This window comes from Salvelinus fontinalis, chromosome 29 (genome assembly GCF_029448725.1).
Source record: "Salvelinus fontinalis isolate EN_2023a chromosome 29, ASM2944872v1, whole genome shotgun sequence".
NCBI lineage: Eukaryota > Metazoa > Chordata > Actinopteri > Salmoniformes > Salmonidae > Salvelinus > Salvelinus fontinalis.
Window position 1 is genome coordinate 31,309,869 of NC_074693.1, and position 72,089 is coordinate 31,381,957.

At 43.5% G+C, this 72,089-nt stretch overlaps 2 protein-coding genes across 6 annotated transcripts in view; both read left to right on the forward strand.

The window, feature by feature from the left end:
• Positions 1–9,219, forward strand: part of LOC129827833 (lysine-specific demethylase 3B-like) — a 21,448-nt gene extending 12,229 nt beyond the window's left edge. For 4 of the 5 annotated variants that reach the window (XM_055889053.1, XM_055889058.1, XM_055889055.1 and 1 more), the window contains exons 17-24: positions 4,012–4,183; positions 4,261–4,482; positions 4,694–4,813; positions 5,623–5,646; positions 6,708–6,847; positions 7,651–7,827; positions 8,062–8,196; positions 8,408–9,219. In XM_055889053.1, the coding sequence (XP_055745028.1) occupies positions 4,012–4,183; positions 4,261–4,482; positions 4,694–4,813; positions 5,623–5,646; positions 6,708–6,847; positions 7,651–7,827; positions 8,062–8,196; positions 8,408–8,488 (1,071 nt within the window). In that variant the 3' untranslated portion in view covers positions 8,489–9,219. The remainder of the gene's footprint in view (positions 1–4,011; positions 4,184–4,260; positions 4,483–4,693; positions 4,814–5,622; positions 5,647–6,707; positions 6,848–7,650; positions 7,828–8,061; positions 8,197–8,407) is intronic. The other variant, XM_055889056.1, reaches the window with a different exon arrangement.
• Positions 9,220–13,038: 3,819 nt separating this feature from the next.
• LOC129827834 (receptor expression-enhancing protein 2-like) lies at positions 13,039–49,057 on the forward strand. Its single transcript, XM_055889059.1, has 8 exons — positions 13,039–13,646; positions 16,132–16,204; positions 20,880–20,956; positions 26,133–26,253; positions 29,519–29,632; positions 38,620–38,794; positions 41,309–41,484; positions 44,948–49,057. Exons 1-8 carry the CDS (start codon positions 13,615–13,617, stop codon positions 45,029–45,031), a joined length of 852 nt encoding a protein of 283 aa, XP_055745034.1. The 5' UTR covers positions 13,039–13,614; the 3' UTR covers positions 45,032–49,057.
• The last annotated feature ends 23,032 nt before the right edge of the window (positions 49,058–72,089 follow it).

Here is a 72,089-nt window from a genome sequence, read left to right on the forward strand (position 1 = left end):
AGTGTATTTTTGATCAATTTGATGTTATTTTAATGGACCAAAAATGGGCGTTTCTTTAAAAAACAAGTACATTTCTAAGTGACCCCAAACTTTTGAACGAGTGTGTATGTCCCCATCACCAGTAAAACATAATCAATACATATTTCTTTCACTTACTTGTTGTTCAGTAGTTTCGTTCTCAACCAGCATTGCATCATACATGTCAAGCAGTGAAGTTTCACCTCTGTCTGTCCGTAGCCTCTTTTCCTCGGTGGGCACTGTCACTGTGTCCATTTTCATCTTGACCAGCTGTGTATGTAACATTTCACTTAAACCCTGTTTCTTGTCTGCATCGAAGTAGCAGTCCTTGTACATAGCATTGGGGCGACACAGTAAAGAGAGAATGCCCCCGAATCACTTGTTCACAGCAGTTTGTTGCCGGGGCAAACTTATCAAGGGCAAGTTCCACCTCGTTGGGGATAGGGGCCATCTTCACTCCATAGAAACTAGTCAGCACTAACATTGCACACTAGCTGCTAGTGAACTGGGTAGCTTAGCATCGACAAAGTCAGAACGGGCATGTGCACTCCACTGTTGACAGAATCGGTGGCATTAGAATTAGGAATTAGAATACGAATACTACACTGAACAAAAATATAAATTAACATGTAAAGTGTTTGTCCCATGTTTCATGAGTTGTAAGAAAAGATACCAGAAATGTTCCATATGCACATGAAGCTTATCTTAAATGTTGTGCACATTTGTTTACACCCCTGCCAGTTTTGTTGAGCAGGAGTTTCAATGCCATGACAGCGGGTATCACGTCTGCTGCAGGCGCAGTTGAAGAGCTTATTTCTCGAGTCAGTTGTTTGAATGGAGCTAGGAGTGTGTTCATGTTTCAAACATGTTCTCAAATGCCATTGAAATGGCAGCCACGGTATGACAACCAGCATATTCATGAGCATGTAATACGGCTTTCCTCAGTACGAAATCCTCGTCGACCCACTGTGCTGTCAGACTTGGCATGCTCATGGGGCTGATATCGCTGGTCCAAATGTCAGTCGTGAAGCTAATAGCAGTGATGCTATTACTGTTTAACTCCAGTAGGGCAACATCTGAAAAATAGTACCAAATAAAGTGTACCGGTGCTCCACCAGTCGGCGAAAGCCAACATCACCCACGATAGAGAATAGTTGATTGTCAAGGGCAATGAATTCCATTATCTTGCCGTTAATGGATTTCGCCTGTGAGTTCTCTCGCTGAAATTTCCTGACTCTTTCAAATGACTGCTTGACTTGTTGACTGCTCGAGGCACACTGCAGACATTGTGGGCTAGGTTAGGAATGCGGTGTTGTACGTGTAGCTCAACATTTTACGTGGCGTCATTACGTCTTGCACCTACGTTATATACAAACATGTTCTCATCTATCTGTGTTATATAGGTATGCACGTCAGCTTTGACATCAGTTTTGCACATTGGCGTTAAACTAGACATCGGGCCTATACCGATGTTTGCATTTTTAGTTAATATCTGCCAATTCTGATATGCTCACTGATATATCGTGCATCCATAATATGGTGTGAGTAATATGGTGGTGTGATTTAATATGGTGGTGTCAGTAGGGCCACCGTATTAAATGAGCAGGTGATTGTCAAGCAAATAACTGTCGGTCTCACGGTAATTGACATTTAATTAACTAACACATAGCATCTCCTGGCTTCCACATAGCCTACAAGCCACTGTTGTAGACAGTTGGAACATCTACATTTTAAAATCCATGTAATGTAATAAATCCATTTATTTTAGGCAGGTCTGAAGAAGCATGACATGAAGAAAATGTGGTCTATTTCAGAAGAACAGAGTGGCATACAGTACCAGTCAAAAGTTTAGAGACCTAGTCATTCAAGTTAAAAAAATAATAATATTTTTTCCCCCTACATTGTAGAACAATAGTGAAGACATCAAAACTATGAAATAACACATGGAATCATGTAGTAACCAAAAAAGTGTTCAATAAAATATATTTTATTTAACATTTGAGATTCTTCAAAGTATCCACCCTTTGCCTTGATGACAGCTTTGCACACGCTTGGCATTCTCTCAACCAGCTTCATGAGGTAGTCACCTGGATTCGAATTAACAGGTGTGCCTTGTTAAAAGTTAATTTGTGGAATTTCTTTCCTTCTTAATGCGTTTGAGCCAATCAGTTGTGTGGTGACAAGGTAGCGGTGGTATACAAAAGATAGCCCTATTTGGTAAAATACCAATTCCATATTATGGCAAGAAAAGCTCAAATAAGCAAAGAGAAATGACAGTCCATCATTACTTTAAGACATGAAGGTCAATCAATTCGTAAAATGTCAAATGCAGTTGCAAAAACCTTCAAGCGCTATGATGAAAGTGTCTCTCATGAGACCTCCACAGGAAAGAAAGAACCAGAGTTACTTCTGCTGCAGAGGATAAGTTCACTAGAGTTACCAGCCTCAGAAATTACAGGCCAAATAAATGCTTCAGAGTTCAAGTAACAGACACATCTCAACATCAACTGTTCAGAGGAGACTGTGTGAATCAGGCCTTCAGGATCAAACCACTACTAAAGGACACCAATAATAAGAAGAGACTTGCTTGGGCCAAGAAACAAGAGCATTAGTTAAAATTTGAGATTCAAGTCACAGGGTCTCAATACTTTCTGAATACACTGTAAACGCAACATGCAACATTTAACATTACAGTTCCTATAAGGAACTCAGTAAATTTAAATAAATTCATTAGGCCCTAATCTATGGATTTACTACGAATATGTATGAGTGATATGTGGTGTGTATGTGTAATATGTGGTGGTAGTAGTGATGGTGTTGAGTAATATGTAGTAGTAGTGATGGTGTGAGTCATATGGGGCGGTAGTAGTATTGATGGTGGTGGTGTGAGTAATATGTGGTAGTGTCATGCTACCTCATGCAGTGTGACACATCTCCTTTCGCAAAGTTGATCAGGCTGTTGATTTGTGGCCTGTGGAATGCTGTCCCACTCCTCTTCAATGGCTGTCTGGAATTTCTGGATATTGGTGGGAACTGGAACACACTGTGGTACATGCTCAATTGATTTATGGGACATTGTCAGCTTCCAGGTATTGTGTACAGATCCTTGCGACATGGGGCCGTGCATTATCATGCTGAAACATGAGGTAATGGTGGCGGATGAAGGGCCTCAAGATCTCATCTCTGTTCATTCAAATTGCCATCGATAAAATGCATTTGTGTTCGCTGTCCATAACTTATGCCTGCCCATATCATAACCCCACTCTGTTCACAGCATTGAAATCAGCAAACCTCTCACCCATATAACGCCATACATGTCCCCATAAATGCCATGGTACAATTAAAACCGGGATTCATCCGTGAAGACCACACTTTCCAGCATGCCAGTGGCCATCGATGTGAAGCATTTGCCCTCTGAAGTCGATTACGAAGCCGAAACGTAGTCTGGCCAAGAACCTTGTGAGGACAACGAGCATTCCAAATTCTCTAAAACGACGTTAGAGGCAGCTTATGGTAGAGAAATGAATATTTTAGGTTTTCTGGCAACAGCTCTGGTGGACATTCCTGCAGTCTGCATGCCAATTGGATGCTTCTTCAAAACTTGAGAAATCGGTGGCATTGTGTTCTGTGACAAAACTGCACATTTTAAAGTGGCATTTTATTGTCCTCAGCACAAGGTGCACCTGTGTAATGATCATGCTGTTTAATCATCTTCTTGATATGCCACACCTGTTAGGTGGATGGATTATCTTGGCAAAATGAGAAATGCTCACTAACAGGGATGTAATCAAATTTGTGCACAAAATGAGAGAGAAGCTTTTTGTGTGTATGGAGTTTATTTTTTTTTCAGAGAGCGAAAGAGACGCACTTTGGCAATATGTACATTGTTACGTCATGCCATGTAATAGATTATTTGGGGAGAGGTTTGGAAGAGGAGGATGTGCAGTGTGAGAGAAGTTGATTGTTTGAACCCTTTCCCCCCCTCCTCCCCAGCCGGTGCTGGTGTCTGGTATCCATAAGCGTCTCAAGGGGGCTCTGTGGCGGCCTGAGGCCTTCAGCGAGGAGTTTGGGGACCAGGATGTTGATCTGGTCAACTGTCGGAACTGTGCCATCATCTCTGACGTCAAGGTTCGAGACTTCTGGGACGGCTTCCAGATCATCTCCAGTAAGTAGCAGGATCATTCATTCGTTCATCCATTTATTCACTCACTCAATCACTGACTCATTTCTCTCTCTTTCCAGAGCGTCTGAAGGGTAGTGATGGTCAGCCCATGGTTTTGAAGCTGAAGGACTGGCCTCCTGGAGAAGACTTCAGAGACATGATGCCCACACGGTTTGATGACTTAATGGACAACCTCCCCCTCCCAGAGTACACCAAGAGAGACGGCCGTCTGAACCTGGCCTCCCGCCTGCCCAACTTCTTTGTCAGGCCAGATCTGGGGCCTAAGATGTACAATGCTTATGGTGAGAGAAACCCTACATACTAACACTGGGATCCCATAGCTGGTCAATAGATAGCTAGTTAGCAATAGCTCCAATGGCAGCATCTCTGATTTTGGTCTCTCTCTTTCCATTTATCACTACCCCCCCCCCCCCCCCCCCCCCCCCCCATCTCCCATCTCGTTCCCTTTCTCGCTACTATCATCCGGCTTTGTCCTATCTTCCTCCCTCTCAGGTCTGATGGAGACAGAAGACCGGAGTGTTGGCACCACCAACCTGCATCTGGACGTGTCTGATGCCGTCAACGTTATGGTGTACGTGGGCATCCCTGAGGGAGAGGGAGACCACGTCAAGGGTGAGTAGGACCAACACACTCTCTCACAGTGAGGTAGAACATATATTCACACAGCTGACACATTACAGCATTGACGTACGTTGCACTATACAATGTAACCGTTAGCATGGCTAGCAATTTAGCACAAGTGTCCATTTCGCACTAAGTGCATTTCAATATCAAACCGCTATATCACACTGCTACTCACATACGGACATCAGCACCTCCATCCAGCAACAGTCATTAATGATCGCGATTTTTTTGTATGGTACGTTAACGTTGTCCTTGGATCTTTGTCCTTGGATAGTCATGACAGGTTTAAATGCCTTACATCTAAAGAAAGTGTAAAAGAAATTGGGGGAAAAAGGCCCAAAATAAACTGAAAATATTTTGAATAATATTAAAACCAGTCATGTATAATTGTGTTTGAGGTGCTCCCAACTATTCTAAAGGAATGTCGGTAGGTTGACCAAGATCAAATACTGTACTGTCGCATTGAGACAGAACAATGGTGTAAATGTTCCATTTTAGCCTGTCGTCAGTCACTCCTGTAGCCTCCCAGGTTTCCCACCCTGTGCCTGTATCCACAAAGCATCTCCGGTGTGCTGATCTATATAATCTCATTCATTATGATCTAAAAGGCTAAACTGATCCTAAATCGGCAGTCGTACTCTGAGATGCTTTGTGGATACGGACTCTGAACTATATCACTGGAGGCCTCTGACTAGCCCAATGTGAGTTGCCCCCCATGCATCAATGGACAGGATTCTGGTGGAAAGACCCTCCCATGGGTCTCACATGTTGATTGTGTGAACATTTCTTGTTCACAGAGATGGATATCGCTGGATGTAAAGGTCTGTGCAATTTTATAACGTTATCACCTCCTTAGCATGGCCTTCTTGACTAACATCCCCCTTTTCTCTCTTCCTCAACTCCCCCATGTCCTTTCCCACATGGGGTCGGGGCCAGAATACTACAGGGGTGCATCCATTTAAAAGCCTTTGTGATTTATCTGTGGTCTGAGTTGGGTCTTTCTGTGGTCTTCTACCCTGTGTAGATCTTCATTAACCCTCAGATAGCCAGAGTCAAACTGTTTAAAACCTTTAAACACAACTTATTATTGTTAATGTTTTACACTGGTAGTTTTTTACGCTGGTAGACGCTAGTAGTTTTTTCACGTTTTGCATATTCTGTTGTCTGGGGTGACTGGTGTTCTGGCTTTGACTGTTGGAGATGGGCATCTAGAGATGCCTAGCCTGGAGGAAAGTCTGAGCAAATAAACTCACACGCATTTAGTCCCACCTGCGCCCGCATTTTAGTTGTGCCCGCATTTAGTCCCGCCCGCGCACGCATTTAGTCCCGCCCGTCTCTCCCTTGCACGCACATGCAGGCAACTTGTTCTATGGCTCTGGGGGTCATTTGTCCAAGTGACCAGAAAGTGAATAATACATGTAGCTCCACTAGTGTAATGTTTTAGTCACGTTCCTCATTAGCCATCTGAATGTTTTCTTTATTAGTAATAAATAAGCAACTCTGTGTCTCAAATGGCATAGCAAGGAGGGTACAGTTCCCCTGCCAGCTCAGTGTCCATCTGATTCTGGATGATGACTCGTCACTTAACCTCGGCTGCATTTTGAATGACACCCTATTTCCCATGTGCTGCACTACTTTTGACCAGGGCCACATACTGTTATGATCAAAATGGGGTACTATTCGGGGGAATAGAGTGTCCGTTTGAGATGGCACCTCATGATTCTGACATAGTGAAGCAGCACTACTCCTCCAAGTTAGAATGTGTAGTGTTTTCTCTCCTGTCCTCCTAGTGTTCTTCTTTCCCCCATCCTTCCCTAAGAGTTCATGCTCACTCGGTGACTGCACGTGTTTGCTCATCCCTGTTGTCTGTTTGGTCCTGCAGAGGTGATGACCACCATCGAGGAGGGTGACGTGGATGAGATGACCAAGAGGAGGGTGTATGAGGCCAAGGAGAAGCCCGGGGCGCTCTGGCACATCTACTCTGCCAAGGACGCCGAGAAGATCCGCGAGCTTCTCCGCAAGGTCAGGCTTCACCGTCACCACATTCATTGTAATGTATATCTGCACGTTCATTTTCAGGCAATGCATTATATCTGGGAAATTGTCAGGGAAGAAACTATAATGGTTGCTTGGCTTTTTTTTGTAGTTCTACTGTTCCCATGAGAAATGTGATTTTAGTATAAACCTACAGTAGGGTAAGTCTCTAGGAAGAGGGTTGGAGTATAAACCTACAGTACGGTACTCTCCAGGAACAGGGTTGGAGTATAAACCTACAGTAGGGTAACTCTCCAGGAACAGGGTTGGAGTATAAACCTACAGTAGGGTAACTCTCCAGGAACAGGGTTGGAATATAAACCTACAGTAGGGTAACTCCAGGAACAGGGTTGGAGTATAAACCTACAGGAGGCTAGCTCTACAGGAACAGGGTTAGTGTGAACCTACAGGATGGTTGGAGAGCCCTGATATAGGGAATAGGGTGCCATTTAGGATACACATTGTCTCTCTGATATACCATAGCATGTTACTTAAGCAATAAGGCCCGAAGAGATGTGATATATGGCCAATATACAACGGCTAAGGGCATATATTCCAAACACCCAAGGTGCCTTATTGCTATTATAAACTGGTTACCAATGTAATTAGAGCAGTAAAAATATGTTTTGTCATACCTGTGGTATACGTTCTGATATACCACTGCTGTCAACCAATCTCCATTCAGGGTTCGAACCACCCAGTTTATAATATCCTTTACCATTAGTGTCACTATGCTTTACCATTAGCGCCCCCCCCCCCCCCCCCCCCCCCCCCCCCCCTCTCTGTGTCAGGTGGGCGAGGAGCAGGGCCAGGAGAACCCGCCGGACCATGACCCTATCCACGACCAGAGCTGGTACCTGGATGGGGTGCTGCGCAGGAGGCTGTATGAGGAGTATGGTGTGCAGGGCTGGGCTATCGTACAGTTCCTGGGAGACGCAGTCTTCATTCCCGCCGGGGCTCCCCACCAGGTGGGTACTAGGGGAAACACTGGACGTAACAGCGGAGGTTTGATTGAGACGTTTTGGGTTGTTTAATGGTTACATGGGGACAGAGGGTACACTTGTGGTTTTCCTTTTGCTGTATAATATTTAAACACTTGCTTCTCACACACACACACGTTCTCTCTGTCACGACACCTCTCACACTCTTTCAAAAACACATTTTTCACACACTCCCCTCTTGTCTCCTGGCTGTCCCCCCAGGTCCATAACCTGTACAGCTGTATCAAGGTGGCGGAGGACTTTGTGTCTCCTGAGCACGTGAAGCACTGTTTCAGACTGACCCAGGAGTTCAGACACCTGTCCACCACACACTCCAACCACGAGGACAAGCTCCAGGTACACTTCGTCTGCCTCCTGAATGGTAGCCTATGTAGTGCACTACTTTTGACCAAGGCTCTGCTCAAAAGTAGAGCACTAACTACGCCGCCACAAAGGTATAGGTCACTGCTGTGAGAAGGAATGAAGGTTTGAATTGATTATCAATCAGCTAAACAATCAGTAACGTATTGTTATTAATTGTAATTGTGATGGGATCTCTGTTCTCTAGGTGAAGAACATCATCTACCATGCCGTAAAGGACGCTGTGGGGACACTGAGGGCCCACGAACCCAAGCTAGCACGCTCTTAGTGCCCTCCACACACATAATCTGCAGTGATAGAGTAGAGGTGTCGGTGTGCAGAAAGAGGGGCCGTGATGTGCTCACACAACTGTTATTTTTGTTGTGGGGGGGTCTATAGTCATTGCTGTTATGACACGCTCTACACGACTTAGTTGTTTTCCAATTTACTTCTGATCAACTCTGTATTTAAGGTCAGAGTGGGTCCTGTTTGTGTGTGGAAGAGAAGGGGAGCATGTGATGTGAGCTGACGTGCAGTTAGTGAGGGGGTTCAGCTTCTGTGTAGCGTCTGACTAAATGTGAGCACTGGGCTGTTATTTTTTTGCGATAACCGTTCACCTGTTTTTGTAGATTTTTTTTTATCTGTTTCCCTTCCACCTTCAGTGGTGGAATTGGGACATTTGAAAGAAACAAGCATTGAAGGAAACTCGACCAAAAGGTTGTATTTTTTTGTTGTCTTTCTTTTCAATTAAAAGCAAGGACTTTGTTTGTTTTTTTGGGGGGGGGTAATTCAAATTGTCTTTGAATGCTTGACAGAGTGGCTTAGAGAAACGTCTCCATTGGTTTGGTCACTTTTGTTGTCCTAAGGTTTGAATAGATTAACTGCAGACTTCAAAACGTTGTACAAGAATCACGATTCCAACTGAACAGAAACAACTGGCCGTTAAGTGTATCAATATATATATATTAATGATATTAGCAGTCTTTTGATTTTTCAAAATAAAGTTTACAAAAAATACAATTGATTGGTGTGTCCTCTTAATTTCAGCAGATTCATGCAACTGTTTGTTGTCATTTATTGCTGAACACCAGCTGTGAACATCGTAATGCTTATGGATCAATAGGGGGAAAAAAGTGTACACAAATGCACTTCAGACCAGCTTAAACAAAAAGGGAATCAGGTGCTCGACTGAGGGACTTAAATCTAAAAATATTACTTACACTATCCAGGAATATAAAGAAAAAGGAGAGCTTGTTTCTGCATTGATCTGATAAGTTTTATTATGTTTCGGTGTAATCACCTTCATCAGGGCCTTCGATAGGAAAGGGTGGGAGACATCTATAAGCCTATAGCCTCAAGGGAATGTCCCACTCGCTATGTCAATAATAGCAATTTGTAAACAATACATCCATATAAGTCACCATGATTTACCCCACCCACTGAGCACAAGACCACCGAGGAAAAACCATTTAACCAAAAAGACATTAGTATTTTGCTCATAGGCCATCTTTTTATGCCTCCTCACTATCATCTGCCTGATTCTGAATTAAAGGGGCTGCATGGTCAATCTGACTTCTGCATTGGTCGTGCAGCATTTACGTTGATACAGCCTCTGAAGAAGTCAGGGCATTCATACTTATTGCGCTTCGCGGAGCAGCGCAGAGCTATCGCCAAGGAAGTGAGTATGCGTTTCATACAGGACCTTCCGCCCCCACCTACTGTCAACCAATCATGTCAATGCGGAACTATACAGAGCCCTCATAGTTAGAAAATTTGGGAGGCGCACAGCGGTGCACAATTGTGTGTCACCCTCCATATGGAGCCTCCGACCACATTTTTGGATCAAGCATAAATTGTTTTTTAGAAAGTGGATGGCAGAAACAGGGCAGGCAGAGGCTCTTGTACCCTCCCACTGAAGTCTCTATTCCTGGAGAACAAGACATTGCATAATGGAAAATCTAGTATTTTCACATGCAAATAATGTGGTCCTAATTAATTGACCAAATCCTGAACAGCTGTTTTGTATCACATAGAATATGATTTAACAGAATCAGTTACAGAGATTATTAAATGTTGAACTCAATCCCCTAAAGAACAAAATACATATTACCCTGCCATATTATTAGGAGGGAATGAGTGAAGACAGACAGAAGCTGTGGCTGCTGCCTTGTGCCTGCCAATCATTTGTATTTACACTAGATGACTATTAGGGGGCGCTGTGTTGAAGCCAGCGTGCCTCCAACCTGGCACCCCACTGCTGTTGTAAAAATGTTTTTGGAAGCTATTGAAATGTATTAAAGTCTACATTTGTTTTTGCCACATTTATTATACTGAACAAAAATATAAACGCAACATGCAATAATTTCAAAGATTTCACTGAGTTACATTTTATGTATGAAATCAGTCAAATGAAAAATTAATTAGGCCCTAATCTATGTATTTCTCCTGACTGGGCAGGGGTGCAGCTATGGGTGGTCCTTGGAGAGCATAGGCCCACCCACTGGGGAGTTAGGCCCAGCCAATCAATTAGTTTTTCCCCACAAAAGGGCTTTTTTACAGACAAATACCCCTCAGCACCCCCCTTCAGATGATCCCGCAGGTGAAGAAGCTGGATGTGGAGGTCCTGGGCTGGTGTGGTTACGTGGTCTGTGGTTGTGAGGCCGGTTGGACGTACTGCCAAATTCTCTAAAACGGCATTGGAGGCAGCTTATGGTAGAGAAATTCAAATGAAATTATCTGGCAACAGCTCTGGTGGACATTCCTGCAGTCAGCATGCCCTCAACTTGAGACATCTGTGGCATTGTGTTGTGTGACAAAACTGCACATTTTAAAGTGGCCTTTTATTGTCCCCAGCACAAGGTGCACCTGTGTCATGATCATGCTGTTTAATCAGCTTCTTGATATGCCACACCTGTTAGGTGGATGGATTATCTTGGCAAAGGAGAAATGCTCACTAAAAATGGATGTAAACAAATTTGTGGACAACATTTTAGAGAAATAAGCATTTTGTGCTTATAGAAAATGTCTGTGATTTTTTTATTTAAGCTGACAAAACATGGGACCAACCCTTTACATGTTGCGTTTATATTTTTGTTCAGTGTATATTACAGACACCTTAGTGCATACTTTTAAATTATGTGAGCTAAACATAAACATTTAAAATTCAAATATTTAAAAACATTTTCCTTAAAGTATATATTTTTAATATTACTAATATTACTGTCTCCACCACAGCAAAAAATATATACATGTAATTTTGTTCTTGAAGCATTTAATTGAAATACTGTAAAATTCCATTTATTCCTAGAGTACCACAGCAGAGTACCCTAGCGGTCAAACAGGGAAATGGTTCCAATCGTTTTTCCCATAGGGGATTTTAGAAATATGTAAAATAAGAGCTGTGTTTTGTGTAGGCTTACCCTGGTGTGACGTTTTGATAAACGTGTAAATCTCTCAAGGACAAGGTGACTTTCATCAATATATTTGTCTGTATTTAGCCTCCCCAAAAATGAAACGTTAATGTGGCTATGATAAAGAACTACACATGCTATGATGATCTGGATGAGACTTCTGAATCAAGATAAATGTAAGAATTTCTGGATCACAGGAAGCTACTGAGGGGAGGATGGCTCATAATAATGGCTGGAATGGAGTAAATGGAATGGCATCAAACATGGAAACCATTTGTTTGATGTGTTGGATACCATTCCATTTATTCCATTCCAGACATTACTATGAGCCTGTCATCCCCAATTAAGGTGCCACCAGCCGCCTGTGCTCTGGATTAACTATCTAATGTTAACTAAATGTAGTAATGAATAAATTGGCTACATTCTTTAAATTGACAATTCTGTGAACCTTGTGCACGTTTTAAATTGACACAATATCTGTTAGCAAAGTTGTCAGCAAGAGATGAAGGTTTCCAGGGGCTTGCAGGGATTTGTAGTTTTGCATGATACCTACTTTGATGCTAATTAGCATTTTCAAAATCTGAGAGTAAATAGATTTGAATATTGATAGTCACCTTGTCTGAGAGCGATTTACATGGTTATCTAAACATCACACCAGAGTAAGCCTACACGAAACACAGACCTTATTTTAAGTGTTTCTAAAATCCCCTATGGCAAAAATGAATAATGGAAAAACGATTGGAACCATTTCCCTGATTGACCGATAGGTTTTATAGATATTATGACACCTCCACTGTTGGGCTCCATGGAGGACTTCTCCTACTGGTGACTGCCAATATGGCCGACCCATGGCTTTAATGCCTCTCAGTGGCCAATACAAAACTTCAGCATCCCAGGGTTAATATATATCATTGGTGCCTACACACAGTATCAAGCACTGTCTGGGACATCAGTGCATCTGACATTTCACTATACAGAGCCTTTTGGTCTTGTCTGCATAGCTACACGAATTAATTAAACTCCTAGTTATAGGACCAATTGAATTGTGGCAGTAACCAGTTGCCTTCTCTGCGGGGTAGACAAAACAGGGTGGACGTGCCCCGTTAAGAGAAAGAGGAATTCCAGTGATTTGAATACAGCGGATTCAAAATCACAATAGTAGTAATGGGAAGTTCGGCTCTTTTTAATGACTCTGATCATTTCAACTCGTTCAGTCAAAATAATCGTTAATTTGAGTCAGTAATGCCCAGAGCACGCAGGACCGCCTACCCGCGAACAATGAACTGAAAACTTGAAATAGTCATGATTCTAAAAGCCTCTCGTTTCACCCAAGGGCTTATTGCAGCTGTCATGTGACTGAGACTTTAAAAAGCGTTCTTTAAACAATGAACATTTGTTGATTACTAGACACACAAATACGATGTTTTCTTGATACATTTGAAACGAGGTCTAGTTGTGGCCGCAACCGGACGACTCTTGGCAGAATGCATTGCTTGACTGCCTTGATGATAATCACAATATCGTTCGTGAACTCCAGCACCCCAAACGATTCGTTCTTAAATTGGAGTTTGGTGAGCAGAGTATGTTTAGGTTCTACATCATAACAAATTACTTGCATTCATTATTGCACTATGGGTCAATTATCAGTTCTAAACATGTATTTTTATTTTCTATGCTGTCTGCTGCGTGATAGACAGTTGATTGGTGCGTGTATTAATCCTGCTAGAATTCATTGCGGCCAGTAGGTCAAATAAACGACTAAAATGAACGAGTCACTCAGAAAATTGAATTATGACTCAAGTCAGTAAAAAGAGTCGTTCAAAAAGAACGAATCGTTCGCGAGCTGCACATCACCACACAGTAGCCTAGCTACCTGTCAGTAAAATATAGGACTTCAGAACAGCAGCAGGCACTCGCATCACAACAACACGGTCGTTGGCAGAGGAATGGGGGGTAGCTAGCTAGTTAGATTTCCGAGAATAAGGAACAGCTCACTACAATCAAGATGGTGTCGTGGATTATCTCCAGGATGGTAGTGTGAGTATGGACTCGGCAGCGTCATTTTGTTGTATTCGCTCTTGCCAGACCACATCGCTTTCTACAGCTGCATATACGAACTACTGCTGCCATGGCTTGTGCCCAGATCGTGCGCGGCCAGTTATCTTGATAGCCAGAATGACAGCGAACCTGCTAATTTGCTTGCAATTGAATTGTCGTTGTTGGTTTATAGCCCATGGTGCTGAAATGGGCATGTTGACCACTGGTGTTTCCCAAAGAACGTTTTGTAGGCAAAGAGCAACACCGTTATCAGTGCGAACGTTGGCTAGCTAGGTAGTTAGCTCACATGATAACGCTGCTAGCCAAGTGAAGGTGGAATTAATTAGCTAACTAACAAGCTTGCTTATGCCATCGAATGAAGCCAATTTGTCAATTCATATAGTGGTTGTTATTCTAAGTCAGTAAAACAAAATGATCTAGTCTTGAATATTGCTAATCACGCATGGTGGATAGTGTATTTTTAGTAAGGTTTGCGTGATGATCATCAAAACATAAGGCAGAAACTGCATTGCTAGCATGCCACTGACATCCAGAGGAATCATTGAAGCGCTTTCATTCCCACTGAGTGTCACCTGGACCGATAACGTCAAGAATTTGCCTGATTCTCATGATGTTATTTATGAAACGTGTCGACAAGGGTGCTGTTTGATAAGGGGTGAGACCCAAGAGGGAGGCACAGATGTAATTTGATGTTGTAATGAGCCAGTTAGGATAGGCCTACCTGTACCCTGACAGCTAGATTAGAGTCAACAGCTGTTTATACAGTTGAGTCATACACACAGAGTCATTACCCTACAAACCCCCAGAATATATCTTGCTGTTATCAGCTCTTTGTTTTTGTTAGTCAGTGTTGTATTCAGGTGGTAGGATTTGTGTGGGCAGTTTATCTGTCAAACAATGTTTTGTTTTCATGTCATCAGTAGCAATTGTCATCTTGGCATAGAATGAGAGCCGCAACTTTAATAGTTTTATAGTTACCTAAATCTCAGATGTAAAGAGCGGAGCCTGCATGCTATTTTTTTAAATGCACAGGTTGTGCTGAATAGATGTCATTGATGTAGCTGATTTTGCATTGGGTTACGTAACCAATAACATCTGAGCCAACTGTTACTTTAGTGTAGAGGGTTTAAGGCTCATTGTGTGGCAGGTAATCATGTGTTAGAGACCAAACAAACATGATTGAATGGTCCTGTAAACATGATGATGCTTATCCCAGGGATTGGCCAACCCTGTCTTTATCTTTGTGTACTAGTATGAAAGTCATTGTCATACTCATTCGGTATATATGTTAGCATAAACTCTGTGTTGCTGGGCTTGTAAAAACTAAATTGGACACTACAAGCCAAAGTGCCCAACAACAGGATGGCTATTCATTTCCACTTAATCGGGGTGTATAATTACAGTCGATAGGTCTAATCACAGAAGAATCTGAGCCTGCTCAGTGCTTGGTAGCCATTTCTTCTGTGTCTCCTTGAGTGCATTGAACAGTATGGAGTTGAGATATGGGACAGCGCAGAGAGGAGTCTGGGAGTAAGAGAGAGAGACATTGGGCGCCTGCTGTGGGAGTCTGAACCTTGCCTCTGGCCTGCCACGCGTCTCCTCTTACTGGACAGCTACAGCGCAGAGTAGAGCAAAGCAGCCCTGGCAGCATGACTGGGCAAATCACAGACAGACAAAGACCCAGACAGACGCACAGACTCTGCACACGAGAAACTCACAGATAGAACAAGGGAAACCCATAGCGGGAAATATTTCCACAGACTAAGCCCGAGAGGTGAGAAAATGTGGACAGAAAGGTGGAATACATGAACCTAGAGTGGTAGAAATGCCCATAGCCTTCACATGGGTGTGTGGCAGATGGGCAGAAAGGTAGCAGGTGTGGTCCTCCCAGCTCTCCCCTCCCTCAGCATTCAGTTTCCTGTCACATCAGCAGTAATCGCCATGCAGCCGGGCTGACAGGACAGAGTGCGATGTGTGTGTGTGGCTGTGGATTTTATTACCATGTGTGTTAAAGACAGATTCACAAACGGTGGCCTGCCGTTATCCTTGTGTGATTGGTCCATCTATCAGTAGCAGAAGCGTTTTCCATTCTTTTCCAATCTTCTGCTTCCTGAACTGATTATTTGTTCCAACAAACCACTGCCCTTTGTCTAAATGTAACCATCTGTTATTGCAATAGAGCGGGTCAGGTGCCCTAACTAGGCTAACCTAAAGTGATATTTTGAGAACTGCCCAGAATATGGCCTACTTTCCCTCAAAGCAACCTATTTATGTTGACTCTGGGAGATCATGGGTTTTAGACTGGAGTCAGGTGTTAGGCCACATTTTACTGGATACATATTGAAACAGAGGGAAACATTTGGTCAGTGTTACTACCCTGAGGTCATGTTGCCTGGGTGATGTTGTTTACTGTACCTTAACCCCTAGCCTCTGACTCATTCCTCTCTGACTCCTCTTTCTTCAGCCTGGCCTTCGGGACCCTCTACCCGGCCTACTCCTCATACAAGGCCGTCAAGACAAAGAATGTGAAGGAATATGTGAGTTTTGTACTTGAATACTATACCTCTATTGTTGCAGTGTATTAGTATGTCTTTACAACATCTTCAGTGAAAGGCAAAATATTTTAAGTATCTTGTAGTTATTTCATATATTCATATTGAGATAATACAATGGACAAAGTTATGGTTTTAAAATGGCTTTCACCCTCCAATGCGCTGCAGCCAGTTTCCATTGTTTCTGAGGATGAGAGAGCAGTTTAAACACGTTTAAACAGTATCTGTTTAAAATGGGAGCCTCCCAGCTTACCTCATTCCTGTTAGGGAGCAGAGGGATGAGAAAGAGGAGGGGAGGTAGAGGAGGAGTGGAACTCTGTGTTCTGGCCTTCTGCCTAGCTCTGCCAAGCTCTCTCGTCTCCTGAGCCTTCTCCCTCTGGTTGCTATGGAACCCCCCCCCCTCAATATTTGAGCTGGGGCACATGCAGACAGAGAGAGGAAGGGATGGATCAAGAGGTAGAAGAGATGCAGAGGAATTTTTCCCCTCCCTATCCTTTTCTCTTTTCTGTAATGATTTAACAGTAGAAATAGCTATTTATTTAACATCACACATTTGACCTGTGCTGTGTACCTACAGTACATTCAGAAAGTATTCAAACCCCTTGACTTTAACCACATTTTGTTACGTTACAGCCTTATTCTAAAATAGATTAAATAAAAACATTTCCTCATCAATCTACACACAATACCCCATAATGACAAAGTGAAAACAGGTTTTTAGAAATGTTTGCAAATGTATAAAAAACATAAGTATTCAGACCCTTTGCTATGAGACTCGAAATTGAGCTTAGGTGCCTCCTGTTTCCACTGATTATCCTTGATGTTTCTAAAACTTGATTGGAGTTCACCGGTGGTAAATTCAATTGATTGGACATGATTTGGAAAGGCACACAACTGTCTATATAAGGTCCAACAGTTGACAGTGTATGTCAGAGCAGAAACCAAGCCATAAGCTCAAAGGAATTGTCTGTAGAGCTCCGAGACAGGATTGTGTCGAGGCACAGATCTGGGGAAGGGTACCAAAAAATGTCTGCAGCATTGAAGGTCCCCAAGAACACAGTCGCCTCCATCATTCATAAATGGAAGAAGTTTGGAACCACCAAGACTCTTTTTAGAGCTGGCCGCCCGGCAAAACTGTACAATCAGCGGAGAAGGGCCTTGGTTTGGGAGGTGACCAAGAACCCGATGGTCACTCTGACAGAGCTCCAGAGTTCTTCTGTGGAGATGGGAGAACCTTCCAGAAGGACAACCATCTCTTCAGCACTCCACCAATCAGGCCTTTATGGCAGAGTGGCTAGACGGAAGCCACTCCTCAGGATTAGGGTTGCAAAGGGTCGGAAATTTTCCATGGGAAATTTTGCTTAAATTCATCAAAAAAGTTTCGCGAGCTTATAAAACAGTGAACCTTTTTTGTGGGATACACATAAGGCAATTCTAGGTCTTGTGGCATATTTTGGTTAAACTATCCACAATTCAATGGAATTGTAACCCTTTGCATGCACAGTGCATTCTTCCATCACATGTACAGCTCTCAAGATCTTGCACACTAATGAGATGCTATTGAGCCCACACTACTACACTGTCTGAGCCAAGGACTACATGCTTTCTGGTAAGTTTTGATTACAATACTGGGTGTGGTGAATATATTTTGTATGACATGCATGATTTTTTGTTTAACTAGTAAATCGTAGCCTACAGCAAAGTGTGTTTAAATCGTTTCTAACTTGTTAACAATTTCTGCTAGTTAGTTTTTGCTACCATGTCGGTTTTAGCTTGCTTGAGCCTGCTAACTGAGTGTTAATTCACCTGTTTCCATACGTTTCATTTTAAAACATTTATCTTACAAAGGAGTTGTTTAATCTAACTGCTTAACTATTTATCTGTACATGGAATTGTATTTTTTACTCTTGTTTCTATTCTTTACAGGAAAAGTCCCTCTACTTCTATTCGAGGTGAATATGATGAATCACACACCTTATCGATAGCAGCAGCTCATGGTCCTCCTGGAATCAGAAGTTTTTGGACTCAATGGAGGAACATAGTCAGAGAAATGCTTGAGCTGTGTATGCAACTGGTTCACCTCTGATGCTCACAGGCAATGTGTATTGGAAGAGATTTCTGAATGTTCTTCACCCAGCATACACCCCTCCAACCAGACATGCTTTATCTTCTCATTTGCTGGATGCAGAGTTCAAAAGAGTTCAAGTGAAGGTCAAGAAAATCATAGAGAAAGCAGACTGTATTGCAATCATCTCTGATGGGTGGTCGAATGTTTGTAGGCAACTACATCAACGCCACCCCTCAACCAGTATTTTACAAGAGCACAGACACAAGGAACAACAGACACACCGGTCTCTACATTGCAGATGAGCTGAAGGCAGTCATCAATGACCTTGGACCACAGAAGGTATTTGCGCCGGTTACAGACCATGCTGCGAACATGAAGGCTGCTGGTCTAAAGTGGAGGAGTCCTACCCTCACATCACACCCATTGGCTGTGCTGGTCATGCATTGAATCTGCTCCTCAAGGACATCATGGCACTGAAAACAATGGATACACTCTACAAGAGAGCCAAGGAAATGGTTGGGTATGTGAAGGGCCATCAAGTAATGGCAGCAATCAACCTCACCAAGCAAAGTGAGAAGAATAAGAGCACCACATTAAAGCGGCCCAGCAACAACCGTTGGGGTGGTGCTGTCATCCTCCTGGATGATGTATTTTGGGAGAGGGTGGTAAGCAGCCTGAAACTTCTGAAACCTATAGCAGCAGCCATTGCACGGATTGAGAGAGGCAATGCCATCCTGCCTGATGTTCAGACACTGCTTGCAGGTAAAGAGAAGAAATCCGTACTGCCCTGTTGCGCCAAGCAGAGGAAGCTGCAGTTCTGAAATACATCAAAAAGCCTGAAGCCCATACACACCACAGCGTACATGTTGGACCCCAAGTATGCCGGCAAGAGCATCCTGTCTGGTGCAGAGATCAACAAGGCCTATGGTGTCATCAGTACCGCGCCTCGCCACCTCGGCCTGGATGAGGGAAAGATTCTTGGCAGTCTTGCGAAGTACACTTCCAAGCAAGGGCTTTGGGATGGAGATGCAATATGGCAGTCTTGCCAACATATCTCATCAGCCACCTGGTGGAAGGAACTTTGTGGATCTGAGGCCCTGTTGCCTCCATCATCCTCCAAATCCCACCATCAGCCGCCTCAGAGTGCAACTGATCCTTGTTTGGGAACACACACACCAAAGCACGCAACAGGCTGACCAATGCAAGGGTTAAAAAATTGGTGGCCATCTGGGCAAATTTGAGGCTTTTTGAGCCTGACAACGAGCCATCCTCAACAAGGTTGGAAAGTGACAGTGAAGATGAGGCTTCAGAGTCTGATGTTCAAGAGGTGGACATTGAGGAGGTCCAGGGAGAAGACATGGAAGTCTGAGAGGAAGACAACCAAAGCTTTAGTTTCTTTCATTTTACAGATGTATGTTGAAAACACTTTTGGGAGATGCGATGGATCATTGGGGATCATTCAATATTCCCTTTTTGTTGTTCAGTGAAATCATCCCATGTGATGAGTCAACTCATTTAATTAAAGTTAAATTCGTAACTAAATTGTTTTTAAAATTTATATTGGAAAGATTTAATCATTTGCAATTGTCTACTTATAAGGGGAAAGTTTATGTTTTTGTGTCCATATGATATTGTAAGTATATCCAATACAAAAAACATCTACATTTAAATGGTATTAATATTAATTTGCATATATTCCCATGGAATGTTTCCACCTCTGAATATTCCCCAACATGTGCAACCCTAGTCAGGATCGATGGAAAGATGAACGGAGCAAAGTACAAAGAGATCCTTGATGAAAACTTGGTCCAGGGTGCTCAGTACCTCAGACTGGGGTGAAGGTTCACCTTCCAACAGGTCAACGATCCTAAGCACACATCAAAGACAATGCAGGAGTGGCTTTGGGACAAGTCTCTGAATGTCCTTGAGTGGTCCAGCCAGAGCCCGGACTTGAACCCGATCGAGACTTGAAAATAGCTGTGCAGCGACGCTCCCCATCCAACCTGACAGAGCTTGAGAGGATTTGCAGAGAAAAAAAAGAGAACCTCCAAATACGGGTGTGCAAAGCTTGTAGCGTCATACCCAAGAAGACTCAAGGCTGTAATCGCTGCCAAAGGTGCTTCAACAAAGTACCGAGTAAAGGGTCTGAGTACTTATGTAAATATATTTTAATTTAACATTCTAAAAATCTGTTTTTGCTTTGTCATTATGGGGTATTGTGTGTAGATTGATGACGAAAAATAAACATTTAATCCATTTTAGAATAAGGCTGTAACGTAACAAAATGTGGAAAAGGTCTGAATACTTTCGGAATGCGCTGTATGACATTAAAGTGTGACTCATCCTCTCAGCCTATTCAATGCATTCCCTAGCTGGGTTTAGAGCTTTATATTTTTCATATGCCGATATATTTAGATGAGATGTTTTCACTCTGTCAGTGTGACATTTTAGGATTCATCCACATCTTACTATTTGTATTGCAGTAGTTGTTCATACACTCTCCGTCCTTTGTTTGGCAGTGACTGCTTACTGTAGGCTATGCTTTGGTCTATATGTGATGCTCTCTCCCATCTATATCCTGTGTGTGTCCAGGTGAAATGGATGATGTACTGGATAGTGTTTGCGTTATTCACGACGGTGGAGACCCTCACAGACTTGTTCATGTCCTGGTGAGTGACGTGGGTCATCTCTGACCACTGCCCTACAGCCATTTAGAACAATAGCCCCTAGGACCATCCATATGAAAAACAATATACACTACATGGCATAAAGTGGACAGCCCTTCAAATGAGTGGTTTCGGCTATTTCAGCCACACCCGTTGCTGACAGGTGTATAAAATCGAGCACACAGCCATGCAATCTCCATAGACAAACATTGGCAGTACTGAAGACCTCAGTGACTTTCAATGTGGCACTGTCATCAGATGCCACCTTATAAGTCAGTTTGTCAAATTAGAGCTGCTGAAGCTGCCCCGGTCAACTGTAAGTGCTGTTATTGTGAAATGGAAATGTCTAGGAGCAACACCGGCTCAGCCGCGAAGTGGTAGGCCACACAAGCTCACAGAACGGGACTGCCGAGTGCTGAAGCGCATAGCGTGTAAAAAATGCCAACACTCACCACTGATTTCCAAACTGCCTCTGGAAGCAACATCAGCACAAGATCTGTTCGTCGGGAACTTCATGAAATGGGTTTCCATGGCCGAGCAGCCACACACAAGCCTAAGATCACCATGCGCAATGCCAAGTGTCGGCTGGAGTGGTGTAAAGCTCGCCACCATTGGACTCGGGAGCAGTGGAAACCCATTCTCTGGAGTGATGAATCACGCTTCACCATCTGGCAGTCCGACGGATGAATCTGGGGTTGGCGGATGCCAGGAGAATGCTATCTGCCCGCATGCAAAGTGCTAACTGTTAAGATTGGTGGAGGAGGAGTAATGGCCTGGGGCTGTTTTTCATGGTTCGGGCTAGGCCCCTTAGTTCCAGTGAAGGGAAATCTTAATGCTACAGCATACAATGACATTCTAGATGATTCTGTGCTTCCAACTTCGTGGCAACCGTTTTGGGAAGGCACTTTCCTGTTTCAGCATGACAATGGCCCCGTGCGAGGTCCATACAGAAATGGTTTGTCGAGAGCGATGTGGAATAACTTGACTGACCTGCACAGAGCCCTGACCTCAACCCCATCGAACACCTTTGTGATGAATTGGAACGCCGACTGCGAGTAAGGCCTAATTGCCCAATGTCAGTACCCAACCTCACTAATGCTCTTGTGGCTGAATGGAAGCAAGTCCCTGCAGCAATGTTCCAACATCTAGTGGACAGCCTTCACAGAAGAGTGGAGGCTGTTATAGCAGCAAAAGGGGGACCAACTCCATATTAATGCCCACGATTTTAGAATGGGATGTTCGATGAACCTAATTTTATATATACACTTCTCAAAAAAATAAAGGGAACACTAAAATAACACATCCTAGATCTGAATGAATGAAATATTCTTATTAAATACTTTTTTCTTTCTTTACATAGTTGAATGTGCTGACAACAAAATCACACATTATCAATGGAAATCAAATTTATCAACCCATGGAGGTCTGGATTTGGAGTCACACTCAAAATTAAAGTGGAAAACCACACTACAGGCTGATCCAACTTTGATGTAATGTCCTTAAAACAAGTCAAAATGATGCTCAGTAGTGTGTGTGGCCTCCACGTGCCTGTATGACCTCCCTACAACGCCTGGGCATGCTCCTGATGAGGTGGCGGATGGTCTCCTGAGGGATCTCCTCCCAGACCTGGACTAAAGCATCCGCCAACTCCTGGACAGTCTGTGGTGCAATGTGGCGTTGGTGGATGGAGCGAGACATGATGTCCCAGATGTGCTCAATTGGATTCAGGTCTGGGGAACGGGCGGGCCAGTTCATAGCATCAATGCCTTCCTCTTGCAGGAACTGCTGACACACTCCAGCCACTTGAGGTCTAGCATTGTCTTGCATTAGGAGGAACCCAGGGCCAACCGCACCAGCATATGGTCTCACAAGGGGTCTGAGGATCTCATCTTGGTACCTAATGGCAGTCAGGCTACCTCTGGTGAGCACATGGAGGGCTGTGCGGCCCCCCAAAGAAATGCCACCCCACACCATGACTGACCCACCGCCAAACCGGTCATGCTGGAGGATGTTGCAGGCAGCAGAACGTTCTCCACGGCGTCTCCAGACTCTGTCACGTCTGTCACATGTGCTCAGTGTGAACCTGCTTTCATCTGTGAAGAGCACAGGGCGCCAGTGGCGAATTTGCCAATCTTGGTGTTCTCTGGCAAATGCCAAACGTCCTGCACGGTGTTGGGCTGTAAGCACAACCCCCACCTGTGGACGTTGGGCCCTCATACCACCCTCATGGAGTCTGTTTCTGACCGTTTGAGCAGACACATGCACATTTGTGGCCTGCTGGAGGTCATTTTGCAGGGTTCTGGCAGTGCTCCTCCTAATCCTCCTTGCACAAAGGCGGAGGTAGCGGTCCTGCTGCTGGGTTGTTGCCCTCCTACGGCCTCCTCCACGTCTCCTGATGTACTGGCCTGTCTCCTGGTAGCGCCTCCATGCTCTGGACACTACGCTGACAGACACAGCAAACCTTTTTGCCACAGCTCGCATTGATGTGCCATCCTGGATGAGCTGCACTACCTGAGCCACTTGTGTGGGTTGTAGACTCCGTCTCATGCTACCACTAGAGTGAAAGCACCGCCAGCATTCAAAAGTGACCAAAACATCAGCCAGGAAGCATAGGAGCTGAGAAGTGGTGTGTGGTCACCACCTGCAGAACCATTCCTTTTTTGGGGGTGTCTTACTAATTGCCTATAATTTCCACCTTTTGTCTATTCCATTTGCACAACAGCATGTGAAATTTATTGTCAATCAGTGTTGCTTCCTAAGTGGACAGTTTGATTTCACAGAAGTGTGATTGACTTGGAGTTACATTGTGTTGTTTAAGTGTTCCCTTTATTTTTTTGAGCAGTGTATATATATATGTATATATATGTATGTAAAAAAAAAAATATACCCCTTATTCTCCCCAATTTCATGGTATCCAAATGGTAGTTACAATCTTGTCCCATCGCTGCAACTCCCATACGGATTCGGGAGAGGCAAAGGTCGAGAGCTGTGCGTCCTCCAAAACCCAACCAAGCCGCACTGCTTCTTGACACACTGCTCACTTAACCCGGAAGCCAGCCGCACCAATGTGTCGGGGGAAACACTATACACCGGGCGACCGTGTCAGCGTGCATTACGCCCGGCCCCCCACAGGAGTTGCTAGTGCACGGTGGGACAAGAACATCCCTGCCGGCCAAACCCTCCGCCTAACCTGGAGGACGCTGGACCAATTGTGCGGCGCCCCATGGATTTCCTGGTCGGGGCCGGCTGCGACAGAGCCTGGATTCGAACCACGATCTCTAGTGGCACAGCTAGCTGCATTGCAACACCACTGCACCACTTGGGAGGCCCTGTTTCGACGAACCTTTGGTCATGTAGTGTATATTTACAGTACCAGTCAAAAGTTTGGACACACCTACTCATTCAAGGGTTTAATTTTTGTTGTTGTATTGTCTACATTGTAGAATAATAGTGAAGACATCAAAACTATGAAATAACACATGGAATCATGTAGTTACCAAAATGTGTTCAACAAATCAAAATAGATTTTATATTTTGAGATTCTTCAAAGTAGTCACCCTTGTCATTGATGACAGCTTTGCACACTCTTTGCATTCTCTCAACCAGCTTGATGAGGAATGCTTTTCCAACAGTCTTGAAGGAGTTCCCACATATCCTGAGCATTTGTTGGCTGCTTTTCCTTCACTCTACAGTCCAACTCCAAACCATCTCACTTGGGTTGAGGTAGGGTGATTGTGGAGGCCAGGTCATCTGATGCATCACTCCATCACTCTCCTTGGTCATATAGCCCTTACACAGCCTGGAGGTGTGTTTTGGGTCATTGTCCTGTTGAAAAACTAATTATAATCTCATTAAGCGCATACCAGATGGGATGGCCATGCTGGTTAAGTGTGCCTTGAATTATAAATAAATCACTGACAGTGTCACCAGCTAAACACCATCACAGCTCCATCTCCATGCTTAACGGTGGGAACCGCACATGTGGAGATCATCCGTTCAGCTACTCTGCATCTCACAAAGACATGGCAGTTGGAACCAAAAATCTCACATTTGAACTCATCAGACCAAAGGACCGATTTCCACCAGTCTAATGTCCATTGCTTGGGTTTCTTGGCCCAAGTAAGTCTCTTCTTCATATTGGTGTCCTTTAGTAGTGGTTTCTTAGCAGCAATTTGACCACGAAGGCCTGATTTCACAGTCTCCTCTGAACAGTTGATGTTGAGATGTCTATTATTTGAACTCTGAAGCATTTATTTGGGCTGCAATTTCTGAGGCTGATAACTCTAATGAACTTATCCTCTGCAGCAGAGGTAACTCTGGATCATCCTTTCCTGTGGCGGTCCTCATGAGAGCCAGTTTCATCATACCGCTTGATGGTTTTGCTACTGTACTTGAATAAACTTTCAAAGTTCTGGAAATTTTCCAGATTGACTCACCTTCATGTCTTAAAGTAATGATGGACTGTCGTTTCTCTTTGCTTATTTGAGCTTTTCTTGCCATAATATGGAATTGGTCTTTTACCAAATAGGGCTATCTTCTGTATACCACCCATACCTTGTCACAACACAACTAATTGGCTCTCACATATTAAGGAAATAAATTCCACAAATGTACTTTTAACAAGGCACACCTGTTAATTGAGATGCATTCCAGGTGACAACCTAATGAAGCTGGTTGAAAGAATGCCAAGCGTGTGCAAAGCTGTCATCAAGGCAAAGGGTGGATACTTTGAAGGTTCTCAATTTGATATGTTTAACACTTTTTTTTTTGGTTACTACATGATTCCATGTGTTATTTCATTAGTTTTATTTCATGTCTTCACTATTATTCTACAAAGTAGAAAAGAATACAAAAAAAGAGAAACCCTTGAATGAGTAGGTGTGTTCACTTTTGACTGGTACTGTACATTGAAATTACCTATTTTGGTTGAAAAGCTGTTAATTATTTAACATGTTGTGCTCACGAGGAATGATTATATTTAAATCAACTTCGATTTGATTGTCTACATTTGTCGTGGTGTATTGCCTTCAGAAAAGTACCAGGATATCAGAGCAAACACTTGGTAAACCCTTTAATGCCTGAAAGAGAAAATAATGATATTGTTTCAGTAAAATTGTAGCCCACATCCATTCTTCTTTTCTGTCTATTAACTCTCCTTTTGGTGTGGTTGTTCATGCAGGTTTCCTTTCTACTTTGAGCTGAAGATAGCCTTTGTGATCTGGCTCCTGTCTCCGTACACTAAGGGCTCCAGTGTGCTCTACCGCAAGTTTGTCCACCCCACCCTGTCCAATAAGGAGAAGGTAACGTCTAACCCTGTCCAATAAGGAGAAGGCAACTAGGGATGCACCGATATGACATTTTTGGCCGATACCGATATTTTCCTTGCCAAAAAACCCCGATACCAATAGATTATTACAATTTGTAGCAGCCTTTTAAGCATTCTAGTACAGTGAAATAGTTGAAATACACACTGTCCAAAAAGTTATTTTGTTGGCATTTATGTATGTCCCCATCACCAGTAAAACATAATCAAAACCTATTTCTTTCACTTGCTGTGCTGTTTCGTTGTTCATTTGTTCAGTTCTCAACCAGGATTTCATCATACATGTCAAGCAGTGAAGTTTCAGCTCTGTCTGTCCGTGGCCTCTCTTCCTCGGTGGGCACTGTCACTGTGTCCATTTTCATCTTGTTCAGCTGTGTCTGTAACACTTCACATTAGCCCTGTTTCTTGTCTGCATCGAAGTAGGGGTCCTTGTACCTAGCATTGAGCAGGTACAGTAAAGAGGCTCAGAGAGAATGCCACCCGAATCCCTTGTTCACAGCCTCAAGTACTTTTGCAAGTTTTAACCCCACGGTCTATGTCGGCAGTTTTGTTGAGCAGGAGTTTCAATGCCATGACAGCGGGTATCACGTCTGCTGCAGGCGCAGTTGAAGAGCTTATTTCTTGAGTCAGTTGTTTGAATGGAGCTAGGAGTGTGTTCATGTTTCAAACATGTTTTCAAATGCCATTGAAATGGTAGCCACGGTATGACAACCAGCATATTCATGAGCATGTAATACGGCTTTCCTCAGTACGAAATCCTCGTCGACCCACTGTGCTGTCAGACTCCGCATGCTCATAGGGCTGATATCGCTGGTCCAAATGTCAGTCGTGAAGCTAATGGCTCATCAGGGATGCAAACCAGTAACTTTTTGGCAAAATTCACCGTTTTGAATCCAAAATAGGTGACCTACGTGATTTGTGTAGATGCGATGAGAAAAGTTTGGGTGGGGGATTTGGATCACTACTGTCTGTATGCGAACTAGTGCTATGCGTTTGGAGCAATACTGGCTGTATCCAAGGCTCAGCCAATCGTTCACATAACAGAATGCAGCACGCGACTGAAGAGAGAAGAAATTGGCCAGTTACAGCATCAGTGTGTGCTCTGGAAAGACAGGGTAGAGTTGAAAGGCAGTTTACCAGTTAACTTACAGCATCACGTCCCCTGAACGATAACCAAGAGGTAGGTGAGAAGCCGGACCATGGAGACGAGGTTGAGAAGGTACTTAATGAGCTGTAACCAAAAACAACTGGCATTTGGAACGTTTGAGGTGAGGGAGAAAGTGTGGTGGAACAAGTATTGTTACTATTGTTAAGTGTCTTGCTAGCTGGATCGAATGATCCGTTTGCTAGCCAGAGAAATGTTCAGCAACATTAGCCAACTTTTCTGATCAAAGTGGGAAAACTAACGCTAGTAACCTAACCAATTCGCTATAATATTAACTGGTAACGTTATACGACTCCTTGCCGTTCCTCAAGTTATAACGTGTTAGTTGCTTACTGGACCCTGGCAATCTGTTTGGCATGCTAACAAACTAACTACTATCTGTGGACAAAATGTTTTCCCTTTACAGTATGTGGTACGTTTTCAGAATGAGAGAATTAGGTGAAAATGAGACGTTGCTTGTTAAACAAGTGAAGCTGGAGCTGGGCCTGGCGTAAGCTGGATGCCACTACTAGGTGAAAGGAACACCACACACTTTCTCTCTTTCTCACTTCAATACAGTGGATAAAAAGGGTAATGCAAGGTGTACTCTCTGCCTGAAAGAGGTTATCAAAGGTTATCATGCTCTGCTGGCACATTGTAGAACACATGTCCTCAGTCAGAAAGTGTACAATTCAGTGTAGCCCAAAGATATTGCTTTTGTTGTGTAGAACTTGACAGTAACACGTGTAGAACTTGACAGTAACACGTGTGAGTGAGGGGGATTATTAAATTTTTTACTCAGTGTATGTTATTTTTGCACACATGTAGCCTTTGCACTTGATCGATGTCTACTATAGGGGCCACTATAATAGAGCAAAAATAGAATGCCTGTTTGTTTCATTCTATTTCTACTTGACATGTTTTTTCCCCAAGTGCAATATTTAGATGTGTGTGGTCACAAGCATTCTATTATAAAGGCTGTCATGGCTCACTGCAATATTAGTGCATTGTTTTTTCTCAGGGCTTGAGTGTCATTTGCAGTAAAGTCTAGACAACAAATAACATTGGATTGCTTTCTTTACATTTGTTTAGCTGTGAGTTAAGTTCACATAAACCACTTTTTATTTTACACACAGAGACTGATCATTTAGATCATATTCTTTTGTTTAATTAGTTAACCTGCATTTCCCCCTAGGAGGGATTTTTGCAACAACAAAAAAGTAAACTTTTTGGACCCTCACCAGTTTGCATCCCTGAGCTCATGGATGTGAGTTTCAACAATACTGTAACTCTGGTAGGGCAACATCTGAAAAATAGCACCTACTTGGTAGTGTGTACTGGGGCTCGAGGTGCTCCACCAGTTGGTGAAAGCCAACATCATCCACGACAGAGAACGGTTGATTGTCAAGGGCAATGAATTCAATTATCTTGGCGTTAATGGATTTCGCTTTTGAGTTGTCTTGCTGAAATGTTCCTACTCTTTCAAATGACTAGTCGACATGAACTTGTTTAGTTGTTGGAAGTGTGCTCTTAGTTTTTCTGATTTTATTCTCAGTAGTCGCTGAACGTCTGGGGGTGATGCACTTTCAAATGAGTAATTAGGTTTGTGGTATTGAAAGATTTCACTTTCTCCCCCTCTGGAAATGATAGCAGTACAAATGTTGCGTATGGCCTTTTTGTTATCTTCCTTTGAAACATCAAAATAGATCCACACAGCAGACATGACATTGTGGGCTAGGTTAGGAATGCTGTGTAGCGCTGTATTTTTCATGGCGTCATTACGACATCTACCTACGTTATATAGGTATGCACGTCACCTTTGACATCGGTTTTGCACATCGGCGTTAAACTAGACGTCGGGCTGATGCTGTCATTTTTAGTTAATATCGTCCGATTCCGATATACTTACCGATATATCGTGCATCCCTAATAGTAATGTCTAACCCTGTCCAACAAGGAGAAGGTAACGTCTTACCCTGTCCAACAAGGAGAAGGTTAGAGGTCACAATAACATCCAGCTCTCTGTCAGCCTTCAAATTCAACTGTTTAGATGCATTGACTCATACAGTATGTTTCTCCACCCTCTTCTGTCCTGTAGGAGATCGATGAGTACATCACCCAGGCTAAAGACCGTAGTTATGAGACTATGATGAGGTTTGGGAAGAGAGGTCTGAACTTGGCTGCTACTGCTGCCGTCACCGCAGCTAGCAAGGTAAGCAAGGCCCTGGCCAGAGGTGTGTGTGTGTGTCATCATGTTTGAGATGTGTATACTCTGCAGGGTAATGTTTCTGTCTGTCTGCATATGGTGTTTCCTTGTGGTATTGTGGATCTATATTGCGTCCCATGGGCATGTACCATGCTGTGTGATGTTCGGATGCATTTGCATTGATGTCAGTGTGATTAGAGGTGCTGAGTACCGACCAATAGAATGCTGAGTACCGACCAATAGAATGCTGAGTACCAGGCTGTTAGCGACTGGTGGTTAGCAAGTTTGTTAAAACCTGTCTGGGAACGGAACCCCTCGCCAACAGCCAATGAAATTGCAGGGCTCCAAATTCAATCAATAGAAATCTCATAATTCAAACTTCTCAAACATACAAGTATTAGAAACCATTTTAAAGATAAACTTCTCGTTAATCCAACCACAGTGTCCGATTTCAAAATGGCTTTTCGGCGAAAGCACAACATATCATTATGTTAGGTTAGCAACTAGTCACAGAAAGCATACAGCCATTTTCCAACCAAAGAGAGGAGTCACAAAAAGCAGAAATGGAGATAAAATTAATCACTAACCTTTGATATTCTTCATCAGATGACACTCCCGGGACAACATGTTACACAATACATGTATGTTTTGTTCGATCAAGTTCATATTTATATCCAAAAACCTCAGTTTACATTTGGCTTTGCCTCCAAAACATCCCGTGAATTTGCATAGAGCCACATCAATAAACAGAAATACTCATAATAAACTTTGATAAAAGATACAAGTATTATGCACAGAATTATAGATATACTTCTCCTTAATGCAACCGCTTTGTCAGATTTCAAAAAAGCTTTTCGGAAAAAGCAAACCATGCAATAATCTGAGTACGGCGCTCAGAAACCAAAACAAGCCAAACATATACCCTCCATGTTGCGTAATCAACAGAAGTCAGAAATATCATTATAAATATTAACTTACCTTTGATGATCTTCATCAGAATGCACTCCCAGGAATCCCAGTTCCACAAATGTTTGGTTAGTTCGATAAAGTCCATTTATGTCCAAATACCTCCTTGTTGTTCGCGCCTTGAGTTCACAAATCCAAATTCATGACGCACGATCACTAGGTCCAGACGAAAAGTAAAAAAGTTCCGTTACAGTCCGTAGAAACATGTCAAACGATGTATAGAATCAATCTTTAGTATGTTTTTAACATAAATCTTCAATAATGTTCCAACCGGAGAATTCCTTTGTCTTTAGAATTGCAATGGAACGCAGATCGCTCTCACGTGAACGCGCGTGGTCAGCTCATGCCACTCTGGCAGACCTCTGACTCATTCAGCTCCCATTTCCCCCTCCTTCACAGTAGAAGCATCAAACAAGGTTCTAAAGACTGTTGACATCTAGTGGAAGCCTTAGGAAGTGCAATATGACCCCATAGACACTGTATATTCGATAGGCGATGAGTTAAAAAACTACAAACCAGGGCCTCCCGGGTGGCGCAGTGGTCTACGGCACTGCATCGCAGTGCTAGCTGCGCCACCAGAGCCTCTGGGTTCGCGCCCGGGCTCTGTCTCTCAATTGGGCTAGCGTCGTCCGGGTTAGGGAGGGTTTGGCCGGTAGGGATATCCTTGTCTCATCGCGCTCCAGCGACTCCTGTGGCGGGCCGGGCGCAGTGCGCGCTAACCAAGAGGGCCAGGTGCACGGTGTTTCCTCCGACACATTGGTGCGGCTGGCTTCCGGGTTGGAGGCGCGCTGTGTTAAGAAGCAGTGCGGCTTGGTTGGGTTGTGCTTCGGAGGACGCGTGGCTTTCGACCTTCGTCTCTCCCGAGCCCGTACGGGAGTTGTAGCGACGAGACAAGATAGTAATTACTAGCGATTGGATACCACGAAAATTGGGGAGAAAAGGGAATAAAAAAAAACGAATAAAAAAAAAACTACAAACCTTAGATTTCCTACTTCCTGGTTGGATATTTTCTCAGGTTTTTGCCTGCCATATGAGTTGTGTTATACTCACAGACATCATTCAAACAGTTTCAGAAACGCCAGAGTGTTTTCTATCCAAATCTACTAATACTATGCATATATTAGCAACTGGGCCTGAGTACCAGGCAGTTTACTCTGGGCACGCTTGTCATCCAAACGTGAAAATGCTGACCCCTATCCCAAACAGGTTATTAACCTGTTGAGGATGGGGGCGCTGTTGTCACTATTTATGCTAATCGTGTAATTTTTGAAACGGCTTCCCACAAAATTCTTGATCGTACAATATGCATATTATTATTATTATTGGATAGAAAACAGTCTATAGTTTCTATAGGAGTTGAAATTTTGTCTCTAAGTGGAACAGAAGTCATTCTACAGCAATTTCCCTGACATGGAGTCAGATTTCAGAAATTTTGGCCCCTGATCTGGAGTCAGTTAAAAGGCCGCAGTTATTGCTATGAGTATACGGACACTGCTTACGTCTTCCCCTGGATGCCTTTACGTGATGACGATTTGAATGGGGTCGATTGCGCGTTCACAGGCACTACAAATTAAAAAACCCTGTAGCTAGGAACTCTTTTCTTGCTGCGTAATGCGCCTGGAGGACATCGACCCGCACTTGTTCCAAGCATTAGTGGAGGGAGTAATATTACTCTGGTCATGTTTCTACTCGTTATGGGAGTTAAAAACATCATAAGGTAGTTAATTTAAAGCGTTTTATAGCAATTTATATCCGTTTAGTGCGATTTTGGGACATTTATTTCTGAAACGCTGTGAATTGCTGGGCACGCTTCCAGTTCATCCCGAACGCAGTTGGCATTTCCACATGGCAAGAGGACAGCTTTCCACCAAAAGACGATTAGACCCAAGAAAGGATCCTTTGCCCAAGATACTGATGGAAGAACAGCTCAAAGTAGGACATTTTTATTATGATAAATCGTGTTTCTGTCGAAAAATGTTAGTGGCTTAGGACGCCATGTTTTTTGACGTAGCTTCGCTTGGCGCAAACTGTATTGAAAAGTAAGGATAATTAAAAAAATGTAATTCCGCGATTGTATTAAGAATTAAATTGTCTATCAATCCCTGTCCACCCTATACTTTTTAGTCACGTTTATGAGTATTTATGTATAAGAGTAGATCACTGTCTAATATAGCGCACGGACATTTTCTCACCAGCTGGGCTACATTTCACATTGTCTAACCATGATTTTGGTGGCTAAATATAAACATTTTCGATCAAACTCTATATGGATTGTGTAATATGATGTTACAGGAGTGTCATCTGAAGAATTCTGAGAAGGTTAGTGAAAAAATTAATATATTTTGGCGATGTTGACATTATCGCTCACTTTGGCTAGAATCAATGCTGGGCTGCTATGTGCTATGTGCTATGCTAATATAACGATTTATTGTGTTTTCGCTGTAAGACACTTAGAAAATCTGAAATATTGTCTGTATTCACAGGATCTGTGTCTTTCGATTAGTGTATGCTGTGTATTTTTACGAAATGTTTGATGATTAGTAAGTAGGTAAACACGTTGCTCTATGTAGTTTTTCTTGTCCATTTGTGACGGTGGGTGCAATTGTAACCTATGCCATCTACCTGAAATATGCACTTTTTTCTAACAAAACCTATCCCATACCATAAATATGTTATCAGACTGTCATCTGATGAGTTTTTTTCTTGGTTAGGGGCTATAAATATCTTAGTTTAGCCGAATTGGTGATAGCTACTGGTGTTGGTGGACAAATAAAAGATGGTGGATTATGCTAATGTGTTTTTAGGTAATAGATGTACATCTTTACATATTGTGTCTTCCCTGTAAAACATTTTAAAAATCGGACATGTTGGCTGGATTCACAAGATCTGTGTCTTTCATTAGCTGTATTGGACTTTAATGTGTGAAAGTTAAATATTTAAAAAAAAATATTTGTTTTGAATTTCGCGGCACTGGTTTTTCAGTGGGGGTGGGGGGGGAGTGCCGCTAGCGGCACCCTCATCCTAGACAGGTTAAGCTACTAATGGCCATCAACTGCATCAGATGACAGTTTTTGAGAAGCTTAGTTACCTTGCCTAAACTTCATGTGGAATGTGACTGCGGTCATGACTCCTGACTGCCAGTGTGGCTGTAATATGGTCACCGTAACAGCTCTAGTCATACCAAGAAGTCTGTATATCAGTGTTGTTAGTGATAGTGTTTATTGTATAGTTTAAGAGCTCTTGCCAAGAAATAACTCTGGCGTCTTGTAGGGTTGGGCGATATTACGATGTAATCAGAAATCAATTGTGTTTGACAGACATCATCGATGCCAATGACATCATGAGGTGGCAGACGATAGCTTTTATATATTTAGATTTTTTACAGATGATAGCTTAACCTGTTTGAACAAGACTGGCAGTGCACAGCCGGGCGACATGCCAAATGACTTACCTATCCCTATTTGCCGTAGCCTTTTTCAATAAATATGGAGGTAGACTTAGCCTACTCTTAGAGATGAAACGGTATGAAAATTTCATAGCATGATTATAGTGACCAAAATGATCAAGGTTATCAGTATTTTCGCGGTATTGTTAACATGTGCTGTTAATGTTCAAAAAGTACTGACACACTGAAATCATTTCACCAAGTTTTATATTGAAAACCAACAAACAAATAAAATGAGCAGCACTATGCACTTTTTGTGTGCATAAACATTAAAATATTAACATGAACATTAAAGATGGCACCATGTGGCCATGAGAGGTAAAAGTTTCCCTTGTGCAGGTTTTAATGAACACAACCTTAAGTGAATCAAATGTGCATATAAAAGCAACACAATGTGCATGTAAGAACAATACAACCATATGTAAACACATCCAATGTGCATGTAAGAACAATACAACCATATGTAAACACATCCAATGTGCATGTAAGAACAATACAACCATATGTAAACACATCCAATGTGCATGTAAGAACAATACAACCATATGTAAACACATCCAATGTGCAGGTGTTGACATTAAAATAACACAAAATATGTTAACAAATCAAATGAACAGACCTGATTGTATGTCCGTTCTCTCCTTCAAAGTGCATCTTTGTTCACTTGAGATTGAAATGTAAAAATGTCCGCATATTTACTTTGCCCGGTTTAAGTAGTGATCTGCGAGGAGACGATGTGCCCGCTGGCACTGAACACTCTCTGATGGCACACTGGTTGCTGGGCTCCACAAAAGCTTCCTGGCAACCCTGGCAAGGTGAGGCAGCTCTGGTGCATGGCCCCTCCACCACACCAGTGGATCCTCTTCTGCTGGAATGGGTGCTAGAGACAGGTAGACCTTGATCTCTTCTTTCACTCTGTCTTCTGGGGTGGTCGGAATCTGACCCTCTTCACCTCTCTGCTGCCTTGTTGAGGTAATCTTTCTCAGCAACCCAGCCAGGCCTTTCCCCTCCGATATCGTGTTGGGGTGTTGGTGGTGCAGCTGCCAGCTTCAAGGCCTCCTGGACACAGCTGTCAGTGTCAACTTTTGCAGCCTCATCTAAAAATATCCTTTTGAAGCGGGGGTCAATGAAACAAGCCATGTGCGTGACTCTCTTTGCCTTCTTTGTGTATCTGTTGTTAAGGTATTCTATCATTACCCTTTTCATCTCCTTGGTCTGGGATGGATCCATATCCTTTTCCACCAGAACTTCATGGGTGATGTGGTCCAGGACAGGCTTGATGGCTGACAGTTTCACTCGTGCCTCTGAGGCAGGTGCATGGCACTTGCTGGCACAGTTGCTCCATGACACTTATGTCGGCATCCTTGGGCATCAGATGCCATATTCCTCTTTCTCCAGCCAGGGTCGCACAGACTGGCTGCTGTTGGCTGAGGAAACGCTCAAGCATCTTGTGTGTACAGACGTGGCCAAAAGTTTTGAATGGCACAAATATTAATTTTCACAAAGTCTGCTGCCTCAGTTTGTATGAATGCAATTTGATATACTCCAGAATGTTATGAAGAGTGATCAGATGAATTGCAATTAATTGCATTTAAAAGTCCCTCTTTGCCATGCAAATGAACTGAATCCCCCAAAAACATTTCCACTGAATTTCAGCCCTGCCACAAAAGGACCAACTGACATCATGTCAGTGATTCTCTCGTTAACACAGGTGTGAGTGTTGACGAGGACAAGGCTGGAGATCACTCTGTCATGCTGATTGAGTTCGAATAACAGACTGGAAGCTTCAAAAGGAGGGTGGTGCTTGGAATCATTGTTTTTCCTCTGTCAATCATGGTTACCTGCAAGGAAAAATGTGCCGTCATCATTGCTTTGCACAAAAAGGGCTTCGCAGGCAAGGATATTGCTGCCAGTAAGATTGCACCGAAATCAACCATTTATCGGATCATCAAGAACTTCAAGGAGAGCGGTTCAATTGTTGTGAAGAAGGCTTCAGGGCGCCCAAGAAAGTCCTGCAAGCGCCAGGAGCGTCTCCTAAAGTTGATTCAGCTGTGGGATCGGGGCACCACCAGGGCAGAGCTTGCTCAGGAATGGCAGCAGGCAGGTGTGAGTGCATTTGCACGCACAGTGAGGCGAAGACTTTTGGAGGATGGCCTGGTGTCAAGAAGGGCAGCAAAGAAGCCACTTCTCTCCAGGAAAAACATCAGGGACAGGCTGATATTCTGCAAAAGGTACAGGGATTGGACTGCTGAGGACTGGGCTACCATCAGTCCTGTGTCACGCCAGCAGTAAAGCATCCTGAGACCATTCATGTGTGGGGTTGCTTCTCAGCCAAGGGAGTGGGCTCACTCACACTTTGCCTAAGAACACAGCCATGAATAAAGAATGGTACCAACACATCCTCCGAGAGTAACTTCTCCCAACCGTCCAGGAAGAGTTTGGTGACGAACAATGCCTTTTCCAGCATGATGGAGCACCTTGCCATAAGGCAAAGTGATAACTAAGTGGCTCGGGGAACAAAACATCAATATTTTGGGTCCATGGCCAGGAAACTCCCCAGACCTTAATTCCATTGAGAACTTGTGGTCCATCCTCAAGAGGCGGGTGGACAAACAAAAACCCACAAACTCCAAGCATTGATTATGCAACAATGGACTGCCATCAGTCAGGATGTGGCCCAGAAGTTAATTGACAGCATGCCATGGTGGATTGCAGAGGTCTTGAAAAAGAAGGGTCAACACTGCAAATATTGACTCTGCATCAACTTCATGTAATTGTCAATAAAAGCCTTTGACACTCATGAAATGCTTGTAATTATACTTTAGTATTCCATAGTAACATCTGACAAAAATATCTAAAGACACTGAAGCAGCAAACTTTGGAAATTAATATTTGTGTCATTCTCAAAACATTTGGCCACGACTGTAGATCCACCATCGGGTCACCACATCATGGATCAGAGCCTTCTGTGGTATGTTGAGAGCAGCTTGCTTTTCTCTCAGTTCTCTCCTTCTCTTCCAGCTCCGTGAGAAGCCTTGAACCAGATGACGGCAGGCCTTGACTGCTGTGTCACCTCTCTTAATTATCAGAGCCTTTTGAGATGGCCAGGTTCAAATGATGGCCAAAGCACCCAAGCCACATATCTGGGAACTCTTCAAAAGCCTTGGTCATGTTTGTTGCGTTGTCTACGGTTATGCAGACCAGGTCTTTCTTGTTGACCCCCCCACTCTTCCAGCATATTCTCAAAAAATACTGTTGTGATCTTCTGGGAAGAACTGTGTTTCCACATGATTCCATTTGCCAGTCTGGGATGAGGTAATGGATAGTGAAGCTGATGTAGGGTTGACCACCCCTGCTTTCACTGGTCCAGAGGTCAGTAGTTGCAGCAAACCATGTGCTTTGAGCCAAACTTTTTCCAACATCAGCTTTAACCTGGTTGTACAGGTTTGGGATTTCAGTCTTGGAAAATAATGTTCGTGATGGCACTTTGTAGTGAGGCACGGCAACCTTCATCAGCCTGACAAAGCCAGGCCTCTCAACAACTTGAAATGGCATCATGTCCTTTGCAATGTAATATGAAAGGGCTGCAGTGAGGTTTTGGGTATTTTTTTTGATGTGGGTGCATAAGCAGCCTGTCTATTAAATGCTTGCTGGAGTGTCTGTGTCACAACTGTAGATGATGAGGGACCAGTAGCGTCACTGGGTTTTCCTGCTGCACTCCCACTCTGTACACAAGGGAATAGAAAAGTAGTATTATTCACACACACACACAGTCTATATTCTGTGATGCATTTGAGTATATGCAATGACCCCATGCCCAGTTTACATAAATACAAATGAGTCTTAAGAAGACAGTGATAGTATTTTCAATGAGCAGAACAATTGACATAAATATAGGAGTCTATAGTGTTTCGCCTGTTGGAACACTTTTACAACCAAGTCGATGACTGCCGGATTTTAAATGAACAAAATATGTTGGTTGGCTGACTAAACTACGTAACGTGTTATCGTGTGCAATGGGTGAATAGAGTCTGCAGACACACGATACATACAGCAGCAGAACGTGTAGTGTTTTTACAAGAGTAGGTAACACTGAAAGCTTCAGTTTACATTATTCACAAGCTGATAGCAAGTTATACAGACAAACCATGACATTTTCCCCCATTCCAAAGTCCCCACATCATGCATTGAGCTAAAAGTTAACTTACCTTGCATTCGCTATAAAAGTAGTGGGTGGTGGTCACGAAGATGACTCGATTTGATGTGTTGCCCCCTTTCGCACCAAATTTTTTATTATTCATTTCATTTTTTTGCATGTTCTGCAGACCGGGTGACCGTCTTCGATTAAGTTTCCCCCAGCACTCTTGTAAAAGCCCAATAGTACCACACTTCAGATTTGGTCCTCTTAGAAGGCTGAAAAATCTCCCGAGCGCTGCCACTGCCTTCCACCTTGTTTTCACACAAAACAAAACCCACGTTGCATGCTGCTCCTGCGTTACCAGCTAACGGGAACCCTGTCTGTATATGCGTACATCTACACCCCACAGTGTTTGAGGGGTGTGTGTGTGTGTGTTGTGTGCAGGGCCAGGGTGTGCTGTCAGACAAGCTGCGTAGTTTCAGCATGCAGGACCTGACTCTGATCAACGATGGGGAGGAGATGGGCCTGCACTCCTCTGACCCCCGCATGAGGAGAGATGCCTTGGACGACATGGCTACTGGAGCCAACACGCTGCCCCGCGCCAAGACCACGCGCCAGAGTAGGTACCACACATAGTAGGAAGCACAGGGAAAAAATGGCTGCTGTACAGAACTCATCCAGAGCTATTTTGACTTCTCAAACATAGCAGAAAACCGTTATACGATACCTGATGGCAAACATTTAGTTGTGAATTGCATACAAGTGTAACTTCATCACCTCATGTGCGCCGCACAACAGATTCGCTGATTGATATATAACGCTATGGACTCACCAGCTCCCGCTTTCTGCTGTTGTGCAATTTACAAACATACACATGACCTGCTCAACTGATCTGGGGAACAGTAAGCTTCATAATGTGACCGGTGAAATGAAGAACGCAATCTGCTTTATCTCCTAATGTATTGTACAAGTTGACTGCAGGTATTTACTTAAGTTGCTACAAATATTCAAGAGAACTGCTCTCCCCTGTCAGATCAGTGGTCACAAAGGAAGAAAACAGGAAATTACAGCCATTTTAGTCATAGCATTACAGTATGCTGACTTGTCTGTGTACTATGTGCCCATTGTCTAATAGCTCTTGTTGGTACAGGGTGGGGGGAGGGAGGGGTCATGTGATTTAAAGCACTCCAGGATGCCAGGGAGGAAACGTTCCAGGGGGGGGGGGGGGGTAACATGTGATGTCAGTGGGGAGGAGGAATTGGGTCTTTGTCTGACTAAATAGCCCAGTCTTTCTGTCGGTCTCTGTGAGGTTGGCAGTCTGTGACTACAGGGGGGAAAACTGAGGGAGGAAAGTAGAGAAAGGATGGAGAAAGGGAATACATTGAGTTAAGGGGCACTGTGGGATGAAAGCCAGGAAAGGGGAAAACTGGTGTAGCAGAGAGACAGACTGATAGTCAGTCTGAAAAAGAGACTGAACAGGAAATTAAACAAGGGGAGACAGTTTAAAGAGCAGGCTCCTGTTAGTAGCTGTAGGACTGGTGCCTGTTCCTTCAGTCTTGTTCAACAACCATGGGAGAATCTGTTGCATTTCCTTTATTCCTCACGTCTTCTCTCCTCACCTCCTTCTCAGAACCATTGGATGAGAAGATCAGTTCCCTCCCCTTTGACCTTCTCATCCAATAGGTTCTGAGAAAGAGGGTAAGGAGATGGGATGCGAGGAAGCAATTGAGTTTCTCCCCATGTGTCTGATAGGAGAACCTAGAAACCTGACCCACTAGTGGGAATGTGATTTCACTTATTATGACAGCCCACAATCCCTTTCATTATGACAGCCCACAATCCCTCTCATTATGACAGCCCACAATCCCTCTCCTTATGACAGCCCACAATCCCTCTCCTTATGACAGCCCACAATCCCTCTCCTTATGACAGCCCACAATCCCTCTCCTTATGACAGCCCACAATCCCTCTCATTATGACAGCCCACAATCCCTCTCATTATGACAGCCCACAATCCCTCTCATTATGACAGCCCACAATCCCTCTCATTATGACAGCCCACAATCCCTCTCATTATGACAGCCCACAATCCCTCTCATTATGACAGCCCACAATCCCTCTCATTATGACAGCCCACAATCCCTCTCATTATGACAGCCCACAATCCCTCTCATTATGACAGCCCACAATCCCTCTCATTATGACAGCCCACAATCCCTCTCATTATGACAGCCCACAATCCCTCTCATTATGACAGCCCACAATCCCTCTCATTATGACAGCCCACAATCCCTCTCATTATGACAGCCCACAATCCCTCTCATTATGACAGCCCACAATCCCTCTCATTATGACAGCCCACAATCCCTCTCATTATGACAGCCCACAATCCCTCTCATTATGACAGCCCACAATCCCTCTCATTATGACAGCCCACAATCCCTCTCATTATGACAGCCCACAATCCCTCTCATTATGACAGCCCACAATCCCTCTCATTATGACAGCCCACAATCCCTCTCATTATGACAGCCCACAATCCCTCTCATTATGACAGCCCACAATCCCTCTCATTATGACAGCCCACAATCCCTCTCATTATGACAGCCCACAATCCCTCTCATTATGACAGCCCACAATCCCTCTCATTATGACAGCCCACAATCCCTCTCATTATGACAGCCCACAATCCCTCTCATTATGACAGCCCACAATCCCTCTCATTATGACAGCCCACAATCCCTCTCATTATGACAGCCCACAATCCCTCTCATTATGACAGCCCACAATCCCTCTCATTATGACAGCCCACAATCCCTCTCATTATGACAGCCCACAATCCCTCTCATTATGACAGCCCACAATCCCTCTCATTATGACAGCCCACAATCCCTCTCATTATGACAGCCCACAATCCCTCTCATTATGACAGCCCACAATCCCTCTCATTATGACAGCCCACAATCCCTCTCATTATGACAGCCCACAATCCCTCTCATTATGACAGCCCACAATCCCTCATTATGACAGCCCACAATCCCTCATTATGACAGCCCACAATCCCTCTCATTATGACAGCCCACAATCCCTCTCTTAATGACAGCCCACAATCCCTCTCTGTCCAATCCCACAGCTCGTTCGTCCTCTGCGGCTCCTCATCTCGACGAATCATCGCAGCACAGCTCGGACCAATCAGACACCAGGAGCATCACCACAGAGCATTCTGATGAGGACATCGTGGAGAAGGTCCCTGTGAAACGCACGGCCAGCGTCAAGGCAAACAAGAAACCCTCCACCGCCAAGACAGAGGTACGGGCACACACACAGTCTTGTATAACTAACCTTGTGGGGACACAGGATTTTGAATGGGACTGAATTCTATTTTCCCTAACCCTATGAAAATGGTGCCGACAGAGAGGGCTACCTTGCTTCTAGTCCTAAGGAAACTTTGCAGTATTTTGTTTTTTTAATGTATTTATTACATTGTTAGCCCAGAAAATATTAAGTATTATTACATACAGCCAGGAAAAACTATTGGATATCAGAGCGACATCAACTTACCAGCACTACGACCAGGAATACGACTTTCCCAAAGCGGACCCTTCCTTCACACCCCCTAGGGCATTTGAATTGATCCCAGAGGCCAACCCAAAACAATGCCGCTGGAGGAGAAGGAGTCAGTGGTCTTCTCGTCAGACTTAGGAGGCGCACACAACACCCGCCACTTCCGAGTATATTACTCACTAATATCCAGTCCCTAGATAATAAAGTTGACGAGGTCAGGGCAAGGATTGCTTTTCAGAGAGACGTCAGGGATTGTATCAAACTCTGTTTCACGGAAACTTGGCTCTCTTGGGATATGCTGCTGGAATCGGTACAGCCACCTGGATTCTCAGTGCATTGCGCCCGACAGGAATAAACATCTCTCCGGGAAGGAGAAGGGCGGGGCTGTATGTTTCATGATTAATGACTCATGGTGTAATTGTAAAAACATACAGGAACTCAAGTCCTTTTGTTCACCCGACCTAGAATTCCTCACAATCAAATGCCGACCGTATTATCTCCCAAGAGAATTCTCTTTGGTTTTTGTCTCAGCCATGTATATCCCCCTCAAGCCGATACCACGACTGCCTTCGAGGACTTTATGCAAACTGACACCATATATCCTGAGGCTGCATTTATTGTAAGTGCGGATTTTAACAAAGCACATTTGAGGACAAGCTAAACATATTCTTTGCCCACTTTAAGGATAACACAGTGCCACCAACGCGGCCAGCTACCAAGGACTGTGGGCTCTCCTCTGGCCGACGTAAGACATTTAAACGTGTTAACCCTTGCAGGGCTGCCGGCCCAGATGGCATCTCTAGCCGCGTCCTCAGAGCATGCTCAGACCAGCTGGCTGGAGTGTTTATGGACATATTCAATCGCTCCCTATCCCATTCTGTTGTCCCCACATGCTTCAAGATGTCCACCATTGTTCCTGTACCCAAGAAAGCTATGGTAACTGAATTAAATGACCTTCACCCCGTAGCACTCACTTCCGTCATCATGAAGTGCTTTGAGAGTCAAGAACCATATCACCTCCACCTGTCACCCTAGACCCACTTCAATTTGCTTACCGCCCCAATAGGTCCACAGACGATGCAATCGCCATCACACTGCACACTGCCCTATCCCACCTGGACAAGAGGAATACCTATGTAAGAATGATGTTCATTGACTACAGCTCAGCATTCAACACCATAGTACACTCCAAGCTCATCATCAAGCTTAAGGCCCTGGGTCTCAACCCTGCTCTGTGCAATTGGGTCCTGGACTTCATGACGGGCCGTCCCCAGGTGGTGAAAGTAGGAAACAACATCTCCACTTTGCTGATCCTCAACACTGGGGCCCCACAAGGGTGCGTGCTCAGCCCCCTCCTGTACTCCCTGTTTACCCATGAGTGCGTGGCCATGCACGCCTCCAACTCGATCATCAAGTTTGCAGACGACACAACAGTACTAGGCTTGATTACCAACAATGACAAGACAGCCTACAGGGAAGAGGTGAGGGCTCTAGGGGTGTGGTGTCAGGAAAATAACCTCACTCAACGTCAACAAAACAAAGGAGATGATCGTGGACTTCAGGAAACAGCAGAGGGAGCACCCCCTATCCACATTGATGGGACAGCAGTGGAGAAGGTGGAAAGTTTCTAAGTTCCTCGGTGTACACGTCACGGACAAACTGAGTGCAGAAGGACTGTTTAACATTACATCAGACGGTTAAACAGCCATCACTAGCAGAGGCTGCTGCCTATATACAGAACACTAGTCACTTTAATGCCACTTTAACAATGTTTACATATCTTGCATTACTCATCTCATATGTATATAGTGCATTCTATACTATCAGTTGCATTGTAGCCTATGCCGCTCTGACATTACTCATCCATATATTCATACATTCTTATTCCATTCCTTTACTTAGATGGTCGTATTAGGTATTTGTTGTGGAATTGTTAGTTATTACTTGTTAGATGCACTGTCGGAACTAGAAGCACAAGCATTTTGCTACACTCGAAATAACATCTGCTAACCATGTGTACGTGACCAATAAAATACCTTAACCCCAAAACCTAACCTTAACCCTAAACCCACCCTTAACCTAAACCAAACCAAACCTTACCTTAAATCTAGCTCCTAAACCTAAACCTAAACCTAACCCCAAAACCTAACCTTTAACCAAAACCTAACCCTAGCTCCTAACACTTATTCTAACCTTAACCCTAAACTCCCTAGAAATAGCATTTGACCTTGTGGGGACTTACAAAATATACCCAGTTGGTTACATTTTTGTTTGTTCATTATTCTTGTGGGTACTTTTGGTCCTCACAAGTAATATTTAAACGCACGCACACAATGGAGTTGGACTAGGGCTAATGCATTCTGACAGGAGTGACTGCTTCTTCTACACTAAGGAGGTGAGTCAGAATATATATCATTTTGTGTGCCAGTATTGTGTGAATGTGTATAATATTTACATCAAAAAAGGAGAAGCTCACACACCACTGTAACAACACTAACTCACGGTAAAAGAGGAAGCTAATGCAATCTCATCCCCCTCTAACTACTACTGTGTCTAAATATGCAGGGTGGGTGGGTGCAAGTCAGACACAGCCACAGTTTGACTGTATAATCCTCCTCCAATAGAAATACTCTAATATATTATCCCATATGAATATCCGCTCCTCACTCTCGCCTTCTCCAGCAGCTGTATAGAAGCTGCGCTGTACACCGTTCCAGGATCAGCTTACCCTCCCTCAGTCCTTATCTTATCCATAGAGGGAGATGCTGAACTGACCTTACATCAGTCTGTAAGGGCAACCTCATCTACTCCAGTACAGACATGCCTGTGGTATTTAAAGCAGTCTCCATCAGATGTGCTCCCATGGAAGAGATGCTGTGATAGAATCATGTTGATGTACACATTATGTCTACACAGGGTTATATACAGCTCAATAATATGGGACTGCTGTCTGTAGTATCAGTAATGAGTTATGTACACTGTACCAGAAGATTTGTTTGTGCACGCCATGGACTAATTTGGGAATGCAGTGTGTAGGTTGTGAAACGACTCGTTTGACTGAGAAGTCTACCCACGTAGGACACAATAAGCCCCTGTCTGTTATTTCCTGAACATCTCTCTCTCTCCTTTTTAGATTCTACTTCTCTCATTTCCTCTGGTGTCAACTCACTTTTCCCCATCTCTCTTCCCCCCCTCTTACACCTGTCAGACTACGACTAAGACGGTGAAAAAGACACCAAAGAAGAAGACAACCACCACAGCTACAGCTAGCAACAACGCTGAGTCACCATGATACCTGTATCTACTGACCCCATCTACACCCTACTGCACACCACTACAGCCATCTAACAGGCCCTCTCTGTCTCCAGTCCACACACACACACGGACCTCTGGAGTGTCACCCTCGCCGGTTAAGCACAACTCGCAGGTTTAGTTCTACTGTAAATGGCCAGCAGGTTTAGTTCTACTGTAGATGGTCAGCTTCATGTCAACTCACAGGTTTTGTTCTACTGTAGATGGCCAGCAGGTTTAGTTCTACTGTAGATGACCAGCTTCATGTCAACAACACTTGTTTTATTTAGCCTGCTGCTTACATTCTAGGTTTTATAGTCATTAACCTCAGTGTGTGTGTTTCAGTCATGCCCTGTTATCTGGACTGAAAAAGAGTTGCTTCCTTCCTCCTGTACAGTTCATAGCCCTCTGTGTTGGGGCCCTCCCAGGCCATCCAAGGCCCCACACTAGATTGACTTGACATAATCATCTTGGCCCCCTTGGGAACATAGGGCATCCATCACGGCTCTCCACCTCCCTCACTATGCTAGGGCATCCATCACGGCTCTCCACCTCCCTCACTATGCTAGGGCATCCATCACGGCTCTCCACCTCCCTCACTATGCTAGGGCATCCATCACGGCTCTCCACCTCCCTCACTATGCTAGGGCATCCATCACGGCTCTCCATCTCCCTCACTATGCTAGGGCATCCATCACGGCTCTCCACCTCCCTCACTATGCTAGGGCATCCATCACGGCTCTCCACCTCCCTCACTATGCTAGGGCATCCATCACGGCTCTCCACCTCCCTCACTATGCTAGGGCATCCATCACGGCTCTCCACCTCCCTCACTGCTAGGGCATCCATCACGGCTCTCCACCTCCCTCACTATGCTAGGGCATCCATCACGGCTCTCCACCTCCCTCACTATGCTAGGGCATCCATCTCGGCTCTCCACCTCCCTCACTATGCTAGGGCATCCATCTCGGCTCTCCACCTCCCTCACTATGCTAGGGCATCCATCACGGCTCTCCACCTCCCTCACTATGCTAGGGCATCCATCACGGCTCTCCACCTCCCTCACTATGCTAGGGCATCCATCACGGCTCTCCACCTCCCTCACTATGCTAGGGCATCCATCACGGCTCTCCACCTCCCTCACTATGCTAGGGCATCCATCACGGCTCTCCACCTCCCTCACTATGCTAGGGCTTTGCTGCTTAGCAGGAGATCCTCACTGGTTTATTGGAGATGCATTCTCTATAAACGTACATTCCAGTCAGAGTATGGTAACTCTATTGGAGGGTAGCTGGGGGCCGCCATGAATGGAAAGGTAGACTAGTGGACTAGGCATGTGTGAAGGAGAGATCAGGGAGGGAACAGAGTAGAGAGGGATGGGCGCCAAAGGATCAGTATTGTTGTTCCTGGCCTCTACTCAACATGTCCCAACTACAGAGACTACAGTCTCACCGTTGGTTGTAGCAGTAGTCCACAGAGCAGGTCTCTGTCCTTTTTGGGCAGTCTGTCTGACTACATAGATGGGGTTGTGTGATCTCTGGAAGGCAGAGGACATTCTGGGAGCACTTATCTCTAACAGTGTTAAGCCGATGCCATGGTTACCCATATCATTCACTCTACTGTAATGGAGCAGTAGACTGATGAACACTTGGTCACGCGCCCACAGAGCGATGAAGAGATCTGTTTGTTCTCTCTCTCCTCTCCCTCTGGACAGCTCTACCCTCTCACTCCGTTCAGCTCAGAACGGTCCAGCGGAAAGACACACAGCTTCAGGTATCATTACCTTTTCTGTCTGACTGTGTGTGTGTACGATGTGCATGTGTATATTTTTGGAACATGACCAAGCTTTTGTTTTTCCCCTCTCTGTTGTCCCAACTGCATAGAGACAGAATGACAGAGTTCTCTGACCACTTATAATAAGATAATCATCCACAAGGTCTTAGACTACAGCTCATAGCATAGCTAAACAGTACAGACAACCAACAGTTAATTTCACTTTGTTAGACTTGTGCTTAAGGTTATTTTTGTTTACTCTGAATTGACTGGCTTATAGGATGTAAGAGTGGCTTAGTGGTCACCAAGCTAATGTCAATGCTCTGTTGACACCAGGCTACATTATGAAACACCACTATCGATCCCCGTCTTGTTTCAGTGTGTTTATATTGTGAGAGCTGGCTGTGTCAGGGTGGTGTAGTGCCCTATTAGGAAGACCTTCAGGTGAGCCTGGCTTAGCTAAGTCTGGGTCTTACCTGGGTCAGATCACCCCAGTCTGACTAGGCAAATATCTGAGGGATCTACTACTATTGTATAATATATGACTGTCACACTAGGTATTGTATAATGTACGACTGTCACTTCACAGTATTTTGTCCAGTGTTTTCACTTCTATTCCTGAATGGGTTAGCTATCCATGACTGACCTCTACTTCTGGGACCGTATCCACAAAGCGTCTCGGAGTAGGAGTGCTGATCTGGGATCAGGAACCCACCTTTCCAAATGATCTTATCAATTATGGTCTGAAAGGCCAAACTGATCCGAGATCAGCCCTTTACTGAGACTCTATGTATACAGGCCCAGATCTGTGTTATTCTAGGGTCTGGATCATATCATTGTTTCTCTGAACAATAAGGCGAGCAGCTCTGCTAGCATATCCTCTTAATGTGTCATCTCTGACTGTAGCCTCCTCAAACATGGTGGAAACTGTCTTACCCTGTTAGATAGGATGCTGTGGACAAGTTATTACATCTTAGTTGGATAAGTAATGCTGTCTCCCAATAGGGTATAAAGCTGTTAAAGTGATGTGCTCTGCTAGTGTTTTACTTCAGAAAGACATAGACATTCATCCATAGCATACTGGTTGGGCAGGCAGGATACTTAGACTCTGTCAAGGCACCTTTCCACCATGTGCTTCTCTCAAATCTAGTGTGTGTCTTGGGTTGGAACCTAAGGGGTTGATTGTGGATTGGGTGTGCATTAGGGGTTGTTTTTTGTGGGACATGCCCTTGCTTGGGGAAGGGTTTATTTGGAGTGCTCTGTAATTGAGTGTATGAGACTACTGCATTTCTGTGTTGCCGCTGTCTGAATTGTGACACTGGTTTGAACCAGTAGGGGGAGACATAACCGTTTTCAAACTACTGAAGTGACTGCAGAGGTACTTACAAGTACACACTGTATGTATGTATGTATTACATGTACACACTGTATGTAAATAGTCATTCTCTGACTATGAGTTTGCTTGCCTTATCACTCTGTTCTTGAATACAATGTTTATTTTTTTTGCTTTTTAAAACTATATATATATTTTTATTTCTTTGGAATTTAATCTGAAATCTTATTAGACAAATCATATTGCATTTCCTTAAGAGGAGGCACCTCAGCCCCACTGTAAGGCCTTATGCTGTGAAAAGTGCTACTTGTGTGTTTAATCTCTTCTGAATTTCTCTCTCTCTTCTATCTCAATAAGAGGCATTTTAATTGGTCAGTGATAGCCAAATAACAGTTGATTTCCTTGTCCCAGTACTGTAGGACATTGCTCAGTAGAGAAGTGGAATTCCTCAGCCAGGTATTCTGACAGTGTGTGTTTGGTAACTACCAAACTGAAGTCATGTAGTCCCAACCTGTCTGTTCTTCCCTTACTATCAGGCTGGTTACCTTATCCACGGCAACATAGCAATTCCTTTTTTCTATTCTGTTTTGATTTGCTACAGTTTGCACTGAAGAAAAGATGGCACACACCGTAAACACATTCTTGCTGTCATGGCAACACTACTTGACATTATTTTAACCAGTGTTCATATTATTTTGTAATATTTGTTGATTTATTGTTGTGCGTTTGGTATCAGTGTTATCGTGTACAGGAACTCTCATTGAGAGAGAATATTCTACATTAATATATTTTGTGCCAACTATCAATACTCCACTGTTGTAAAGGACAAGATGTTTCTGTGCTGAGATAATGGTATTTAACATGGACTGAATGACAGTCATATACCAATAACAATGCTACTAATAAAGAATATAAATCTTATCTATTATGTGGCTTCAATTATGTATTACCTTATTGCCAATAACTAGTAATTCAATGAAATTCTATTCTAGGCCCAATGCAGCTGTTTTAATTAATAGATTTTCAAATGATTTCTTGGTAACAATGAAGTACATCCCGAAGTGTAATAGTTTCTTTACAATTGTCAAAAAGAAACAGCTTTTTAGCAGTAAACTAATTCTAGAACTTCCCTTGACAGTTACTGAAGCTTCACTGCTCCTTTCTAGTCGTGGCCAAAAGTTTTGAGAATGACACCAATATTAATTTTCACAGTCTGCTGCCTCAGTTTGTATGATGGCAATTTGCATATACTCCAGAATGTTATGAAGAGTGATCAGATGAATTGCAAAGACCCTCTTTGCCATACAAATGAACTGAATCCCCCCAAAAAACATTTCCACTGCATTTCAGCCCTGCCACAAAAGGACCAGCTGACATGTCAGTGATTCTCTTGTTAACACAGGTGTGGGTGTTGACAAGGCTGGAGATCACTCTGCCATGCTGATTGAGTTCTTTTGAAGCTTTCAGTCTGTTATTCGGAGGGTGGTGCTTGGAATCATTGTTATTTTGGGTCCATGGCCAGGAAACTCCACAGACCTTAATTCCATTGAGAACATGTGGTCCATCCTCAAGAGGCAGGTGGACAAACAAAACCCCACAAACTCCAAGCATTGATTACGCAACAATGGACTGCCATCAGTTAGGATGTGGCCCAGAAGTTAATTGACAGCATGCCATGGTGGATTGCAGACGTCTTGACCCTTCTTTTTCAACACTGCAAATATTGACTCTTTGCATCAACTTCATGTAATTGTCAATAAAAGCCTTTGACACTTATCAAATCAAGTTAATTTTATATAGCCCTTCGTACATCAGCTAATATCTCGAAGTGCTGTACAGAAACCCAGCCTAAAACACCAAACAGCAAGCAATGCAGGTGTAGAAGCACGGTGGCTGGGAAAAACTCCCTAGAAAGGCCAAAACCTAGGAAGAAACCTAGAGAGGAACCAGGCTATGAGGGGTGGCCAGTCCTCTTCTGGCTGTGCCGGGTGGAGATTATAATAGAACATGGCCAAGATGTTCAAAATGTTCATAAATGACCAGCATGGTCAAATAATAATCAGGAATAAATGTCAGTTGGCTTTTCATAGACGATTATTAAGAGTTGAAAACAGCAGGTCTGGGACAGGTAGCACGTCCGGTGGACAGGTCAGGGTTCTATAACCGCAGGCAGAACAGTTGAAACTGGAACAGCAGCAAGGCCAGGTGGACTGGGGACAGCAAGGAGTCATCATGCCCATGCCTTTCCGTTCACCTTCACACTCCTGGGCCAGGCTACACTTATGAAATGCTTGTAATTATACTTCAATATTCCAGAGTAACATCTGACAAAAATATCTAAAGACACTGAGGCAGCAGACTTTGTGAAAATGAATGTGTGTCATTCAACTTTTGGCCATGACTGTACTTGAAAAAATGGCATTGATACATAACCCCCCCCCACCAGCCCCGCTTTGGAGGACCAATTTTATTTATAAATCAATACAAGTGATAGAAATGACATTATATACAATAAAATCCACATACGGCATAAAATGAGGAAAACTATCAATTATTTTTATTAGTCATAAGCATATGTTTACAGTACAGCAAAAACCATAGGGGGGGTGTGGAGACATCATTATCATGTCCAGCTATATCCTATTCATCCCTTTACAGGCAGTTGTGAATTTGTTAGATTACTAGAAGCACAAGCATTTCGCTACACTTGCATTAACATCTGCTAATAATGTGTATGTCATTGAAAATAAGAATTTGTTCTTAACTGACTTGCCTAGTTAAATAAAGGTAAATAAAAAACGTGACCAATACAATTTAAATCATTCAAATATATTAAATAATCTTTAGCTCACAACCTCAAATGAATACGCTGCATGTATTAATTAAATAGTTTGTGTAAATGGTTTGGTGGTACGTGACAAAACTGTAAATATTCTGCAGTGTTATTCTTGATGTGATCGAGGACTGTGATTCTGTGTTTATCGTCACTAAGTCGTCTATTAATGTCTTCTCGAAGAAAAGTAATATATTCGTTTGCAATTGTTTTAGTCCACCATTTTATGAAATTTACTTTAGATTGATATAAGTTATTACCAATGTGTTTTATCAAGTCAAATTTTTCAGCCAGATACTCTCCAACGTTTTGGAATTGATTAAGAGTTCCAAAATGGGGTATGGAGAAACGTAGGTCAAGACTTTTCTCTTTTTTATTATCGGTTTTCGAATCTTTTTTATGATAATTGCTAATTGACATAAATCTTTTTGTCACCTGCTTATGGATGTCTTTAAAAGTTTGCAATCTGAAAGGTACTTCTAAAGTGTTGTTGGGCAGAAATTGTTTACTCGAAATATAAAGTTGCTTGGGAAGTTCTCTGTCTTCAAAATTAGATTTAGAGGCAAATGTATCACAATAGTTTTCATAATTAGAACTACTGATTATCAAATTAAAGTGATTGATTGAGCCGATATGGATCTAGAAAGGTTGTCAACTGTCCAGTCAAACCGTACCATTTGCTGTATCCAACAATAGTTTTTATACCATAAGATTTGTACAGTTCTTCTGAATCCTTAATCACTAAATCCATGCATGAATCATGGCCTGAATTTTGCAAACAAGGAGAGTTGAGCGTATAGAGAAACAATTTCGTATTTCGCAATTTCTCATTGTTTTTCAATATTTGTTTTACTTCCTGAAGTAGTAACTTTTCGGTATGAATATTTAAATGTTTGCCCTTGTCCATCTTCTTGCAATCTTCTAATTTAAATAAACCAACAAAAACCGGTTCTCCACCACAAGGTGACTCTATAAATGCCCATGCATGTTGCGTATCAAACTTTTGCTTGCAACCTTTTGTTTGTAATGAGTAGTACTTATCAAGAAAATCGTAAATGTTTTCAAAATGATTTGGGATGTTTTGGTTTTCTGTTGGACAGTCCGTAAAAATCGTTGTTATGCCATACTTGTTCAGTTCTGCTAAATCCGTTATTTTATGAAACTTTTGTTTGTAAACTGTAAAATGTATCATATAATTCGTTTTCAACTTGATTTGGGAGGTACATTGGCTGATCATCGTTTTCCGCCATTTTATCTTTCTCAATAAGTAACTCTTCCATATGATTAAAAGTTATTCGTTTGTTTTCCATATCGTTAGGTTCCAAAATTGCATTAAACACATACTCGTTTGACTTTAAGCATATCCGTGCAAATTTGTCATTCATCTTTTAATTGTAAAATGTATTACAGCGTAGAATTCGCCCAGAGCGAGTTGGAAACTCACGTCTGTGTACAGTTCAGCTCACGACTTACCTAGTTAAATAGAGCTTTTCTTCCGAAAAGCGAGAAGAGGTGTTTGAATGACTTAGAGACGCTGCGTTGGCCATTTTATATGGTAGGAGGTCACTGTTATGGGTGTAAGATGGCACAGTGATGCCATCTGTTGGTAAATGTTAATTACTGCAACTCCAGTGTTTTTACCAGTGTGCTTGAGATACCCGGATGTAGTGCACTGAACAAGACTGGTTACTCGCATCAATGCCTCTGTCTCGTCATTTAACATTCAAACATGGTGTCAGAGTCGGATAACTAACCATGCTTTCCGCAAATTAGTCACCTTTTCTGGTTTACCCCAAAAAATATTTGAGTAAAACTTCCCCGGAATTGGCCTTAGCTAGAGTGAGTTTGCTAGTTAGCGTCAGTGTTGTTAGTGTGTTGTTATGTGTTAATAACGTTTAGACTACGTTACCCAGCAGGCTATGCGGGAGGCGGAGGGTTAAAGAATGCCTTGCATGGCTAAACATGGAGTTTTCTAGCTGAAGTATATGTTCACCTTTTCTCAATAGGGGGGGGGGGGGGGCGCTGTTTTCACTTTGTAAAAAATCGTTCCCAAATTAAACTGCCTCGTACTCAATTCTTGCTCGTACAATATGCATATTATTAACACTATTGGATAGAAAACACTCTCTAGTTTCTAAAACCGTTTGAATTATATCTGTGAGTAAAACAGAACTCATTTTGCAGCAAACTTCCTGTCAGGAACTGAAAAATCTGAAATCGGGGGCTCTGTTCCAGGGTCAGCCTATTAATTTGCATGAAATCTATGGGTCTACATGCACTGCATACGCCTTCCACTAGATGTCAATAGACTGTGAGAGTTGGAATGGGGTGTATAGCTCTATCTGAGGCCGAACAAGACCTCTTGGAACGGTGGGTCTAGTCTTTTCACCGTTCAGCTTGGCGCGAGAGGGACCTCAGGATTGCGTTCTGAAAAGCTTTCGTTACAGACGTTAGATATATCCGGCTCTGATTTTATTTGATATGTGTTAAAAACATAAACTAGTTATTTTAAACTGACTTATATCAGTTTATATCAGTTTATTTCGATTTTCTGGATTTTCTTTGTCTTGCGTTATGGTGAGTTGGACACTGCTGCGCCACATGGCTAGCGTTGGCTGCAAATTCTAGAGATGAAGACGACATTCTAAAACCGAACAACGATTATTCTGGACAAAGGACAACTTGTACAAGATTCTGATGGAAGCTCATCAAATAGTAGGAACCATTTATGATGTTATTTCGTATTTCTGTCAAATGTTTAGACGTATATTCCGCCAGGAATTTGGGCGCTGTCTCGCTATAACGTAAGCTGTATGTCGTACTAAAGTTATTTAAAAAAATCTAACACAGCGGTTGCATTAAGAACTAGTGTATCTTTAATTTGCTGTCCAACATGTAATTTTTAGTAACGTTTATGATTAGTTATTTGATTAGATTAGGTGCCTCTCCAAGATTTCTTCGGACAATATTTCTGCATTTTCACTACGTATTCACATTGTAAAACCACGATTTGTGCCGCTTAATATGCAACTTTTCGAAGAAACCATATATGTATTGTGTAATATGATGTTATAGGACTGTCATCTGATGAAGTTTGAGAAGGTTAGTGAAAAAATTTATATCTTTTGCTGGTTTATTCGTTATCGCTAACGTTACCTTGAATGAATGCGGTTGTGTGGTAGGCTATTGTAGTAAGCTAATATAATGCTATATTGTGTTTTCGCTGTAAAACACTTAAAAAATCTGAAATATTGGCTGGATTCACAAGATGTTTGTCTTTCATTTGCTGTACACCATGTATTTTTCATAAATGTTTTATGATGAGTATTTAGGTATTTCACGTTGGTCTCTGTAGTTATTCTAGCTGCTTTGGTGAGATTTGTGATGGTGGCTGCAATGTAAAACTATGATTTATACCTGAAATATGCACATTTTTCGAACAAAACATATGCTATACAATGAATATGTTATCAGACTGTCATCTGATGAAGTTGTTTCTTGGTTAGTGACTATTTATATCTTTATTTGGTCAAATTTGTGTTAGCTACCTATGCGGTAAAAAAATTGTGAAAATATGCGGTTGAGTCTTTTGCTATGGTGGTTAGCTAATAGAAATACATATTGTGTTTTCCCTGTAAAACATTTTAAAAATCAGAAATGATGGCTGGATTCACAAGATGTGTATCTTTCATCTGGTGTCTTGGATTTCATGATATTTAGATGCTAGTATTTACTTGTGGTGCTATGCTAGGCTATGCTAGTCAGCTTTTTTACTGATGAGGGTGCTCCCGGATCCGGGATGAGTACTGTGGGGTTTTGCTAAGCTTAGCGTGCTAAAATAACTATAAACTAGAAGGATTTTGCATTAATTAAAGTTTAAGCTACTGACTCATGTAGGCCTTTGTCTTTGTTCTCAGGAGAAACAGTTCTCAAGGCCTAACCATGAGGCCACAGTGTGAAATATGTGTGTATGCAACAAATGTATCTGAGCATAAGATATGAACAGCAGTGTGAAATGTGTGTGTGTTAAAAAAGGGCGCTGTACTGTGTGACCGAGACTGTGCTAATCTTAGAGAGGCACAGGAGGGGTGTAGAGGGAAGGGGTGAATCAGGAGACTGCTGACTGTGGTGTACAATAGACAATAAACAGATAAACTATAGACACGAAGAACATCTGTGAGGTTCTGAGTTATGCACTATAACCCAATACTATAACACACGTGATTGAATATTAGCAAACTGTTGGCCTGGGCGCCTGGGTGTCTGTGTGTGTGTGCTGGAAGTAACAGTTAGCGCCAGATAAGAGTGCTGGGAAGCTGTAGTTAGCCTTGAGCGAGAACAGTGGACATTGTATACAGGTGCAAATATCTCAGACAATGTTACAGAACTGTCTGACCCCAGTCTCTGGGGTGAGGGAGCGTAATCTACACAGCAACAGCGACAGGACACCAGAGAGCGCAAAGGGGCTGGGACCAGCTTATGTGCCAACACCAACGATAGGCTGGGTGAGTCTAAACCACGCCCAGTCTCTACTCTGACAGGCCGGCTCGGAAGTGGGAACTAATCTCTGTCACGAGTATAATATACTATCTTTGTCAGGAACAAATCAGTTCTCTGTCTTATCCTGCGTGATGAAACATTGAACCCGTATATACGGAAATTGTATTTGCCATTTATTAACTTTTGAATTAAACAATTATTTTAACCAAGTTCAGGTGCTACTGTTCCTATCTCAGTTGAACCTTCACAGCCTTAACAGTACCAAGTACAAGTTAAAAGTAGTTAAACCTACGCCCCGGTTTGTCATTATATAAGGAACAAACATAACAGTTAGCACCGGTTAGACATGGCAGCGAACATTCCCCCTCCCGCCGTTATGAAGCTCAGTGGGGATTGGACCACGAACTGGGATACGTTTAGAGGTGAATGGGAGGACTATGTGCTAGCAACGGGACTTCTGGAAAAGGACGAAGAGGTAGTGGCTGCCACTTTGAGGACTACAATGGGAACTGAATGCCGACACATATACAAACACAACATGAACCTAACAGCAGCTCAGCAAGGTAATGCTACAGCTATTCTTGATGCTCTTGAACATTACTTTAAGCCAGCAAAGAACGTTATCTACGAGCTTTATGTTTTCGGTTGTTGCAAACAGGAGGACGGGGAGTCCATTGACAGCCTTGTCACTAGGCTAAGCGAAAAGGCAGCTAGCTACATGTGACTATGGTGCTTTAAGAGATTAACTGATCAGCGATGAGATAGTGCTTGGCATAACTGATGAGGGCACTGTTATGAATTTTATGAATAATGACTAAATGATGTATACATTTAACGTAGAACTATAACTAACATTCTACCCTGTCTCTGTATAATGATGGAGAATGTTTGTCCATAAGAGAAGAGCAACTGTGGCAGACAACTTGTGACCTCTGTGAAACAAATGATAAGAGGAGCTATCGACAGACAAGCTGTACTACTGTGTTCCTTACAGGACATTCTGTCCCCACCCAGGGAGGGGAGAGACCTTGTGCTTGTAGTAGATTGTATAACAGGTGGCAGACAATGTATGAGTAGAAGACTTGTGAACTATATTGTCATTGTCTCTGAGAGGAGGAACATTTATGATGAAATGAGAGGTGTATAAACCAATGCACAGGAAATGATAAGGAGCGCTCTCGTAAATAAACATGCTGACTATGGTAGACTGACCTCTGTCCGTTTCATTTTAATAAGAACCTTACCAATTCTTAGTTACAGACAGAGTATTTTAATTGAAGTTCAGTTTATGAACATTGAGAACAAAATTCTCATGACAGGCACCCGCAGACGTTTGCTGAGAGAACGTGATCTGACGCTGGTCTTGGCGGTGGAGACATGCCGTGCAGCAGAGCTTACTGATATACGGATAAGGTCCATGGAGCTAGAAAGGCAACATATGGACAATGTCAATGCAACATTCAGGCAGCCAGTAAAGAAATAACCCCTTTGCCACAGCTAATGCTAATACTACATCCAACTCTGCAGTAGAAAACCCCAATACATGCCGATATTGTGGCATTTCTCATGGACGAAGAAAAGAACACTGCCCAGCCTATGGAAAAATATGCAAATCCTGTGGTACAGCTAATCACTTTGCAAGGGTCTGCATGAAAAGCAAGAGAAAGGAGGGTAAGGTGCACTCCATTGAAACAAACACAGATGAAGGGAACAACAGCACAGAGGATGTTTATGCTAGCGAGTGCATAGGGGCAGTGAGGGCAAAAGGACAAAAGTGGTTTGTCACTCCGCTACTTAATAATAAACCACAGCAATGCCAGATAGATTCAGGGGCCACATGTAACGTTATGAGCCTTAAAGTTTAAAGGAGGCTCGCGCCCAGAGACAAACTCACACCGAGTAGCACCAAGCTGAAACTGTATTCAGGCCAGTTCATGACCTCTTCAGGCCTGTTTGTGACAGAGTGTGTTTTACGTGGCCAGAAACACACCCTTGAGTTTGAAATAGTTGAGGCTAGTCAACAGCCATTGATGTCAGGTTCTACATGCGAGCGCCTTGGGCTTATTAACTTCACCATCCCAGCTGATCTTAACATTATAGACAAAGTCCAGGCTGGGCCCCTGAGCAAGGAGACACTCCTAAGCAAGTACCATGATGTCTTCAACGCACCGGTCAAGTCAGTTCCCGGGGAAGTCCACTTTGAGTTGGACGCAGCAATCCAGCCTGTCCAGTGTGCACCCCGCAATGTACCAGTGGCCATGAAAGCAGCTACGAAGGCTCAGCTTGACATATACGAAGCAGATGGCCACATCATATCCGTCACCGAGCCTACAGACTGGATACGTAATATGGTTATTGTCAAGAAACCAGACAAGCTACGGATATGTGTTGATCCTTAACAACTCAACCGGGCTCTGCGACGTTCACATTACATTATGCCCACGTTGGAGGATGTTCTTTCAAGCTCCCAAAGGCCAGAGTCTTCACGCTCGTGGACGCCAGAGATGCCTTCCTACAGTGCAAGCTCGAGCCCAGCAGCTACATGACCCCCTTTTGGACACCCTGGGGCAGGAAGAGGTGGTTGAAGCTCCCGTTTGGTGTCTCCGTGGCTCCAGAGGTGTATCAGCGGAAACAGCACGAGCTGTTGATGGGACTCAGTGGCGTGGAACCCATAGCAGATGACATCCTCGTAGTGGGCTGTGGGGACAGTGATGAGGCAGAATGTGACCATGACTCCAAGCTGCTGGCCCTGATGGTCAGATGCAGACAGGTCAAGCTAAGGCTAAGCATAAAAAAGCTTCAATTTAAAGTGCCGCGTTCATGGGCACATCTTGTCCTCCACCGGATTGAAGGCGGATCCTGAAAAAGTGAAGGCTGTCTTGGAAATGCCCCACCCATCTGACGTGAAGGGAGTGCAGCGCTTCGTCAAATTCGTCACCTACCTGGCCAAGTTCCTACCGTGGCTCTCTGAAGTGTGTGAGCCACTAAGGAGGCTCATAGACAAGGACACCATCTGGCATTGGCTCCCAAAACATGACGCAGCAATGAGGGAAATAAAACAACTGGTCACTCAGACACCTGTACTGCGATACTACGATGTGTCAAAACCTGTCACGATTCAGAGTGACTCAAACCAGTATGGACATGGCTGTTGCCTCATGCAGGAGGGCCAGCCTGTGGCAATCGCCTCTAGGGCACTCACCCTAACAGAGCAGAACTATGCCCAGATAGAGAAGGAGTGCCTCAGCATTGTGTTTGCATGCCAACGCTTCCACCACTACCTGTACGGGCGCGACAATATTACCGCAGAGGCAGATCACAAGCCCCTTATTGCTATATTCAGCAAGCCTCTCCTGAATGCCCCGAAACGACTGCAGAGCATGCTACCGGCCCTACAAAACTACAACCTCAAGGTGCTGTATAAGCCAGGGCCAGAGATGTATGTGAGTGACACGCTCAGCAGGGCTACTGCATCAGGCACTCACACACGCTCCATGCATGAACGGCATGTAGTGTGCAGCTTATAAACAGAGCAAGTGGATATTGAACACATCAACCAGGCTGACTACCTCAATGTTACGGACCAGCGCCTTATACAAATCAGACAGCACACAGACAGGGACGAGCAACTCCAGGCTTTGAGGTCTGTGATTCTGATGGGCTGGTCCGACTGCAAGGGAGAAACTGCTTTAGCCGTCAGAGAATATTGGCCAGTCAAAGAGGAGCTCAGTGTTCAAAACGGAGTAATATTCAAGGGTCAGAGAGTCGTTATTCCCTGGTCTCTGCGCCCTGAGATGTTGGCGCGCGTGCACTCAAGTCACATTGGAGGTGAGGCCTGTTACAGACAAGCACGTGACACACTGTATTGGCCAGGAATGCAGAGTGAAATCAAAGACTATGTAAGTAAATGCACAATCTGCAATGAAAATGCCATTGAGCAACAGAGAGAGACGATGATGTCCCACAAGCTACCGATGTGCCCCTGGCAGATAGTAAGTCTAGATCTATTCCAGAACAGTGGCAAAGACTTTCTGCTGGTAGTCGATCATTACTCCGACTTCTGGGAGATTGACCTCCTCTCCGACCTCTCAGCAGAGACAACGATCAAACGCTGCAAGGCTCAGTTTGCCTGCTATGGCCAGCCAGATAGGGTAATTTCACACAATGGACTCCAATTCTCTGGAGTTAAGTTACGAAAATTTGCTGCGGAATGGGAATTCGAGCACGTCACTTCATCACCACGACACCCAAAAGCTAATGGAAAGGCAGAGTCCGCAGTCAAAATCGCGAAGAACCTCTGCAAAAAATCTCTGCGAGAGGGCAAAGATGCCTGGAAAGCAATCCTGCAGGGGCGCAATACCCCGACAGAAGGCATGGATAGCAGCCCGGCCCAGCGCCTCATGGCACGGCGCTTTAAAGCAGCTCTGCCAGTAGCCAGCACTCTCCCGGTGCCATGTGTGGTGACAGACTTGCTGGTGAAGCTACGTCACAGAAGACAGGTCTCCAAGTTCATCTACGACAAAAGTTCATCTACGAAAAATCAGCAAAAGACTTACCTGAGCTCAGGGTGGGTGAAACGGTGCGAACGGTGGAGACTCGGATCCTGTGTACAGATAGTGGCACCACGCTCCTACTTGGTCGACGTGAATGGATCACTGTACCGTCGTAACAGGGTTGACCTTCGGATTGCTGAGCCAGCACTTACTCAGAACCCTGATGGTCAAAGGGGTCCCATGACAAAAGACGGAACCCCAGCAAGTCACATGGGGCCTGAGGCACTGGGCGAAGAGCAAGGTGATCACAGGTCAAGTCACATGGGGCCTGAGGCACTGGGCGAAGAGCCAGGGGATCACAGGTCAAGTCACATGGGGCCTGAGGCACTGGGCGAAGAGCCAGGGGATCACAGGTCAAGTCACATGGGGCCTGAGGCACTGGGCGAAGAGCCAGGTGATCACAGGTCGGCTGCTCCCTCGCCCATCAATACTCCCCTTAGACAGTCAGGTGACACGCCTGTGTGGGAACCCGCAGTCCTCGCAGACAAGCCCCCTGTCTTTTCATGCTGCGGGCGTCTGTCCCAGCCACCAAAAATACTTAATCTGTAGGTTTCCCATTAGGGATTGTTGACAGACAGAGATAAAAGTGAAGAGAGTATCAAAATGTGTTTAGTTGTTTTTTCCCCCAGGTAACAACTTAACTGTTCATGTTGGAAATTATTACGAGGTTTGTTTTGTTAGTGAATTGACAGCTCCTGGCCTATTTTATTAAAGGGAAGATGTTATGGGTGTAAGATGGAACAGTGATGCCATCTGTTGGTAAATGTTAATTACTGCAACTCCAGTGTTTTTACCGGTGTGCTTGAGATACCCGGATGTATTGTAATTTACTGAACAAGACTGGTTACTCGCATCAATGCCTTTGTCTCGTCATTTAACATTCAAACAGACACCCTTCCCCGACGCACACGTCTCGACGTCCAGCCAATAATCGCTGGCGTAGTGTAATAAAGGCTTCTGACGAATACGCTGGGGCGTATCCCATAAGGGAAATTCCGAAACTAATACTTGACAGAGAACGACATTGCCAGCTCATAGAAAAGTTCAAACTAAAATGGTCTTGTTGCTGAATTTGAATTTGAAAAAATGGTATCATTCCACGCGGCAGGATACATTCCGAGTCAGAATTTCCGATTAGTCCCGTGTACCGGGTAGTGCTGCGAATGATAGGGGGTACATTTTCAGACCATGTGTATTGAATTTAAAATAAAATAAATTGTAAACATGAAAAATTTAGTTGATATTTTCAACGAAGGGTGAAATAATGGATGTTGAAATAAAAAAACGATTGAAAGCAAACTGTATAGAATTGTAAACAAAATAATGACATCAAAAGCAAAACCCCAAAACTTGCAAGCAAATCTTTTTAAAGCGAGAGCAATACTATACACATTAAAAGATGAAATACTGTAGATATGTTATCAAAAATGCAAATCAAGGCTAGAAGCATCAGAACCTCTAGAAAGGTAGTTCTAAAGGTGAATATGACTGGGCAAAGTGTTAAGAATAGGAGTGCCATGTATTTTATAGTACACTAGAACACAGCAAATATGGACCACAACAGTCTGAACATAGCTGAGGGGAACAGAGAAAAATGTCCAATAGATGACTGCAAAGGAACCTCTCACGACCCTACAGGAAAGGTGAGAAATCCATATCTTCATTTAAACCAGGGTAAACGTTCCCTCTGGTTTAGCTGTTTAAGACGGCCCCTTTTCTAATTGCGGTCGGAACATGATCAATACCCATAGCTTGTAGGGAGGCAGGGTTGCCATGGTGTAAGGACTTGTCATGCTTGACTTGATACTCAATTTTTTAGAAGCTGTGTCAACAAAATATATTTGGTTGCATTTAAATGAGCCCCTCGGTTTGTGGTCTAGCCAAGTTTTTTTTTGAGAGTCACCAGGAAGATGGCTGTGGACTAATTTGTCATTTAGGGTAGGACATCTCTTAAAGCTTTGACTGGTGGCTTTGGGAAGACTTGGTGTAGTAGCATATCACTTTGGATGATTCCCCAATTATTTTTTTATGATTATTTTATTGTTCTCTGCTTCAGTGCTGTATGCAGTATTTTGTAACTAAGTACACTCTCTGATGCATCACGAGGCGCTCCCCTTCGTAACAAGTGATCTTTGTCAAATCATCCGGCCCTTATACCTGCATCTTTCAGGACCTGAGAGCTGTAGTCCTGATTCAAGAAGCGATTCTCCAATTCAGCATATTTAACACTTATTCTGTTTCCTGATCGCATATTCTGCGGACTCTTTGGAATTGGCCATATGGAATATTCTCTTTTAGCCTTTTGGGGTGAAAGCTGTCTGCCCTCAGATGGTATTCCCATCTGTAAGCTTCCTAAAGATTGATGTGTGCAAACAACCTTTGTCATGTCAAAGTCCAAAACCTGAATGTTATCCTTTCTGTACTCCATAGTTAGTTTGATGTTAGGGTTAATGCTGTTAAGGTATTGGTGGAAGGAAATAAGTTCATCTTCTGAGCCAGACCAGAACAGGCAAACATCATCAATATAGCGTCCCCACCATATAATCTGGTTTTTAGAAGGATCGAAAATGAAGTCATTTTCCCATTTACCTAAGTTCAAACCAGCGTAGGAAGGGCTGTAGCAAGCTCCCATGGCACATCCGTTGATTTGTTTAAAAATACATTCCTGAAAGACAAAGATGTTATTATTAAGAGTCCATTCAGTCAGTGAGACAATTAATTCTGTGGGAGGCATCTCCGTCTCAGGCCAGGTACTCAAGAAATGGTGCATAGCTGCCAATCCTTGTTCATGTTCAATGGTAGTGTATAGAGACACCACATCCATGGTGTCATGACGTTGGCCTGGGGGTAGGTTTATGACAGTCATAAATACGTCTTCCCCCCTGTTTCCCTCTCTCTACCCTACTGATGTGACATTAGAAAACCCTTTGGTTAACATAGAGATTCTGGGAACATCAGAAGCTGGGGGGAAATTAACTATATTCTGGTAATCCGACCAACTGAACATATGCGGTGGTACTTAAGGTATATTATGTCAGTTCGGTTGTCATCTGGCACATTCTCATCAATGATAGAATGACATAAACTCTACTGTGGAAAGTCTACACATCAGATTTATCGGATTCACCTGGAATTGTTTTTCAATTCAAATGTTTGAATATGAAATTATTTCTGAAGAGATGAAATGTAATTTTAGCTTCCAAATGAGAGATTTGGGTTTCCATAAGTTTAGGGCTCTGCTCAACCAGTGGCCCGCCCCTGTGAAGAGACATGGGTTATAAACTTTTCAGACACACCCTTCTCCCTCCACTATATAAGTTATTGACGAAAATTTAACTTCCTGTTCCGAGGATGTGAGGACGACAGTCCGATGTCAGAATGGTTCAGATAATAACTACAGAATGAAGCCAACATCAGCGTGAGCTTTGGTTGCGAATGGTATGAACTTTGAACTCTTATTCACTACAGAAGTGATAACTCCTAGATGTTGAATTAGCAACAGCAGCTGCAAATGTAAATTAGAACAGACAGAGTATGCCGTCTACCACCATCCAATTGACCACCAGAGACATTCTTCAAAGGACTCGGTTTGGCAACACGGCCTTCCATCTACCACCAACCTACTGAAGCGCAGCTCAGAGTAAATATTTATTGCATTTTCCTTTCCAAATGGGCGGTAATTTAGAATGCATAAAATATTGTATTTACGATAGCACATCTTCGCCCTTTGTTCCTCAGTCTTCCCGCTCTTTCACTCAAACCCAGCCCCTTTTCTTTTGTGTAACAAGCTGTCATATCTGTTCCGCCCGCTAGGGACGTTTTCCTTTATGACGTAATTTGCAATCAAGGTATGATTATATTTAGTAAATAAATAAATAAACCCAATTTTGTGTTGCTGATTCAACTTGTTAGCCAGGGTTCGTGAAGAACCAAGAATTTACAACTTTCAGATGAGACTGAAATAAGGTGACGATTAATACTGACTGCTATTGATGTAAAATATTACTAGGTCTTTAAGAGTTTATTCGGAAGATAACAGCTCTATAAATATTATTTTGTGGTGCCCCGCCTCTCTAGTTAATTACATTTACATGATTAGCTCAATCAGGTAATATTAATTACGGAGAAATGATTTAATAGAATTGTAACGGTTTTCTTCCTGGGGTGAAGGAGAGGACCAAAACGCAGCGCGGCTAGTGTTCAACATGATTTAATAAAGAATATATGAGAACACTACAAACAACAAAACAAGAAATGTGAAAACAGAAAACAGTCCTATCTGGTGCAGAACACAAAGACAGAAGACAACCACCCACAATCCCCAACACAAAACAAGCCACCTATATATGATTCTCAATCAGGGACAACGATTGACAGCTGCCTCTGATTGAGAACCATATCAGGCTAAACACAGAAACAGACAAACTAGACACACAACATAGAATGCCCACCCAGCTCACGTCCTGACCAACACTAAAACAAGCAAAACACATAAGCACTATGGTCAGGACGTGACAGTACCCCCCTCCTGAGGTGCGGACTCCGAACGCACCCCTAAAACTCAAGGGGAGGGTCTGGGTGGGCATCTGTCCGCGGTGGCGGCTCCGGCGCAGGACGAGGACACCACTCCACCATTGTCTTTGTCCCCCTCCTTAGCGTCCTTTGAGTGGTGACCCTCGCCCCCGACCCTGGTCTAGGAACCTTCACAAAGGTCCCCCCTAGATTTTGGAGACAGCTCAGGACAGAGAGGTAGCTCAGGACAGAGAGGTAGCTCAGGACAGAGAGGTAGCTCAGGACAGAGGGGCAGCTCCGGACAGAGAGGCAGCTCCGGACTGAAGGGCAGCTCCGGACTGAATGGCAGCTCCGGACTGAATGGCAGCTCCGGACTGAGGGGCAACTCCGGGCTGAGGGGCGGCTCCGGGCTGGCTGGCGGCTCTGGCGGCTCCTGACTGGCTGGCGGCTCTGGCGGCTCCTGACTGGCTGGCGGCTCCTGACTGGCTGGCGGCTCCTGACTGGCTGGCGGCTCTGGCGGCTCCTGACTGGCTGGCGGCTCTGGCGGCTCCTGACTGGCTGGCGGCTCTGGCGGCTCCTGACTGGCTGGCTGCTCTGGCGGCTCCTGACTGGCTGACGGCTCCTGACTGGCTGGCGGCTCTGACGGCTCGGGACAGACGGGCGGCTCTGACGGCTCGGGACAGACGGGCGGCTCTGACGGCTCGGGACAGATGGGCGGCTCTGACGGCTCGGGACAGACGGGTGGCTCTGACGGCTCGGGACAGACGGGCAGCTCATACAGCGCTGGGCAGGCAGGCAGTTCTGGGCAGACTGGCAGTGCAGGCGGCTCTGGGCAGACGGGCACACCTGTAGGGAGGAGACGGAGAGGCAGCCTGGTGCTTGGGGCTGCCACAGGATCCACCAGGCTGGAGAGACCTACAGGAGGCTTGATGTTAAGAAGAGGCACCTGAAGGACCGGGCTGTGGGGGAGCACTGGAGCTCTGGTGCGCAGCCTTTGCACCACTCCCCCAGGCTGGAATACTGCTCCAGCCCGTACCCTCCAGAGTACAGGCACAGGTTGAACCGGGCTGTGGATGAGCACTGGAGATCTAGTGCCTACTACGCGCACCTCTCCCTTAGGCTCCACTCCCACATTTGCCCGGTACGAGCGGAGTGTAGGCATAGGACGCACTGCACCCTCCCAACGCCCCGGAGAGACACAGCACGCAGAGCCGGTGCAGGATACCCTGGACCGAAACTGCGTACCGAAGACCAGACGCGCTGAGCAGGCACAATACGCCCCGGCTGGATGCCCACACTCACATGACACTTTCGGGGGGCTGCCCTATAGCGCACCAGGCTATGGGCACGCACTGGCGACACCGTGCGCTTAACCGCACAACACGGTGCCTGACCAGTAAAGCGTTGCTTATGATAAGCACGAGGAGTGCGCTCAGGTCTGCTACCTGGCTTAGCCACACTCCTCTCTACCCCCCCCCAAAAATATCTGGGGTTGCCTCTCGTACCTGTCGCGCTGCCGTGCTGCCTCCTCATATCGCCGCCGCTCAGCTTTCACTTCCTCCAGCTCAGCTTTGGGGCGGCGATACTCCCCAGCCTGTGCCCAGGGTCCTTCTCCGTTCAAAATCTCCTCCCATGTCCAGGAGTCCTGTGATTTCTGCTGCTGCTGTCGCTGCCCCTTTCCACTCCGCTTGGTCCTTTGGTGGTGGGTGATTCTGTTACGGCTGATTTCCTCCTCTTCGTCTGAAGATCGGACCAAGACGCAGAATGGAAAGTGTCCATGTTTTATTTAACAAAATAAACTGAACACTAACGAAACAAAATAACAAAGAGAATCAAACCGAAAGACAGTCCCGTGTGGCACGAACACTGACACGAAATACAATCACCCACAAAAACCCAACACCAAACAGGCTACCTTAATATGGTTCTCAATCAGGGACAACGATTGACAGCTGCCTCTGATTGAGAACCATATCAGGTCAAACAGAAATAGACAAACCAGACACAAAACATAGAATGCCCACCCAACTCACGTCCTGACCCACTAAAACAAACAATTAACACAATAACTAGGGTCAGAACGTGACAGGTTGTTACCATACTGCTAATGTAGGTTGTTACCATCACACTGCTACTGTAGGCTGATGTAGGATGTTACATCACACTGCTACTGTAGGCTGATGTAGGTTGTTACCACCACACTGCTACTGTAGGCTGATGTAGGATGTTACATCACACTGCTACTGTAGGCTGATGTAGATTGTTTCCACCACTGCTACTGTAGGCTGATGTAGGTTGTTACCATCACACTGCTACTGTAGGCTGATGTAGGTTGTTATCATCACACTGCTACTGTAGGCTGATATAGGTTGATACCACCACACTGCTACTGTAGGCTGATGTAGGTTGTTACCATCACACTGCTACTGTAGGCTGATGTAGGTTGTTACCACCACACTGCTAATGTAGGCTGGTGTAGGTTGTTACCATCACACTGCTACTGTAGGCTGATGTAGGTTGTTACCATCACACTGCGACTGTAGGCTGATGTAGGTTGTTAGCAACACTGCTACTGTAGGCTGATGTAGGTTGTTAGCAACACTGCTACTGTAGGCTCTGTTGACACCAGGCTACATTATGGAACACCACTATGGATACCTGTCTTGTTTCAATGTGTTTATATTATCAGAGCTGGCTGTGTCAGGGTGGTGTAGTGCCCTATTAGGAAGACCTTCAGGTGAGCCTGGCTTAGCTAAGTCTGGGTCTTACCTGGGTCAGATCACCCCAGTCTAAGTAGGCACATATCTGAGGGATCTACTACTATTGTATAATAAATGACTGTCACACTAGGTATTGACAAGTATTGTATAATATTTGACTTTACAGTATTTTGTCCAGTGTTTTCACTTCTATTCCTGAATGGGTTAGCTATCCATGACTGACCTCTACTTCTGGGACTGTATCCACAAAGCATCTCTGACCTGTCCATATAATCTTATTAATTATGATCTGAAAAGGCAAAACGGATAGAAATGACATGTATATAAAAACATCCACATGCAGTTCAAAATGAGGAAAAACAGTATCAATTCAATGTTTTATTGGTATTAAAGCATATGTTTACAGTACAGCATTTCTCCATTGGGGGAGTGGAGTCAACATTATCATGTCCGGCTCCCTTACCCATTCCCAGCCACCTTGAGTCAGTAGGTGTGATCTCCCACAGCAGAGGGTCTGGGTCGCTGCGTGTCCAGCTCCCATACCCATTCCCAACTACTGAGGAGTGAGTGTCCGTACTATGTGTCTGTGCTATGTGCAGTCAACTAGTATAATTAGCATAGAATAATTAATTTAATATATTTAGTGTAATTTTGTATAATTAATTAATGTAGTATAATTTCTTTAAAAAATATTTGTAAATGTGTTATGTATTTGAATCATCTGTAGCTCACAACCTCAATAAATGAATACACTGCATGTATGCACATTTAGTAATTGAATAGGTAGTAGAAAGGGTTTAGTGGTAAGTGACAAAACTGTAAATATTCTGTAGTGTTTTTATTGATGTGATCAAGGACTGTGATTCTATGATCATTTTCACTAAGACATATTTTAATGGCTTCTTTAAGAAATTTTGTAAAATCTTTTTTATAGTTTTTAGTCCACCATTCTTTAAAATCTACTTTAGAGCGATCTAACTTATTACCAATGGGTTTTACCAAGTCAAAATTTTCAGCTAGTGACTCCCCAAGCTTTTTGAATTCATTTAGAGTTCCTAAATGAGGTATGGAAAAATTTAGGTCCAAAATATTCTTATCTTTTTGCTTTTTGCTTTTCCCATTTGGTTTATTATGGTAGTTTTTAATTGCCTCAAATTTATATTCCACCTTTTCACTGATCTTTTCAACATTTTGCAATCTAAAAATGAATTCTGGTATGTTAGGTATTTCTTTTTGACATGTAATACAAAGGTTCTTGAGAAGTTCTTGGTCTTCAAAATTAGATATAGAATCATGGCTTTTCTTATTGTTATATCCAGTCGAACCGTACCATTTGCTGTATCCAACAATAGTTTTTATACCATAAGATTTGTACAGTTCTTCTGAATCCTTAATCAGTAAATCCATGCATGACTCATGACCTGAATTTTGCAAACAAGGAGAGTTGAGCGTATAGATAAACAATTTAGTATTTAGCCATTTCTCATTGTTTTTCAATATTTGTTTTACTTCCTGAAGAAGTAACTCTTCGGTATGAATAATACAATTTTTGTCCTTTCCTTTCTTCTTCCCATCTTCTAATGTAAATAAACCAACATAAAACGGTTCTCCACCACAAGGTGACTCTATAAATGCCCATGCATGTTGCGTATCAAACTTCTTCTTGTAACCTTTTGTTTGTAATGAGTAGTACTTATCAAGTAATTCTCTAATGTTTTCAAAATTATGTGAGATGTTTTGGTTTTCCATCAGATAGTCTGTATTAGCACTTATGCCATACTTGTTCAGTTCTGCTATATCCATTATTTTATGACCTGTAATTTGCAAAGGGGAGTTGAGCAAATATATAGAAAATGTTGTATTTTGCAATTGCTCTTCGTTTTCCAACATTATTTTCACTTCCTCATTGGGTAACTCTATGCTATGACTAATAATTATTCGAGGTTTGTTTTCCTTATTCTTTATATTGTTAGGTTCCAAAATTGCAACAAACAGATGAGTTGACTTTGAGTATGCCCATGTATATTCAGCATTCATCTTTTGATTGCAAACTTTTGTTTGTAAAAGGTAAAATGTATCACGTAATTTGTTTTCAACTTGATTTGGGAGGTCCATTGACTGATCTGGAACGTTGATGTTAGCAGGACTGGGGCTTCCTCTGTAAGGAGAATCAAAATAGAAAAATTTGTTTTACAATTTGTAACGTGTTAGTGAGGGGTCAAAGAGAGCAACATCTTCTAGTAAAGATTCAGAAAATAACTATGGACTCTGGATTTACACGTGAAATGTATAACAATAGGACAACCATGTCCTCCACAATTAGTATGTTTAATATTAGTCCACTTTTGGTACAGTTTCAATAATGTTGCATGTCAGCTTCAAGATTTCAAAATATATGGCTTTCTGTCTCCTGATGCCAATAAGCATATTGTGAAAATGTAGGTCATACCTTTGGTGGTTCTCATTCCCCTCACTGTGGGATCTGGTTGATGTAGCAGCCACATCCTCCTCAGGAGGGCATCTATCAGCAGAACTGTCTGTGTTACTGGGAGAGTTCACATCACTCCCTTCAGACAGTGGCCTCTTCTTACTGTAGAGAAACATGAAGGAGAAATAAAAACAAATCCATCATTATTACAAATGGAACTCACAAACACTCAGTGCCCCCCTCCTCCTGGTTGAGTAGGTTTCTATTTTGTCCTTCGTAAAGAAAAGTTATAAATGTAACAAGTCCTTAATTTATACGGTCATAAAAAATATCTGTGTACTGAGTGGTAATAGTTTAAAATGCATAATCTGTGGCTTATAAAGATGGTTGTAGCACTTTACATGTGTTGCTTTACAGTCATCTTGGTAGCACTTTACATTACAGTAATAACATGGTAATAGTATAGTAACAATTTTTTGTAACTCACAGTAGCATTATTTTGATGGTGAGTTACCATGTTATCACCACTTTATGCCGTGCTGTAATGTAAAGTGCTACTAAGATGGCGGTAGTACCTTTAAACTGCTGTGTCACTCAGAGATATTTTCCACTTTCAAGATAACACCAGTGCTGTCATTACTCAAGCTGTAGCAGGTGCCACCATACGCACATTTGATCTAGTCATTTTTTTTCTCAGAAATACAAGGAACAACATCTTTCTTTGTCATTTTAGGATTGGTCATAACGACAATCTTTATGATATCAGATGCTGTAGCACATCCAGCATGAGGTTTCTGTGGTCAATGGAGTACAGAAGTAAAAATCTGCCCAAGTTTGCCCTGTTCAATCACATTCATTCTCTTAAACAAAATACCACTACTGTTTTCTCATTAGTTGGGAATGTTCTTTGAAATGTCTCATACAACATATTTGGCTCATTGTTATCAACCTACTGCGTACCCCTTGTGTGCAGGGCCTGCTATTAGCATGCTAACACTCATTAAGACACACTGGTAGCAAATCTAGCATAACTAGCCATCGCTAGCATTCACTGGTTGATGTAACTTTTGAGTGTCATGGAGTTGACTGATGACTATGACATGCAAAAATATTAATCACAATGTTTTCTGTGGAAAGGAATCAAAGGAAAGATATATTTATATACTTACGGATAGTGAGCCATCACGACACTTTCAGGTTGCTCCAGAAGGCATGGCATTTCCAAGTTCAATTGTGGATTTTTGTTTTCCACTGAAAACAAAAATGTTACGCTTGTGTCTACACTTGGCATCTCGTTCATGTTTGTGTCTTTCGGTTCGCTGTCAGTCTAGAGTATACCCACCTTCCACCTATTTTTCCCCATTGGCCCATTATAATGTCATTCTCATTTTGACAAATCAATCTTTATGTTAGTGATCCACGTCTTCCTTTTTGTATCACCTGACCTACAGGTGTCAGTACATGGAATGGAATGGTGCCTGTCCTGTCCTGTCCTGATGGGTGTGAGACAGTTCAGACGTTGCTGACTCATGTCGGATCTTATAACGCCTGGATTAGTATTTTCCACGTCAGCTAACTACATCATGCGGTATGTTATAGCAATCTGGTGCCCGATGGCACCGTCGGGGACGTGGCATGCAACCATTGGTCGATGAATATAATGTCTAAGCTGGGCGACGCAACCAAAGTATTTGTAACAAACATTTAAGGAAACTACAGTCCCAAATTGCACTCCACTCACAGCAAACCCCTTAACCCTCTCAATAGTCTTCACATTTTGAACCATACTATTACAATTACAAATAGATTTTGGCTTCAGAGAAATTAATCAACTTTATTTTTTGTAAGTGTAAGATTTCATCCAAAAGCAACAAGCAACTAAATCTGAAAATGGGGAACCTAAACACAACACTGGTTCATTTTGATCTTGGTCAGATTGAAACTGAAACCCCCTGAGGTCATTCCTAAGCTCTGGTTGTCTGGCAGAAGTCAATAGATACTGGAGATAGGAATGCCCCATTGCCTGAGAGTGACACATCATTTTTTTGTGTTAGAGAGTATGAGTGTGTGGGAGAGAGCACGGTAGGGAAGGGAGGAGAGAGCAGGGTAGTGGAGGGAGGAGAGAGCAGGGGAGGGGAGGGAGGAGAGAGACTGCCAGATTTGATAGAAAATAGAAAAAAAAGAAAGTCTATATACAGTGTGTGCAAATGGTGTGAGGAGGTAGGCAATAAATAGGCCATAGTAGCGAAATAATTACAATATAGCAGATTATCACTGGAGTGATAAATCAGCAGATGATGATGTGCAAAACAGCAGAAAAGTCAATAAAAACAATATGGGGATGAGGTAGGTAGATTGAGTGGGCTATTTACAGATGGACTATGTACAGCTGCAGCGATCGGTTAGC

What these genes read in the sequence shown, in the direction of transcription:
- LOC129827834 (XM_055889059.1), top strand. Translation starts at nt 13,615, where the DNA reads ATGGTGTCGTGGATTATCTCCAGGATGGTAGT. An exon ending in CCGTCACCGCAGCTAGCAAG is followed by an intron (nt 29,633 to 38,619) that starts GTAAGCAAGGCC and finishes TGTTGTGTGCAG; the next exon opens with GGCCAGGGTGTGCTGTCAGA. An exon ending in CGCCAAGACCACGCGCCAGA is followed by an intron (nt 38,795 to 41,308) that starts GTAGGTACCACA and finishes CCAATCCCACAG; the next exon opens with CTCGTTCGTCCTCTGCGGCT.